The sequence below is a fragment of the Lonchura striata genome, chromosome 13 (genome assembly GCF_046129695.1).
Source record: "Lonchura striata isolate bLonStr1 chromosome 13, bLonStr1.mat, whole genome shotgun sequence".
NCBI lineage: Eukaryota > Metazoa > Chordata > Aves > Passeriformes > Estrildidae > Lonchura > Lonchura striata.
The window spans coordinates 8,234,643-8,306,731 of record NC_134615.1 but is presented as its reverse complement, the minus strand read 5'-3'; the positions used below and the strand labels follow the sequence as shown (position 1 = coordinate 8,306,731).

Here is a 72,089-nt window from a genome sequence, read left to right as displayed (position 1 = left end):
ATAAAATATCCCATAAAATACATGGCAAAAAATTAAGAACATCATCCTTTCTGTGATGTTGAATTTTATTTTTATTTGCCACTCTGTCTGGCAGTAAATGCTGTAGGGATAGGGAAAAATGCACATTGACAAAACAACAAAAACTATGTAACTATGTATAGTTTACTATTTAATCAGCTTCAAAGAAAAAAAAAAGAGCAAAGCCAGATACTTCTTTTTAGAAGCAGCTGATTTCACTAAAAATTGAGAAAAAAATTATCATTAGAAGTACAATGATCATTAGAAGATAATGAATGTGTTCTTCTATTGCATTCATAGAAAGACCCTATGTACCTTTTCATTCCACATTTTATATTACAGCACCTCTTCAGACTTAGCTAAGAATATCCCCAAGTCTAATGGGTTAAATGCTTATTATACCACTGTCTTATTTGTAACATAAGGCACCTACTACAAGCCTACTCTTCATGCAAAATTGCCAATTTATAGCAATATTCCTTGTTTAGAAAACAAGGCTATCCAAACACTATAATTACAATATGCACCAGCAGGCATAACCCTGCATTAATGCACAGACTCCAGATACATTCGTCAAATAGAGTTTTTTTTCTCTTTGCCTTCTTCTCAGGGTACTTTTAAGTTCAGGGACAGAGAACATGTCTTCATTAGAAACATTAACATTCACAGGCTGTAGTAAATTTTGACAGTGAAAAGGTCTCTGTAACCTTTAGTTGTGCAGAAATTTACTTCCCAAGAAAATTACAGCTGGCACTGTCTTAATTAATGCTAGCTTTCTTTTCTGAAAATTGTGGGCTTGTCAGTAAAAAAGGCAGAAAAACCTGAGTTTAAAAGACTGGACACAAAAGACGCCTAGAAATAAAGCCCTGCAAAATTTCATAATATTGCTCTGTTTTTGTTCTACAGTAAGGAGATGAAAAGATCTAATTTGATTTTGCCAAATGGAGCAACATATATGTAATATAGAAATGATTTGCATTTTCTCTTTTGTCTTTGAGTTTTATCATGTAAAGAGTGCTTTTTAAGCCATTCTGTTTTAAAAGCAATAGGTCAAATAAAATCTATATCTGCAGGGGGAGGGGAATAAGGTATGACTTCATTATTTTTTTAGCATTGCTTTAAATGCTCCTAGTAAATCACAGCCAACTGTAAGAATTGTAGCAGTGCTGTTCATATGATTTTTAATCACATGACATCTTTTCTTCTCACTTCTAGAATTATTTTAGTATTAGTGTACAAATTTTGTCCTTAACAGTCACCTTCTACATGTCTCAGAGTTCTATTTTGATGGCATAGATACTTTTTCTTTGATCTGTGTAAAAATAATTTATTTGCTGACTGAATTTTGATCATCATGCAGGGCTTTTTAATTGCTTGACAAGGATTTAAATATATACCCTACCTCTGAACAGCATTTTTTACACACAGGTTGTATTATTGCTAAAAGCAAATAGATTTCTTTTCCTTCCTTTTTTCCTTAAATATAGAATGAGCAATTACATGCTTCTACATTATTTGTCACCAGAATCTCCTGGATATTGCTTATGCACTTCCTCGTACACTCTTTCAGAAGAGATTTACAACATTTTGTATTTGGAATTACTGTGCAGTTCCCAGCTCCATCACTGGAAGCAATAAAGCTCCAGTTCCACATAAGATTCTTGCAAACCAGGACATGACACCACTTTGGCACTACGTGAAGCACCAATACTGCATGTCAGCTGTTCAAAACATTTTATGCAAGTTCCTACAAGCACTTTAAATTAAGGTGCCCTGTATAAATGGTTTATTCATGTTTATGAAATGATTAGTTGGTGCCACTACATCCTTTAATAACTTATTGTAAGGCATGTTATAAAATGCATCATCAATAAATGCTTAAAATGCTGCCACAGCAAGGTGATAAGCTGTTACAACAATATTTTAAGATGTAAGTATTGTTCAAATAGTTTGTCTGCTGTTTCAATGCATACTCCCAAGTTTTTTTACAAGCACGTTATTGAATGCTGTATAAATAATAAAATATTTATACAGATCACCTTAATTTAAAGTGTTACTATGTTTCCATAACTTCAATGGATTTACCACATAGCCTGAACATGCTTGAAGGTACAGAAATGCATCAGAAGTGAAACATCCCTATCTTAGATGCAAATCTCTGTATTATCAACCTGAGACAGAGAAAAATCACAGCAGTCCCCAGACAGGATTTGTATTTTCAAGGCTTGAACCATTAACCATTTAAAAAATGGTCATGAATAGAGGGAAAAAACCAAAAGCAGCCACCTAAAGTCTGATGTCCTGAAAAAAATGTCACACATAAAATGTTTTGGCTGTTTATAGCACTTGGCAATGTTACTGAAATAATAAAATCATAGTGAGGCTTATGCAGCCCACGTGGGCAAATGTGGGATAAAGACCTCTCTCTGCCACTTTCCATACTGGAAAACAAACAGAATAACATTATGGATAAATGTCATAAAAGTAGTATGGTCATAATGCAGACACTGCTTGGGACATAAGCTTATGCATTTATCTGCTCAGCTTAGCCACAATGAGCAGGAAGACTTAAATGATGTTCCAAAAGGGAGAGTAACCTCTGGAAGAGAAAGCCAAATTCCTCGCTTAAATGCACTAACTGCAAGAGCATAATGAGGGGGTCTAAGGACATACTTACATAAGAGATTAGTCAAATATCCTTTGCTCATTCTCAAATTCACTGAACTACTTACAGAATGGAGGAAACTGAAGAAAAGCACTTCTCAGTGTTGGCTCAAACATTGGGATTTCCATTCCTTTCTAGGAGATTCCCTGTGACCTTGGATCACTCCTTTGTGGACAGACTGAGACAGGCCTTTGTTCCAGCTTGAGGAAAGGCAGCCACAAAGATACTCAGTAGGACTAAAGAGACACGGCCAAAGGAAAGATCTGCCTTGAGGGAAGAAAGGCAAAAGGAAAAATCTGTCCTTGAAGGAGAAAAGGCAAAGGAAAAGTTTGCCCTTGAAGGAGGAGAGGCAAAGGAGAAGTCTGTCCTTGAAGGAAGACAAAGGAGAAGTCTGTCCTTAAAGGAGAAAAGGCAAAGAGAAGTCTGTCCTTGAAGGAGAAAAGGCAAAGGAGAAGTCTGTCCTTGAAGGAGAAAGGCAAAGGAGAAGTCTGTCCTTGAAGGAGAAAAGGCGAAGGAGAAAAGGCAAAAGAGAAGTCTGTCCTTGAAGGAGGAGAGGCAAAGAGAAGTCTGTCCTTGAAGGAGAAAAGGCGAAGGAGAAGTCTGTCTTTGAAGGAGAAAGGCAAAGGAGAAGTCTGTCCTTGAAGGAGGAGAGGCAAAGAGAAGTCTGTCTGTGAAGGAAGGCAAAGGAGAAGTCTGTCCTTGAAGGAGGAGAGGCAAAGAGAAGTCTGTCTGTGAAGGAGGCAAAGGAGAAGTCTGTCCTTGAAGGAGGAGAGGCAAAGAGAAGTCTGTCTGTGAAGGAGGCAAAGGAGAAGTCTGTCCTTGAAGGAGAAAAGGCAAAGAGAAGTCTGTCTGTGAAGGAGGCAAAGGAGAAGTCTGTCCTTGAAGGAGAAAAGGCAAAGAGAAGTCTGTCTGTGAAGGAAGGCAAAGGAGAAGTCTGTCCTTGAAGAGAGGCAAAGGAGAAGTCTGTCCTTGAAGGAGAAAAGGCAAAGAGAAGTCTGTCCTTGAAGAGAGGCAAAGAGAAGTCTGTCCTTGAAGGAGGAGCAGCCACAGGTAACTGGGGCTGAGGCCAGGAGCTGCTGCCTGTGTTTGGACACGGCCTGGGCCCTTAGACTCCCGTGCCCGCCCTGCAGCCGGTGCTGAAAGCCTGTGAGTGCGGGGCCGTGCTCAGGGCCTGGCACACACACCCCGTTCCACGAGAGCTGGGGCCAGCACCTTCACAATGTGGCTTACAGGTGGTTCTGAGCCCAGGAGCTCCTCTGAGGGGGACACGCACACTCTGCTCTGCCCTTTCCCCTGTGCCAGCTGCCCTCTGAGAATGCTCCAGCCCAAACCTGGCTCCTACAGCCATAAACACTGCGTGTGGAGCCCTGCCCCTCCCAGAACGTGCCTTGTTTTGGGCTCTGTGGATGACTTCAAGGACAGGTTTAGCTCCTAAGGAACCAAAATACAAGGCTCAGTACTGAGCCTCTCTCTTCCTTTCCACAATAACTGTTTCTCTTTGGACATGACTGATCATAAACTTAATAAACTACAGAATATTCATCTTTTAACACATTGGAGTACATAAGGGAGCTCTTAGTAATTAGCATTCCTGAACTCATATTCTGCAAATTTATTTCCTCAAATATTTTTTTTTCACATGATTTATTAAAAAATAAAGCCAAACACTTGGTTCTTAGATCCTGACCCTCTAACCACTCACATATGTGGTGTGCATGCAAAAACCCATCTCTTGCATGGGTTCTATGAGAATTTGTAGTCTCAAATTGTGGTTTATATTATATAAATGTTTCTAGGCTTTTCAGTGCTGTCAATATGATTTTTCAGCTTCTTTCTTGTTAATTTCCAAGTACCCCCAAAACAACTTTTCTATATTTTTTTCATTTTATAAGCTATAACAAAAAAAATATTCAGCTATTTCCCAAAATTCTTGTGCAATTAGATCTTATTTAATTTCTAATAAATGCATAAAGTTACTTACATGGACATTTATATGTGAATATTTGTATATAGATTGATATATAAATTTACTATGTTAGTTTAAACTTTGTTACTTTGCAAGTTTTATTGCATTGCTCCTTTGAAATTTAGTCACCTGTCAAGTTACTCCCACAGACTATTTCTGCCTCACACAGGTTTGATTTTCCTTCACACATTTCTGCAGCCTGGCAGTGTGGACCCTTTGCTCCCTGCCCTGTGGGCAGGGCACAGCCAGCAAATGGGTTTGCTTGGCAGGTAGGATCCTGATACGGGGGATACCCTCTGATCTGTGTCCTGCACAATGAAAACACCAATGCCCATCTTTGGGCTTACATTTATGCCACTTTCTGAGGCATGTCAGATGCTTACCTTCCCTAAAATAAAAAGAAATTACTTATTAGCTTGTACTGTTCTTCTGTTAGAAGCTCAAGACTGAGATACAATAGAGTGAAGTGGTTTTGCACCCAGCATCCTCTGGCAATTTGGCAGATGTTTCTAGCCATTTTCTAGCCATTCTGATGCAAACTTAGGAAGTTTTTAAATTTTTCCAGTGGCCTCCAGGTGAATACATTTATCTGAGTGCCTGTCAAGTGTCTTCCTTACTCTCTAACTTAATTTAAAAATAACACCAAAATAGGTATAGGATATTTACTTATTCCTTTGTTTATAAAGCATGGAATCTTAGTGCATTACATATTCATCTGTTGTTACATATCTACTTGAAAAAAACTATGAGTGGACTTTCAGACACTGTCATCTACCAACATTCATCGCTAATACTTAATTTTATTCTTTTGTATGTGAGAGACTTGAAAATACTTATCTCTACCTTTCAAGGAAATCATAAATTTCTGGATTGCATGCACACTCTACAACACCTTCTTGTTAAGCATAGAGGGCCCTCAGGGCACAACAACATGGTGTGGTATTTTTGCCTTTTGTTAATATGTGACACTCGTATTTGCCCCAAGACAATGTACAAATATGGTTTGGAGGTTTTCCTAATGATAATCATGATGTTTCATCTTGCCCTTCTAATACTAAATTTAGTCTCCTGGCCTCCCCTCTATGCACACCCCTGTCTCCTCTCTCTCTTGGTGAGTCTGACATTCAATTTGGAGACTAATGTCAGCAAGAAATCCATATCTACTCCTCATAGTAGTAGGCATATCCCTTAAAATTTATTTTTAGGTTTCAATTGAATTAAGTGATATTTTCTTCCTTCAGTCATTACCTTCATAGCATTTTCTACCTTTCAAATGTTTACAAAGGAGTAATGTATGCTTCATCTTACTGAAAATATTTTTGTCTTCAAATTGAATGTACATTGGTATGTGCAATGACATTTGTAAGATTTGTTTTACAGCTTTACAAAGGGGAATTTTTTGCAACAGAAGAGTAAAAATAAGTTTACATTTAGAGCACAGCAAAGCTCAAACCACAGATACTCTGAGGGTATTTAGAAATTCCAGAGCAATCTGTTCTTGGCCTATTTCTAAATAAATATTCAATTCCTTCAAAACCAGTTTACCATTTTGGTATTTGAGACTAAGATAAACTAACTGAATCCATAACCTAACTAAAGATAATTTCACTTTGAGAGACTCGTTCAGCACATTTCTTTTAACATTTCTGAACTAATACCAGTCCAAGATGGAAACAAGTTATGCTCAGCCTATGTGGCCATCATTTTGCTACCTTCACGCCAACATTTAAACACCAGTTGTTCACCACAGCCCTAAAAGTCTAAGAAGGACATCACAGACCCACTCCTGTTCTGGAAATCTCTACACAAAATTCCAAGAACGAGTGTTTCCCAACCTGGCTCAGCTGTGCAGTCTGCAGCCTCCAAATGCAATCCACCTGCTCTGTCACCTGCTTAGGCAAAGTTTGACCCTCGTGTTCTGCTGTGGAGCGTCAGTCATGGAGAGTTGCTGGCCAACACTTCCAAAAGCACCTAAAGTACAAACAAAGAAACAATGCAATACCACAAGCACTTGTTGAGGATACAAAGTGATTGCCTCTCTGCATCCCAATCATAGCAAACAGAATTAATTAGGAACCTGGGTCTGTGCTCTATCTTCCTTCCAGAACGTGTTGGATAAAGATGACAAAACCTCCATTCATCCACCTTATAGTGTTATGCAGATCACAGAAAGGCTGTTTGCATAATGGACAAGAAAAGCATGGAAAGCAGACATCCGTGCTAAGGGGGTCTTTCCCATGCTGCTGCCTGCAGCCTGTCCTACTGGTTGCAAAGGTTCCTTTGAAACCACATTTCTGCTTGGTCTTTCTCAACTGCTAATGTACAAAAGTATCTTCTGAAGGAGACACGGAGAATCAGGATCTGAATTCTATTAAACCTCGCCTGTGCATTCACTGTGCAGAGCAGGGAGAAGGCTGTGGGTGGTGACAGCTCCTTTTGTCCTATCTCTGATCTGCTCCACTCATCTTCTGGGGAAGATCTCTGTGGGCTTCTGTCCCCTGAATCTGTTCCTACAGCTCCCAATCTCCTTTCCCATCTCCAGCAGAGAGAAGGTGGTAGGCCTTAGCACAAAAGAATACAGCAACAATTATTACTTTTCTGTATTAGTAGCAAGAGCTTTAAAAAATATTTTGTCACACACATATTATTTTTAAAGCACAACATGATTTTTAGACACTCTCATTATTTGTTTATTTTTAGCACATATCAAACCACAGCAGTTCTCCCTCCAGGCTATATTTGACAAAGTTACAGAGACTTTCCAGGCCACCTCAAAGCAGAGATTAATCCAAACAATTTAAACCTCTCACTGTTCCACAGGAGGATGGCATTCGATTGGATTATTTAGGGAGGACAAAATGTTTTTGTTGATGAGAGAGATAAAATCCTCAGAGAGGGAAATCAATCTTATGTAGAGACCCCAGAGCATTGATCTTGGTGTACATTGACAACTTCTGGTTGTTTAGCTATTTGGAATGACCGCACAAAATGAGCAAGTTGTTATAGTTTTAAGGTTTTGGTATTTATTGGCAACCCCAGTGCTCATATGATTAATCACACATTCAGAGTGTGAGCTCAGTAGAAATTGACTGCAACGCAGCAGAAACAAAGTTTTCAGTTATCATTGTGTAATAAATTGAAGCTCTATCCCTAAGCTGATTTGTCTTCACGTTTCCAATTTGCCTTATTAAAAGTGTTGTTTATACAGTAGTTAGCAAAAATGCAAGTAATTACACACAGAATTCATTCTAAGCAATTTTGTATATTCTTTTTACTCTTTATTGGTTTTCTATCTTCATTATCCAATATTTTGTTATACCTAAGCAGAAACCCCATTCAAGAAAAATCCAAAAAGATTCAGGCCCATGGAATGAGCACTTCCTTATATTGAGAACAGCATTTCCTGAATATAATGCTACAAGACAAGGTTTTCAGAACAAACTAATCCAAATGCAAACACCCTTTAATAAACCACTTTTCTCTTTGTACTTGAAATCTTTGGCGCTTCCCAGTGAGAAGCAGAACACAAAGACAAACAGTTTAGTTTATATGTTATATTTCATTTCCTGAGACGTTATTTATTCAGAAGGAACATTCTTTCAAACACAGCTAGAGTTTTGGAGACACATTTCACATTTTAGGAAAATCTTTTTCTCTTACCCAACAAAAGAAAAAAAAAAAAAAAGGGCAAAAATAAGATTATAACTATAACTGGAAATTGGAGAGCAATTTGGGAAATAAAAAAAATCTAAAAGAATATATTTAAACCAAGGAGTGCCAGGCAGGGAAAAGTAGAGAGTCTGTGAAGGAAGGAGGTGCTCTAGTCTTGGTGTAATGGTAGAGACTTGTGCTGGCAAAGACTGATAATGCTTTATAGTCTTTCCTGGGATCTCACTGTAACCTCGAAAGAGCAGTTGCTAGGATGTACTTGCTAAAGATAAGAGCAAAATTGTGGAACAGAAAGGGGAAACCCTGTAAGGCTGGCCTTGTGCTTCCCTGGAGAGGCTTACATACTCATAATGTACAGAAACTATAACCAGATCAGGAGAGACCTAATTACAGAGCTCAGAGATGTTAATGACACACAGAAATTTACATGCAGCTGAAAATATGAATATCTCTAAGCCAGCAGTCACATCTCCACAGGGCTGGCTTCAGAACCTATGTTTTATAATCTGGTAGCTTTTTTTTTCTTTAAGGTAGAGCCTTTTAAGTAGTCAAACCCATCTATTTTTAAGTGAACAACATTAACAATAAACCACCATAAAATTGTATTGACTGAGGTCTTTTTTTCCTGTTTGTAATTCCTTTTCTTATGCTCTGTCTGAATAGGGCTTGCAACAATAATTCCTCACATTTATCTTCCCATCTTTCAATCTCAAAATCCTATATCTGATTTGGATACAGAAATCATCAAAGCAATGAATACCCTTTTAATTTACTGAGACCTTTAAAGGACAAAATTACTGAATGGTTTTTCTTAGAGTTCTTACTAGGTACAAAGAAGTTGGTTTTTTTTAATGCTTATATTTATTTATTTTACCAATTTTTTTTGACACTGCAGTTGTGTAGTTGACTGACTTTCACATTCCTTGTTTCTCTTTAGCTTCAGTGAAACATCTCTTATATCTTTACCTGCGGTGGAGATAAGGAGTTGTCACAGCTGCTGTCCATGCAGTCCTCAAACCAGAGAGTACTGCAATAAATCCTATTTTATTTTATGGACAAATAAATGCTGAGGTAAAATATTCGAGGACCATTGCTTGAATACTTGCCATAGCAGCGCTACTGTAATAACCACTATGACATTAATTTACTGCAATGTGCCGTAGGAAGAAGGAAGAAGGAGGGAGAAGGGCATTAAAAGAGAAAAATTACTATCCTTTGGATTTATTGGGATTGGCCTTCCTCATTTTCAGCCATCATTAGTTGATTAGGTGCTGATGACAGTATGGACAAGCGTGCTAGAATAGTTGGCTAAGAAAAGCCCTGAAGGTACTCTGTTAATTGAGATGATGTTCATATTGTACTTACTGAACATAACTGCAGACAGTGAAATAAGAGCTTAGTGTTGTGCAACAGACCACATGAACATTCACTCATTATCAGTCTGTAAAGGGGTGAAAACTGCATATAGGCTACTGGTGCCACAGGAAAAAGAGATCACATTAAAACACAGAGAAGACGATCATGAGAAACTGTATTTTATCCACCCTTCTGGGAGGTGTTGGGAAACCTGTCTAATGTTGTTCCTCAGTTGCATTAGGGAAACATTATGGTATCAAAGGAACTGACAATTTACTTATGCCTTCATCTCATAAGAGCTATGCACCTGAACAATGGAACAGCCAGATTTGTTTACCCACTAAAAACTTAAATGTTACTGATACTCTTTTGGTAATTATATTCCAAATACCTAAAATTTTAAGGTAATTTGGAGAAAATGGCAAAGAAATGCTCCTCTATTCCTCTTTTAATCTTGTTTGTGAAAAGTTAACATTATACATGAAGAGAGAAGTGTGCAACCTCTGCACATAGCCTGAGATGCAATAGATACATAGGACCAACTAACATTTTGGTAACAACTGTAATGCTATTAACAATGACACCATAATGATAAATATTTCAATTTGGACATTAGCCTGCCCATTGCTATGGCCAGGATGAATTTCAAACTTGGTGCCTAGTCAGTCACACAAAAAAATCTCTAAATGCAAAAGATAGCAATTTAAAGGATCTTTGAACTTTTAGACAAATCCACAACTTTTTTCGAAACAATAGTCCTCTGAACATATTATCCTCACAGCAAAATTATCTGTGTACTTGAAGCATTGTGTTCTTAATGTTCAAACTTTAAGAAACTCTTTCAGAAAAGTGAGAAAATTAAATCTGGCCATTAGGGTGCCCATATTGAACACATCAATTCAAGGTAGCAAGTCCTCAACAACATCAGAAACAGTTCACAGTTCACAGAACTGTGAAAATTTAGAAAACATTGCTTAATCATAATGACACATTGTTCCTACCAATGAAGCTTTAATATCACCTCTGCTAAAGATAAATATTAGTATTTACTAACCTACCTTTCCTAGTTAGGTATTACCTAGTAGATCACTAAGTCCCAGTTGGTAAACACTCAGCTCATGAGATGGTGGGTGGCAAAACAGTTCTTCCTGATCCAAATAGAAACTTATTTCCTTTGGGCATTCATGAGTCAGAAATTTCATGTTGCAACATATGTTAACAATATCTCCACTAGTAATAGTCAGGAGCCTGGGTCAAAAAACAGTACAGAACACTTGACTGTGTCTACAAGGAGAAGTATACAATGGAGCAGAGGGTTTAAAACATCTTATTTTTTTGACTTAGCTTCAAGTGCATTACTACACAGTCAAATCAGAAATTCCACATACAATTGGCTATCCATGCTCACAGATATTGTTGGCATCACTAATCTCTAGCCCAATTTTGTTATGGGATGTTATTAGCATTTGAGGGCTTCTTCTGCCATCAGAGTCTTCTTACAGGAAATATGGTTTTATCTTTAATGTCCAATGAGATAATAAATGCCTCCTTCTTTCAAACAACATCTGTTGTGACTTTGGCATTCAGCTCAGTGGGAGTAGTGATTGACCACATTACTGGATATCTAGACACAAGATGGCAACACCTTCAGTAAAAGGCTTTGAAAATATCTAGCAAATAGATTGAGGTAGCCATGAGAAAAATGAAGAATATTTGAAGAGTCAAGGTATGGGATCAAGATATCAAAAAGAAACAAGAGATTCAGGATCAGAGACATGCAATACTCTCAAAAATGTTAGCACAAAAATATTCCCTTTAAAATACTCATCCAAGAAAGCTCTAACAGGATCAGGCTTTTATAGTTCATGTTGTCTGTCTGTTTCTAAAATCATTGTGATTGTGGATTCATGTATTACTGTCATGGCAGTGACAGAGAACAGATCTGTTTAAAGTGTGCTTTACCAAGGCCTGTCAACATTTGAACTGGAAGAGTGATAGATTTGACAGGTTTGGGAGATACTGTTCTGCCTCTACCCGGGAGGGCTGACACCAGAAGCAGAAACACACCAGGCCCAAGCACTGAAGTTTTTACCACATCTTGCTGCTGGCCAGGCACAGTGATGTTGCATAACTAAGGACAGAAAAACAATTCATGTTTAATATGTAAATCAATCCCAGTGGAGACCAGTTGTTATCTGCAGAGTGGAAAGCACAGAATGAGGTGAAGTGACACACAGGATAGTAGTGCCTATGACAGTGCCATGAAATTGGTGGAGACAAGACAAGGAGTATGAAGACTGTGCCAGTTTTATCTTTGCTACCAAATACACTACTGTGAAATAAGGATGAATAGGGTAGCAGTAGAAAAATTCTGCACAAATGGTGATGTCTTAATTTTGTAGAATTTAAATTTAAATTTTAGTTTACAGCATTGCTTGTAAACAAAGATTAAAATATTTTTTCTCTCACTTAAAATACAGAAAATCAGAAAAAAAATATCTCAGCCTGAGTTAGATTTGTTACACAGGAATTACAGCATTAAGAACTTGCATCTTAAGAACATCCACAAAGGTTGTTATAAGGTACTCGTTGCTTGCAGTTTTGAGTCCTTTGTAAGGACAAATTTAATCTCTGAGTTGTGAGGCTCTCTAATAGCATCCAGCTCCTCCTGTTGCCATCTCTTACAGCTGAAACTCAGTTTTCCTTTCTTCCCTGGTACCTGTGAAGATACATTTCAGAGCCATAACTATTTGGTCCATGTGCAAAGCCTTTCACTCCCAAAAATGTGAAAAGGCCCAAATAAAGCCTATGCCATATGTTTGTATTGCTCCTGTCCCTTTCCTCAGCAGCTGTGCTCATCCTTTGCACACAGGTGAACCCCAGCTGCCAGGGATGCCTTTCCCCTGCTCACTGTTCTTCATCCACTCCCTTTGCTCCAAAGCTGTCTTTGTTCTTCCAGACTCAGCAGAGCTGACTGGCACACTCGGTGTTCCTCCTTCACACCTTGATGTTTCTTATTTTCCCATGGAACCTTGCTGTACCTTCACTGTCTCTGAGAGGTTATTCTCTCTCCAGGTCCCATATCAGTCAGCTTTGATCCCTTAACATGGTCTCATCTTATTGGAATTTCTGTAAAAGTCATAGGTCTTGCAATGCTGTATCCCATATATGCATAAGTGTCTTACTAAACCCTCTTTATATTCAGGTAATACCAGATCTTATCTCATCCCATTTAACTCTCTCTTATCTTACCTCACTCCACACAAACTCAGCCTGATTGCTGCCTGGTACAGTGAGGAGCAGCCACTGCTTCACTCCACACCTGCTCAGAGGGGCTGCTACTCACTCTGCCAACCAGAACATCACAGAGAGGGCTCTACCTCACATTACTTTCCTTGCCATCACTCTTGCTCCTCCCACACACCATTGCAGAGCCTTCTCCCCACACCAGTAGACGCAGTGGAGTGTGGCATCAGGCTTGCAGCCTCTCGCTGATAAGCAGATGGAGCTTCAGTCTAAACAGTTCTTTCATACAGCATCATGCTGAGTAACTGAAACAAGCATCAGCCAGTGCCACGGGAAGAGAACAGGATCCATTTTTCAGAGCAGTGGGTGAGAACTGATTTTTTTTCCCCCACATCTTTAAGGGGTTCTGCATTTAAAGCAAAGAAAATATAGGAAGTGTTTATAAGGGAAATGAAAGTGAGCAATATCCTTGTGGTTAATTATATACACCCAAACTTACTTAGGCTTTTTTTGTTGTTGTTTTTTAATCTATATAATAGATGTACACTAACCTGGTTTTGCAAATGACCAGGTGCCTTGGGAGTGATGAAATTTAAGCCGAATTTCTTGTAACGCAATTTAAGATGTGCTAGAGCCATTGGGAAGGGTATTAAGAACATTTCTCAGGACTCTAGCACCTATGAAGCACTTCAGTTACACAGCACAGTGCTTTATCTTCCTTCCCCAAGCCTGAGAGATAAGATTAAAACATAGGTACCATTATTGCAGAAACCACCTTTGCATCAAGAAATCTAATGAACAGTATGTGTCAGTGTGTGGTTATTCAACTCATCTGCAGCCCACACTCAATTAATTCACCTGCTCAGCACTTTCCTTACAGTTAATTTTGGACAGTGAAATGGCACCTGAGTTTCTTGACTTCAGGTAGGTAAGAGAAAGGCTAGGGGCCAGAAAACCTATTTTTTTATTCTCTTTATTGAGGAGATGAAGAAAGATGAGTCCCTTGGGGGAAGGGGGGAAGTTAATTAAGAAAATCTTCAAAGTGTTTTATTTTGTTACACATAAGTATTTCTGTACAGTTCTTAGACAAGGTTCGATCACTAGCAAAACAAACCATAATGAATTCTTATGCAAGCTCATCAAAACAGGCAGAAGGATATTGGGAAGTGCATCCCTGCTTCCCCATCCTATGTTTGATGTCAAGAGAAAGATGAGCTTGCTTTCTCCTCAGAGAGAATGACCACAGTCTTCAATAGTTTCAAAATCTCGATACATGTTATTCTTATTTGTGTGACCACCACGTCCTAATGCTCCTGTAAAATGGAAATGAAGCTGTTCTGTCCCATTACTGCTTTTGGAGGAAATGAGGCTAAATTACTCACTGAACATGGGCTCAGTAAAGATTGTTTTAGGATAGCTGAAGAGACAGTCAAGTATAAAAGAAGATGAGATGATGTGGATTTATGGGCAGCATTGACAAAAAGCTGCAGCAGGAAGGGATCGGTGAAGAGGTTATTGGTAGGGCCTAGGGAGACCTACTATAGTCAGGTACCAGACTACAGAGGAGAAAATATAAAAACATCTAACCCTGAAGATGTAAGAAAAATATATCATTATCTCTCTAAAACAGTATCTTGCTGAGTAACTTATCTCAGGTAGCATTCCCAAATAGTTTAGGAGGTCAGGCTGTGTTTGACAGATTTTGATTTCATAGCAGTGTTCATGTTTTGTGAAAGAATGATTTTTTTTTCCTGTACATCTTTGCTACAGTTGCCTTTGGTGATTTTTCTAAGAACTCAACAGACCAGGTGTCAATCAGATCTTCTAGTACTAAGCACTATATAGCAGAACATATTTTGATTCTTTTTCCTGTTGTTTTGTTTTGGTTTCTATTTTGGTTCTCCTCTTATTTTCCAATAAGTATTTCCAGACTCCAGACTGGGACTCTAAACCTTTAGGAAATACCCTGAGCAGGGGCTGTAAAAACAACTGATAGTGTACCACAATGGTAGTTTCTGTAGTACTTGCCCAGCAAATACTTTTAATACTATAACAGATTGGGATTTTTAATTTTCTTTTTCAGCAAGCAGGATATCCAGATCATGAATTTGGAAAAGGAGCATCAAATGTTTTTTATTTTCTTTATGTTTATATGTATAATAACCACAACTGCAGAGGATCAAATAGTTGGAAGTAACAATTGCTGATTCAGCCTACGTGTTTTTATTTTCATAGGTAGGGTTTTATTTTCATAGGTAGTTTATGAACATATTCTGAAGTCTATTATACATTCATAGTTTTTAAGCATTTCCAGGGGCATTTTGGGGAAAAGAGGAGACTGGAGCAAAATTGTAGCAGGAAGGAAATAGTGAAGGGAGGATTGGTATAGAGACAAGTTGGGGAGGAAAAAAGAGGGCAGGCATTTCAACTCAGCAAATGTTTTGATCTAATGACCACGTGCTGCCCAAGAGCCAGTGCTGGCAAATATCAGGAGAAATGAAGGGTTGGAGACTGAGATGGAGCAGCCTGGAACTGTTACTGCTCCCAAGGGAGCTGCCACTGCCAAGGCTGGGAGGGTTTGTGTTCTGCTTTCTACTTGCACCCCTGAAACACCTTACTGCTCCAGAGCAGCATCTGATTAATAGAAATTCCTCTGCCCAGCTCTCAGACAGCACTACCCCATGCTAAAATGTGAAAAACTGCTGATAGCTTCCAAGTGTTGGGTTTTTGTTTTTTTTTTTTTTTTGGTTTTTTTTTTTTTTAGGCAAGGATTAATCAACCATACAATTGTAATAAGTATAATAGCAAATTGAACTTGGAGACTGTTTCTAAAAATTTTTGGAGAAATACACACTGGTTTTGGTTGATCTTTAGATTTTGGAAATTAATGTGCAGATTCAACATTTTTTGTAGGAATAAGTTTCTGATATAGCTAAATTTTAGGGAGAAAGTTCTACTGTAGCTAACACTTTTCTAAAAGAAAAAAATTGAAAAAGTTAACTATTTCAGTAAAAAAAATTACAACAGATAATAATGTATTTTAGAGGACAGTGAAAAAATAAAGTGAAGAAAGATATGATACTTTTCTTTCAGAGAGTTCTATCATATTTTTGAGACAAAATCATGACTGTGTAGAAAGAAATTTTCTTTGCAAAGATTAATTATCCTGAATATTCTTGGGAATTTATTTCTTCACACAGTTATGGACTAGAGGAAAAAGAACTGGATACTGCACAAAAAAAACCCAAAAGTAGATGCTTGATTAGATGAAGTAAAATTTAGATACTTTACAATGAGTATTTGATTTAAGGAAATAGCAAAATAGGTATGGCCCATAAAACTTTCCTATATTTCTCTTCTGCAACACAGAAAAGTATCAGTTTTTGTACATCCCTACTCATACTGCAAGAGGGAATCCTATGAGCTGCAGGAGCAGAGAAAGGAAACAGAAGGAACAAGGGTTCCTGTTACAAATCACATCTCCCTCTTTGCTCTGGACACAGGTAAGGAGCCCTTCTGCTCCCTGCATAGCTTGTGTGATGTATGTCCACATGCTGCCCTGCAGAGCCTGATATGGAATAGGACAGAGCTCACTGCTGGATGTCTGGCACATCTCAGCAGTCTCCCTCCTTCTGTGGAATGTCCTAAACTGTCACCCAGGCAGGCCTGAAGGGCAGTGGGGGCATGGCACTGCTTACTTGTGACGTGCTGTCAAATATTCATTTAGGTGGGTCAAGCCAACTTTCTTGGGAACAGCCCGGGAACAGGAGCAGCCTGGGCTGCAGGAGTGCCCTGTGCTGGGCATGCCCAGCTAGTCAGGTGCAGCCAGCTGCGTGCCAGCTGCATGCCAGCTGTGCTGCATGTGCAGCCACACAGCTGGAGCCCAGCCAGCAGCAGCTTGGACGCTGCATCACCCACTGAAGCAGAGATGGCACAGGCATGGCAGAGCTGCCCGTGGGCATGTGGTTAATCCAGCTGGCTGAATGTGCCTGGAAACGGCCAAATGGCTGCGTGCCCCACTGAATCAAGGCTAAAATTTGGTCTCTTTTGTTCAAAAAAACCCTTGGGATTTTTTTTAGAATAACTGCTTTGGGAAACAAATGGCACCCAGACATAAAGTAATAAGCACCTATGACAGGAATAATTACAGTGTTACCAAAAAAAAAAAACCAGAAAGAAGGAGTAAAAAAATAAAAAAAAAAGCCAAAGTGATCATAATCTTAGGGAAATACACATTTAGCAAGTAAATAATAGGGGTTTCTGAAAGTCTCAAACAATTAACACAAACCCAAACCCTCTGGTGCTCATTCTCAGGAGAGACATTTGAGACAGATGCACCTAAGAGAATGCAACTGATGAAAAGGAAAATATTCCAATCTCCTGGCTAAACAATGTGCTTTGTGTAGATTTATATGAAGTATTTTTAACAGAAAATTAAAATGAATTGATAATTGTTGCACAATGCTCAGATACCAAGGTGATAAGAACATTTTAAACCATCATACCAAACTCCAGAAAATTCAAAGTTAATACTGGTGGACCACATTTAGCAGACCTATTATCCTCATTAGTATTAACAGCAATGTCTAATAGCCATTCTGCGTCTCTGGAAATACTTTCAGAAGTAGCATTGTGAACCTTAACTCAAAGGCAATGTTCATATGAGCCAGATCATTTTATGACTTTAAAGATGAAGTGCTATACACTGCTGTGCTTTTGTTCTAAAGATCCCAAAGAATTAAAATCAAAGAAGATTTTCTAGGTTTTTAACCTTTTCTCCCCTTTTCCTTGTTCTGTTAATATTTTCTACCAAGATCCGAACTCATCTTTCCCAGCACTACATTTATGCATGTTCCTGAGTCACAAACCTACTATCAACTCCAGCCACCTCCAAAGTGAAGGGTGACAAGAAGGGACTACAGTTCACACTAGGAAGTGAAGCACATCTTATTTCATGGAGGCTACATGGCAATGCTACAACATGACCACATTTTTATCCAGCAGCCTGAACGAATGTAGTGTCAGCAGTAACTACAGCAAACCCTCTCCTACAGGCTTTTCTCACATCTTGCTCCACTACACATAGAACAAACAAATTAAAATTTGTATTATTAATTGTTCAGAAAATAAAGGCAACCACACCTTAAGATCTTTAATGTCTTTTCCAAACCAAAGGGATTCAGTTGGATCCAACTGGTGCAGTTTTCCCTTCTGAAAAGGCTGCAATAGAAGACTCTTCCCTTGCCTGTGCAATCAGCAGGCACAGGTGACTGGGCTGACTGGTGCCTTTGAGGTCATCCTCAGCCCACAGATGCTTCCAGCAGCACCTCTCTCAAGTTATAGCTGCCAGATGCAGCCCAGAATCTGGATTACAGACCTTCAATGCAATTATAAATTATTTTTTAACTTAACCATTTGCTACACTCACTGCACTAGGTCACATCTCACTGGCTGCCTTGAAATTTGCTCACCAGTTTCCAGCCAGCCCTGTGCCAGGCTGGTGGAGAGCTGGAAGAGCCCCAGGCCTTGGCTTCACCTCCTTCAGTGCTGCTACACAGCAGACTGGAGAAAGCATTTTGGAGCATGACACCCACATTTCATCAGAGCCCCACTCCCTAAGAATATGTAGATGATACATATGATTATATTAAAAAACAATTACAGATACTTATTTATTTCCTGGAAGCCAGAACACAACTGTATTTTCAAATAGTAAAATCTTCAAGGAAACAACTATCCACCCAAATTTAACTTCAAATGCAGACTCTGCTCTCACAGAAGTCTGTAGGGAAGTTTGGCACTTGTTTCTCCAACAATAAGATCAGACTGCCTGCTTGGATCTCCCAAGTCCCAGAACTCTACATTATGTCATTATTTTATTTTTCAGAAGACTGAGAAATGTGCTAGGCACCTCCCCATATAAATAAAAGGCCATAATCTCAAAAAAAAAAAAAACATGGGAGGCTTATCCTGCTTCCACACTGCCTTTTAGGTAGTTTAGGAACTAAGCAGGTGTCTCATATCAAACTTGTGCATGAAGTCAAAATACCCTACTCTCCCTAGTTCTTATATTTATGTTTTCTTGCAGACATGTTGTCAGTTCCATTTTGAAGCATCTTCCCTTGCAGTAGAACAAGATTTTATATATTTACACATGCAAATAAGACTCTGCAGGATGTGATAGGTTATCTCTAGTTTTAGGTATTTTTTCTTGAACTGTTTGCTAAGAAGTTATAGGTACAACACATAATGTGGCAGGTATTAATGGACTGGAACTATATTATTGCAGTGAATGGCAGAGTAAAAAGGTATATAAAACATGAATAAATGTTGGGGCATTTGTCAGTACTTCTCTAACACTACAGAAAATTCAATATTTTTCTTCCACAATTTTCTAACATAATTTTCAATCTGCTATGAATATGTGGGTATAAACTGTGTACATACACAATTTAATACATTACACCTACAGCAGCCAAACAGTCTGTGCAAAGTACTGCCATGTCCTGAAACAAAAACCAGATTGGTTTGTAGCTGAAAAATACTGAATGCAGGCTTTAAAATGGCAGGCAGATTTTAAACAAAGACAATAACTACACAGATAGTAGCCATGTATAAAAGCACTGCTGGCATGACAGCTTAACATGCCAGAGCATTAAATATCCCTGTTAGATAAATATCATCTTCCTACCAGAAATGAGGAGAGGAACATTTTGTTCCTCTTGAGGAACTGCAGAGTCTTACCATGGCCCAGCCTCAGCTCTGGAGTGAAAACCTCTGCCACTGCTTTGGGTGTGAGGGTTGGTTTTTGGAGCTCCTGGAAGAGCCAGGGGCCACCCTCACCAGGGGCCAACCTTGCAGCAGGCATACTTGACCTCTTCCCATGCAAGAAGATGGCAGGCTGTACAAACCCAGCTATTTTGGAATGTTTGAGGCTGACTGATGTTCTTGGATTGCTCTGATTCATCCCAGCTGTGAGATGTTCACCACGGTGGTGATTTATTCTGATAACTGAACCCTGCTAGAAATATCAGAAGAGGCTTTCTCATTATACTTACCTGCTTTAACAACAGCTGAAGTTCTTAAGTTCTTCGTTCTTCTGAATCAATTTTTTTTCTTTTTTTTTTTTTTTCTTTTCTGTATTTCACCCAATGCTGTGCTGGGAATTGGTTGAATCATATCCTTAACAAAAAAAAAATATATATATTAGGTTGGTTATACAAAAATATCTAAAGGAAAAATGAAACATTTTCAGAGTCATCATTAAAATACTCCTTTTTTTTCTTTCTTTTCAATATTGGCAATCTAACACATGGTCCCTGTCAAGCAATACAAGAAGAAAATTCAGAAAATTCATAGTTTTCAATCTTTGAAGCACATTTGCATACAAAGTGTATCTTTAAGGGAAAATAACTTGGCAGTGTCAGTGGCTGACACAATAGAAGCTTTATCACACTTTTTCTTCATATCTAAAAACATTGACAAACTCTTTAGAATTTAACAGCATTTAAAATTTATGAAATAAAGGCAAAGTTTTAAATGCTTGGGATACCTGGTCCCCTTTTGTTGGGATACTGTATATATTTTCCCTTCATTTCATAATTTTTTTTACTTGAGATAAATGAAAATATGTCATGAGGACTGAGACTCCTGCAAGTACTGGAGCATAAGGTACATATTTCTCTCAGAAGTTAGAGTCATTGTTTGTTAAGCACATGTTTCTGGAACCACAAACACCCCTCCAGTTTTCCTTCTCCAGTGAAAACAGTGATTTTGTGACCAGCAAGACTGCACTGAGAACTCCAAAGCACTGATAGGCTTTTGAACTCATATTTAAAAGAAAAAAGAAACCCAAACCCACAGCTAAGCCTTTAATTTCTGTACAAAGAGGAGCTGTCCCCAGGAAGACACAATACCTTTTACAGTCAACAATGATAATATGTATACAATCATAAGTATTAAACTAAAAAAAACAGATTTTCATTTCTAAGTTTCAAATACCATACTTGATTATTAATGTTATCATTCTTCTTCTATAAGGAAAACAGTTAAATCCTCTCAGTTATTTTTCACTCTGTTAAAGATAAATCAGAAATCAACATCTTGTACTTAATTTTTGCTTTGAGAACACTACTAAGGAATTAATTTCTCTTTATTCTTATTTATCATTTTGAAATAAAGGCTTGGATGATACCTATCCTATTAAATAGAATCAATAATAAAAAGAAATATTTTAAAAAATATACATTAGACATGTTATATCTGTTTAAAATTATGATAACAAACAATGTAGGAGCTAGAATTACTGGGGATTTTCAGCTTTTGTTAAAAGACAAAAAAAAAAACCAACAAAAAAACTCCCCAAACAAAAAAAACTATTCTAAGTTTCTCTAATGAATATTTTTGCAAAACTATGAATTCTCCTCTAATTTAAACTTGATTTTTTTTAATCTTGAGGAAAAAATTATTTACCAAGTCCTACTTGTTCATAGTGCTTTTCTGATTTTAGTCAGTATATTGGAGTTTTATGTACTACACAGGCAGATCAATAAACTTGATGGGCCAAATTTGGATTAACAAAACCAAATACAACTCTGCTAAAATGAAATGGATTGTCCCTGCTTACTTCAATGATAAAATTGGCTTTTTATGTTGCATTTAAGAAAAGACAAAATGGAAAAGCTAACAAAGATTTAAATTTGCCATGCTTCATACACTCTTTATCTTAAAAGATCTACTTTTGGTTTTTAATTGTAGCAGTGTTCTGTAAAGAAACACGACCTTACAGGGCATTTGCAGGAATGGAACAGTCTATATATTAAAAGGCAGCAAATGATTCATAACTGCTTAGCGGTCAGGCCTGTGGGGCCATGCTTCCCATGTGAAATTTTTTTCTGCATTGCAAACTCTTACATTAAATTGTGATAAATGAAGAGCGGAGGCTATTCATACAAATCAATGACTTTAGTGTATGTGTCATTAGCCTGAGAGATGCAGGCAGCGGTCACTACTATAAATCATGTGATGATCTGCTGTCTGCGACTCGATGCAAGCAAGCAGATGCATTAGGAAGGTTAAAGAATGAAATTAATCTGTGCATTTCCCTTTCTTTCTTTTTTTTTCCCCTTTAGTCACCTGGTCATACAGAAAGAATTAAAATCACATGACCCAAAGTTAAACTAGCTACAGAACAGTAAGTTGGCTAAGCTAGATGTCACCTTTCAACTTAAAGTTAATTAAATATTAATGGGATTAATTTATTCATCATCACATGAAAAGTAAAATATATAGAATAGGTAAAATCCACCAGTGCTTCTCACACAGGAGTTGATATTATTAATTGCTTTTAATGCAGACTGTGGCACAAGACCACGTGTAAGAGATCAAGCACGCTGCAAAATGTGCTCTGATACTTTTAAGTGCAGCATATTTCTTTCTTCACATTTTATAAATCCAGTGTTTAGTAACCCATGGCCATGCTCTTCATACCAGTAACTTGGAGTGGGTTATGAATATGAGTCAGGTTGAATGTATTACTGATGATGGAATACATTCCCAGATATCTGTGGCTGGGAGTGTTAATGGTGAAAGTGTGCAAAAAGGGTCAGGGACAGTATAAAAGAGATATGGACAATATAATTTTAAAACTGAAATTAATGAATTTGGGAAGGCTATATTTGATATAAATGTTAGGCCAAAGCCTTCAGTCTTTACTCAATACTTATTCAGGCAAAACACCCACCGACTTCAGTGACAGATTTCCTGGGATGAGGACTAAATATGCCCCAGGAGTCAGATTGCCCCTTTCTTTTTTACAGAAGCAGAAATTGGGAAGATCATGCAGGAATCTCAGCCCCTCCTGCATCTGTGTGGACCCTGTGGGGGATTGTACAGGTCTCCTTCTCCTGGCCCCACCACTTCCCCTGTGCAGGCTAACACCACTTAGCAAGGAACAAGTCAGAGCAGAGGCTCTGAGCCAGAGTCAGGACTAAACACTCAACACGCTTCTGTGCAGGGCTGCAGGGCTCCCAAAATGCAGCAGTGCTTGGGAAGGACTCCAGGATTTGGCCTCTTAGAACCTGTGATGCCTTAGGATTTTAGCTTATGTTTTTCAAATCCTCTACTGCTTTAGGGTATAACTCTAAACTCCATATCGAGTGTTAGTTTCTGTCTTCACATTTTGGTCAGACAAAACAATCCCCATAGGCCTGAAGCTCAAGGACAACCTACAGCCTCAGACCCCCAAAAAAACCTATAAACAAAAATGAATTGTGGGAGGAGCAAACTGGGGGAATATGACTTCATTACCTGAAGCTGTAATTGGAGGATTAACCCCTGATATGTAAATAGACCAAATTTATAATTGTCTGAAAAACTGGTGACCAGCATCCTTTTTGGATGTAGCCCCTTGGGCAGGCTTCATCTGCCCTTAATGTACCTGAAGGCCCTCCATTAAATATATCCACTTCTATTCTCTTAATTCTGTCTGGCCTCTGTTCTTAGGTAAGCCTGAAAAAGGCATCACCTGTCCAGTCTGTAATAGGGAATCCTGAAAAGGGTTTGAGGACTCTGCTTTGAGCCAGAAGTTGACTCTGGGTGCAATCAAGCATGAAAGCAAATTAATGACAGAAGGGGCTGCATTTCAAAGGTGCTTGAAGCAGTCCATGGGCATAAAACAGAGCAGAACACCTTTGTGCTTATGAAGGGCACTATAAATCAATAAAGTATAAGTTAGCCTGGACAGTGATAAGATAAGTATTGCATGTGCTTAATTCACTTAGCTATCCTTCTGAAAAAGATAATACATTCAATGTAGACATATTTCAATTGAATTGATAGTAGATCTGGATTGAGCAAGCCTAGACACTGAATTACCTTTATCCATCCCAGCAAGAATAAGGATGAACTTGCAAGCAAAATCAATGTCAGAAAGGTCTTACTGACTCTTACAACAGTAAACCCACTATCACTTATATTAAGATATACAAAAAATTTTAATAACTATTACAAATGGACATCCATCCTACCAGCATGAAAACTTACAGCAGGTTAAGAACTAATGACATCAATTTAGATTACTAAATTCTTCAAACACAAGGAATAAAAGCACAAAAATGGTTTTATATAATTGCTCAAAAACTACAAAAAATATTATTTAACTAAAGTTGCCAAATAAAGGCGGAAAGAATTGCAGGCAGTGAATTTCAAATGCCTCTGAGTTGATTTCCCCAGTAAAGCCAGTTTCTTGAGTATTGTTCCACTGTCACTTAATTACCATGTTGACTTCATATGTATTTATTTATATTTGATAGCACTAAGTTTAGCACATGCGCATATTTTAATCATACACATATTTTATTTTTCCCACCAGCACTTGGTTCTCCAGTTGATCCCATCTAGTCATTAAAACTGTTATTTTATATCTAGAGCAGTGATTGAAGTCTAATGCAAATAACACACAGAAATTTTGCTCTGGGATCATTTAAATATCCTACACTCTGTATTGTTGCAGCTCAGCTTCTACCAGGTGCCTAAGCTGGGGCTGATCATACTTTGGAGAGGCTGGCCTATGATGCAGGTTGCAGAACTTCATTAGAAACATTTCCTCCTTTCCCAGTGCAAATTCAGTGATTTGAGGAATTCATATCATATTTGGTGCTGAAGTTCTTCCATAAAGTTCTGCTTCTGCCCATTCCTGAAGCAAGGAAGAGCTATATTTTAAACCCCAATAAAGGGAAACATAATGTATAAATATAAGACATAAATACAAGACATGGCTGCCTATTTTAAAATGCAAGTGAATTTTTCAAATGCTTTTCCTATAATTGCTTTTTAGAAAGCAGAAAAGAGTCCTGAAAAAGTTTGGTAGTAACTTGTAAAAGGCATGCCTTGTGACCATCTGAATATGAGACAAAAAAAATTAAAATATCGTGTGGATGAAAATGCTCCTTCCTTTTGGAGCAAATCCATGCTTCCTTTTCAGTGACTAATTCCTGTTTTTTATATCACACGTCACTTTTGAGTAAATGCCAAAAAAAAGAGGCAAAGGCTCTTTACACTCAGTTGGTAGTTTTATACCCTAGGTTTAAATTGCAGGTCGACAGGAAACCTGGGTTTAATTTTTAAGTGTTACATTAAGAAAATAAAATATTTCTTACAAAATCAGCTACTTTACTGGAATGCTTCATGCCATAGCCAGTTTCTTTGCCTGTTTTAGGGACAGCTGGGGACTGTACATCACATCACACGCCCGAGTCAGGCTCCTTTCACAAGCATAGCATGAATCACCTGGTGCCTCGGTATTTCCTCAACACGGCTCTTTCTTTGCAGCTCCTGGACTCCACCAGGCTGGATGGTGATTGCTCTGCTTTCCAATTAGTGCCTTCCAAGGGAAGGCACTCAGAGAATGAGCTCAGCTCCCTGAGCGTGGCCCAGAGGCTCCTGAGCCCTCCCGTGAGTGTCAGGGCTGCTTATGCAAGGGTAGGAGTCAGAGCCAAGCCCTTAACCAGCAATTATGGCTCCCTTAAGTTACAAGGACCCTTCTCAGGGCCAAAAGGGCAAGAACTTGTTGGTGTCCCTTTCCACTGGCTGGGTCTGAAGATGATGTGCAGGTGCTGCCCTTGCTAAACAAAGGTTTTAGCAGCAGGTCACATCCAGAACCTGCACGGCTGCAGGAGGGCAAGGCAGACCCCTGGGCTTGCTCAATCTCCCAATTGCTACACAAAGGACCAAAACACAGGGTCGTGGATAAAAGTGAATAAATGTTTCTAAATTCTTATCTTAAACACACTTAAGCTTAAAGCTATTTAATTGAGGATTTAAAAGCATGTATGCTTTATGAAGCAGGGGCTACCTGCTTCATTCTCTTGCTCTTATTTTTGCTTTTATCCTTTTAGTCTTGAAGAAGCCTAATTAGAAGCTTGAACAGGGCTCTCTCTCCCTGCCCTTAAATCAGTAATTGGCTTCAGTGCAGAGACTGTCAGGAAATTAACACATCACAACATGACAGCTGTTAATTTTTTCTCCTTATTTGTCATATGAATCACTGCTGATTTGCCAGAGTGCATAACAAATTAGTGGTCTGTAATCAGCGGCCTCTCTCCTGTGTGCAGCACCTACTTGTTTTTCCCCTTTTCTCCTGAAGTCCATTACTTCACTGCTTCAGCAGGAATGACTGTTGCTAGGTGTGTCATTGTCAATAAATCAGAATAAGCAGATGCTAAAAGCGCAAGAAGCTCTTTAAACTTTGATGAAGGCTTTTAGTTACATTTTTAAACTTACACTTGGAACTGGGTTTTTTTTTTTTTTAAATTGTCACTCCCTGGCATAATATACTGTCAAGTCTTTGGGTATCATCTAAAGCTTCTCATCCTTCACAATGTAGAGCTGAAAATGTGATTTGCAAAAATTAAAAGAAGATATTTTCCTGAAGACAATTTTTAAAATAGTAAGGCTTGCTGTGGCCCCCATGTCAATAAATAACAATTAGACACAATGCACAGTGAGCTTTTCCTGTTGCCTTGAGATATATTTACTGCATTTCTGTATAATAAACTCTATTTAATATGAGTCAGCATGCTCCACACACAAACAGAACTATATGCAGAAAAAAAGCCTTCAGTGCAAATATAAACCACAAAATTTGGGGAAAAAAAAAGATAGTTAAATTCTATCATTTCAATGGTACAATTAAATCTGAGTATTTTTGGCCATCTTTTTTTGTCTAGTTTTAGAAATGATGATGTATGTGAAGAAGGCCATGAGAACAATGTGCAATACTGTGCAAAAGCTGGAACACTTCTTCCTGTATCTCTGAGCTGTGCTGAGAACTGTTGTTCAGTTTAAGAGGTCTGCAATTGGCTGATGTTCTCCTAAAATTGGAAACATTTTGGAAATATGTTCTGGAAATGATGAAGCCTAAATTACCTGATGCATATAACTAAACTGAAAGAACCCATTCTCTATTCAGTATCTTGTGTCTCAGACAAATTAAAGTAAAAACAAGAATGTGATATATTTCTTTAGTAAAAGGACCAAGTACAGACCATGCCTATGTTTCCTAATTTGTACTGAAACATGCTTAGAGCACAATGTCCCCTACACATTTTTTTAGTGCTCATAAAATATTTTTTTTTTTTCATTTCACCTAACCTGAATAAACCACTAAAAATCCAGAACAATGGAAAACAGTGAAACCTATACTCTGAAGTGCTGCACAATCCGTTGTACACATCATACCTTTTCCTCAAGACTCAGGCACTCCACCTTCTACTTTAGAAAGGCATGGGGCAAAAAATAAAAGTATTCTAAGCTTTCTGTAGTAGCTGAAGGCTGGGCATTGCTGAGGAAGTGCTGCTTCGTGGGACTGTGCTGGGAGCATCTTCAGAGCAGAGGCAGGAGGGGATCCCAGCCCTGTGCGGTCACTCCTGCGAGGGGCTGGCCCCGAGCCAGCAGAGCACTCACCTGCCTGGCTTTGAAGGTGAGCAGGGATTTAAGTGGCTCAGACACAAAGTGCTCTGTGTCTTACAGGGCTCCATGCATGTTGTGATGAGTGAGATTTATTTTGTGATGCGCAGACATCACACAATGCACTCCTACTCTGCCTCCATGGCTGCTAGTGAAATTTTCAATGAGCCTACTTGACAATGATCGTTTCAACATTTCAACAGCTCTTCAGGAGAATTTCCCCTACAGTTAATTGGTGTTTTATATTTACATGTATGTACAAATATGAAATGGTTGTTAAAATGGTTATTTTGTATACAATGTATGAACCCATCCAAAATTTTGTATAAAGTGTATTAAATGGTTATTTTTATATTATATATATATATATATGTTTTAAAAGTTACTAAAATTGTTATCTTCATGGTATTTATTATTTTTAAAATCTAAGGACACAAATTATTTATCAGTATTACATGTATCTTCTGCTATTATTTCTGTTATATAAAGCAATGAAGGTTTAACTACTTGTACAGCTTAAAAAAGCCCCTTGATATTTACATTCTTAAATACAACTTGAGGGTTTTTAAAAAAAATATAAATTTTAATTTTTTTCAAGAAGAAAAATTAATCCATTTCAGAAATTCTGTTTTGTTATTCAGTCTTGATAAATATCTTCTGTGAGTACAATTTAAATTTTCCATTTGCTCCATTATGCCTTGGTTTAAAAATACAACCCTAATTTTTTATTTACATTACAGAATCAGTTACCCTGAAAAGACCTGAAATTAGCAATTATGAAGTGCATGCAGTACAGGGCAACTCTCCCAGCCTTTTTGAAATGCCACTACAAAGTGAATCTCCATACTGACTAAAAGGAGTTCCTTGACCTGCTGTAGTACCAAGGCACAGAGGGACTGTCTCAGGCATCCTGAAGTCTTTAATAGGGTGTCTGGAGCAGACAGCCTTTGTGCAGAAAGGTCACCACTGAACACTGTTTACTGAGACTATAAATTACTATTTTTTTTAGCCTAAGCAGATTCTACATGTCAAAAGCAACACTAAGAATACTGTGGTGAACCACTATGTGTTTCAGATTCCAGATTTCAAAAACATCCTTTTCAATAACCATTGAGAAAAAGCCAGAAAAATCAACCAGTAACAAAAACATATAACCACAACAAATCCAAATAACAGAGAAATGCTGAACAACACTGAATTACCTACAGGTTTTCAAACTCCCTGTCATGGAGAAAATAATCGTACAACACCCACCAAATGTTAGGTCACTGTGTAAATGTGCAGCACTCATTTGCTCATCTCACTGCTTTATCAGCACTTCTGGATATATCATCTCCAAAATATGGCATCACTAATTAAAATGCAGAGCAGAGCAAGTATCACTTGAGTCTGGTCAGAAAAGGAAAGGCCTGGCAGGTTACAGACAATGTTGCAGCTGTGTTTTGCTATGCCTTTCTGGTATGGGATTCTCTATATTTAAGGCTGAGATCCCAACATTTCCATTATGTCACTTGGGTTAGCAACACTTGTGTAATTGGTGAAGAACTGAATAGCCAACGTTTATTTGTAATTCATACTGGCTGACTAAATAGCATACTGTGTTGCTATTTAATAAATAAAAAGCAGGGGGATTTGGAGTAGGCTTGGTATTTATTGTTAAACTTCCTTCCTGTCCCAAAGATTTCAGGAGCCTGTTATTAGTGGTCTCCAAATTATAAAACAGTGGATTTGCCAGCAACTATAAATACACAATAAACCAGCATGTACATTTAAATAAAGTGATGAGATATTCTTAAGGGCAATTGACAACAATAGGAAATTTTACTGGGAAGTCTCCAGTCACCACTGTTTCCATTGTTATGAATCCTGTGAGAGATTGCTTCAAAAGTTCTGAAAATCTGCACAAGTTAAAAAAATATAAATAAATTTAGCAAAATATGCCAATAGAAAAGGCTTAAAAGTAGGAATCCTTCCCTAGGGGATGTAGTAAGGGAATAGACAGGAATTATTTTCTATTAATACCCAAAAATTCTGAGAGTCACACCAAAACACTAAAAAGAGTAATTATGCTGATTTACTAAGACAGAGAAACTTATATTCTAGCTCCCTGGGTATCCAGCATGAGGTCTTAAAGAAGCCTTAAGGAATACATGTAATTAGTTCTATGTTCCTTAGCCTCAATTTTTTTTTTTCCTTTCCCACTCTTCATTTCTAATACTTCCACAATAAATATTTTCAATAAGTTTTATGAAATTATATTTTAATGCTGTTTTTCAGGTAATTTTTTTTAAAAGATGAGTGGGAAGGATTTGAGGTATGATTTTAAGAATCTTTATTGCACAGAAAAAGTCTTCCAGTATGAAAAACAGGGTTTATATCAAGACTTGCTGTGCTAATGCCTAAAATCTCTAGCAGTGTTTCTTCACCCTTCTGGAAAAAGTGAGGGTCAGCAGTAAAGGAGGGGAAAAATAAAAAGGATTTAGCCCTTTGTTTGATATCACTCTTTAACAACATTCACCTTTTTTATTAAAGTACTTTGATGGCCATGAGAAATACACCTGCAAAGATATCTCTCTGCTGCCTAGTACAGTGAATTACCATCAGTCTAATCTTATCTAGTGACTACTGGCAATTAGTACCAGGAGAACAAATTAGAAGCTGTTTTGTATATTAGATCATCACAGCATTTCAAAACACCTTTTCTGTTTAACAAACATATCTTATGATATACTGGAATATCTTTAATTACAACACCATATAATTTGTAAAAGTCATATTGTCCATCTGGTTCCCCCAGCTATGGAAGAGTATTTGCAAAATTGTAGAACAGCATTAACACCTATCAGAATGCAAAAGGCTGGCTCAGCCTTCAATTAAAGCAATGATGAATCTTTATTTATTTATTTGTTTATTTATTTATTTATTTCCTTTTTTCTCTTTCTCTCTTTCTTTATCTCTCTTTCACAGGATTTTTAAGACATAATGCAAAATCTCAGCTCTGAGGCCTTCAGTGAGCAAAGCCCATGGAAGGAAACCAAACAGAGGTGAGAAGACTGCAAAAAGGTTGTGTTCAAGTGAAGTCAGTGCAAGGTGGAAGCAGTTTCCAGGGGTGTGGTACCACAACAGCAGCTTTGCTGACATCAGCCCAGGACCTCCTGGATGTCTGATATCCCTGGCAGGGACTGCTGGCAGGGGCAGCTGGGCAAAGGCCATCAGAGCTGAGCAGGTCCTGAGAACTGCTTCTCTCACTGGGCAGAATTAAGAGTAAACTGTGCTGGGAAAAGGAAAATGGCAACTAGCAAAAAGAGGTGGTGCAAATTCCACTGCACATTGGGGTTTAACAGTATCTTGGGAGATTTTTGTTTTAGGACAGAGCGGAATTTGGAGATATGACACTACTAGCATTCCTAAAAATCCTTTCTGTTGAACGTTCCTAGAAGGGATTTACATTACTAGATCTTTAAAAGATCCTATGCAGCTCCAAAACTGACATCTAGATTGTTTTCTAGAAGAATGAGAGCTGCGATGTTGAAATCTAGATCTGAAATTTCCTGGAAATATATTAGCATGTATTTCATAAGACAGGAAGCTGAAAGCAATCTCAAGTAAGTACCTGCATCCCTTCTATCCCAGAAGGTAACTATGAAACTGAGCAGCAAGGGGGCAAAAAAGAAAAAGAGGTACTGCAAAAGTTATTAAGCAGCTTTATAGACCAAAGTAGTCCAGTTTACTTTGGGGAAAATGGTGATTGCTGCATTATTCAGAGAAAATTACTGAGTTTTTTGCTCCACTACAAAAATCTCTATATTTCTTGTTTTATACAGAAAAAAAAAAAAAAAAAAATTGTGCAAGTCCTAAAATCTGAAATCCAATGCTAAAGGATTTACTTTAAGCTACAGAATGCTTAGCTATTAGATGACCTATAAACATTTTTGTTTCATGAGTGAATGTTTAATCTAGCACAATACTGTTCCAAAGGAAACCATTAATAGCAACATTTTGTAGCAGTTGTGTGCATGTCCCCACTGGACCTCTAAATGAAGTCTGCATAAGGACTGTAAAGGTAGTAACCCTGCAGCTACAGCTATAATTATCAGGATTTAATGGTGTTTATGAATGACTTGCTATGAGTCAAAGGATAATAATACGTCTTATTAAAAATTTATTCCAAGTTATTTTTATAAAACTTTACTCATTTACGTGTCACCAATGATTGTTCTTTTAAATGAAACAATAGAACAATAAGGAACATTTAGACTTCAAGAGAAATCCTAGCAGAGGGTCATTATATAATGACTCAGTATAAACAAACAAACAACGCGGAATCTCTGTAACATAGCAATTAAAAATATTAGCCTAAAAGTAAATTAAAAAATACAATAAGCAAACTCAAAAAATATATATCTAAAAAAAAAGACTTTTTGTGTAACACGGAAATAATGCTAAACTCCAGTTCTGATTCACTAAGATAAATGACCAGAGATTTTTTTAGCAGCTAATGACTAAACATGATCCAAATGGAACTGCAGCCAGATGGCACATGGGATTCATGGAACATAGCTATCAGACCAGCCACAAACCTGAATGAGCTAATGTAGTTCAAGATGCATTAACTAATGATTCCCAGGAAGTAAACATTGCAAATGAAGGAAACCCAAAGAATTTTTAAATTTTTTGACAAACTTAATAACAATATACTCATGAGGGAAAGGAACTCCCTCATTCTAGCTCACAGAAAAGTGAGATGGAGAATCAAGATCCTTTTCCAATTTTTTAACTAGTTACTGGTTTAGATCCAACAGAGCCCATTTAGTCTAGTATTTCTGTACTTTTTTCACTCCAAATTTTAGTCTCCAGCACAATATTTAGACATTACCTAACTTTTAAGAACCATGAGTAAGGAATTTTCTTCCAGAAAAGTCTACATGTTGCATTGTTTTAGCCCATGGGTAGGAGAGACAGTCCCATTTAAAGACTAGAAAACAACTATCAGGACTTCTTCACCCTGTACATATCTACCATTCATATAACATCCAGGGAATTTAAAACTCACAGGAAAATGAAATATATTGATTATTCAAAAATATTCACTGATGGCTTTGTGTTGTCATCTCTTTAAGACTAACTTCCTAAAGAGCTGCTAATGAAACTCCGAGCCTTAGTCAATAGAGTGAGCTGGGAGTTCTGCTGTGCTTTCTCTAATTGTCTATCTTAGCCCACCAGCTCAGTACAACACATAACTGATTCAGCCTGTCTTAATATTTTGGATTTCACACTGGAACAAAGAGGTTTAAGAATCAGCATTGCTTTAATAGGGACTGGTGAGGACACACCAGAAAATGATTAAGGGATATGGGGAGAGAGGCAGCAGGTGCAGTGAAAGGAGAAGCAGTAAAAGGCAGAAGCAGTGAACTGTTACCCAATAGATGCCGGTAGAAGTACGAACACTCATTTTTACTTGACAAATATTTAAGTGCTTATGATTAAAACATGCTTTTAAAAACACTGTTATGAGAATGAAAATCTGAAAAAAAGACAAAAATACACTCCAATCAAAAATAGTTTCAGCATAAATGAATAACTGGAGACTTTTTAAACTTGTCACTCAGTTCTGATCCTTAGCTAACCCTCAAAGACATGTTGTTGTAAAGGTTAATTAATTAAAGTGCACAGAAATTATTATTTGAGAGCTTCTAGGTAAGTGCAAAGTACTGTTACTATAGGTTAATATTTTGCTCTTGGGGCACAGCCATGCTTGACACCAATGTACATTACATTCTGAGACAAACAGTTTCAAAGCTCAGGGCCTTAGCCCTCTTCTGCTGAAGTAAATGGGAATCATTCTGTGGGTGTTCAAGACCTTTGGATTAGCTCTGAGGATACAGCTGTGTGGTATAAAGCCATCTCCTAGCTCCATTAGCATGTGCCTCTGGCTCAAGACAGCTAATCTGTTTTCCTTCTCAGGCAAGCTAATTAGATCAGCAGATAGAGCATAAAGCCTTTGACTCTTCAGAGAAATGCCACTGCTCTGGAGAGGAGAGAGTACAGGGAACACAGGGATGAGCACAGGAAACCTGGGGTGAGGTATGATGCATAACCAAGAAAATATCCAAGAAGGCTGAGACCAGCCATCGTTTCTTTCTCTCTGCCACCCAGCAACAGCTGCAATTAGCAGAAACAATTAAACTAATTTCCTCATTACATGGAACAGGACAGTCTAGGCTTTCTCTTTGAAGCCTATTAGACTCTAGAACTTCCCCTTTATAATACAAAATATCCCACACTTAGGGCCTCATCTGTTTGATGAGGGACTCTGAGATGTGAAGGGATGAAAAGCAATGGAAAGTTCCTTTGGAACCGAGTTCAGTTCTGTTAAGGTTAAATCTAATTTAATTGACCATATAATTTAAAAAGTTATGATTTAAGTGCCTTGGACAGGAACCTTTATTATTTTATACTTGAACAAATAAATAACTTCAGAGTTGAATTTGAAGTCAGGTCTCAAAATTTAGGATTGCTTGGACTTAACTATTTCACACTCACAAAAACTTATTTGCGTAGTTTAATTAGTACAACAAAGTTTTTTCTCATAACTGCTGTAATAACAATGATGCACAAAGTAAAATCTTAAGTGGAAGGTTTTACCTGGTGCAGCACACAGTAAGTTCATCTACTGAATAAGATCCTGGGCTAGAATTTGCCAAAGCCTGGGGACCTGATGTTCTCCATCCATTTCCTCTTTAAATCCTGCAAATGGGCAGCGCTGGCATTCTGTTAAAAAAGAACAGAAAGGAATTATCTATAAAACTGTTTATTTGAGTAATATTTGAAAATAATTATAAGTATTTTATATTTTCTTTTCCATCACTTAAGAAAAAATCATGAGGAGCTGCCTGATGCCTCAGGTATAATTGTCCAAGAAAAATCAGTCTGGTTCAGGTGAAAATGTAAAATAAAAGTCAACAGTCTTTTCCCAGCTATTGTGTAAAACCACCTTATCAATTAGTAAGAATTAATAGGAATTGTAAGAATTAAAAGACTGATTTGGAAATAGAGATGCAAATCATTCTTTTCCAACAACCAAGATTACATGTGATACACTGGTAAAAACAAAATGCAGACAACTTCCTTCAACATGACATCACATAGTATTTTAAAATAAATTTGCATACAAAATATTTTTCCAGACATTAAAATAGAAATTTGCTAATAATAATGCAATTATTGAAAGACTTATATGCATTGAAATTATTATTGAAATAAGGGCAGTTTTAAAATTTCAATTTAGGACAATAGTTGTTTAAAATAAAATAATTTCCCTGTAACACTTATGGGGATATATTTCTTTTTAGTTTTTGCATTTAAGTTCATCTTACTAATAATTCTTTTTTTCTCACCTCCTCTCCTTCACTAAATGATGTTCAAAGTAAAAGAAAGGATGTTTGCCCTCTTATTCTTTCTATCCAGAACAGAGCCTCCTCTGCCCTCCATCACATCTCTGTAGGACGAGGGAAATTCAGCAGAAACAAAGACCAGGAGTGAAGGCATTCATCCACATAGATTTACATTCTAACTGTAGAAATATTTTATGGTTTTAATTTAGACACCACAATTTTTTTTGGTCTCTTCCATTCAATGCTGCCATCTCTGCTTCCCTTTACACCTGTATGTTTATTCCTCTTTGAAGGTTCCATGACTCATAACAGCAAATAGAAAACATTTTTTTCTATAAGATTTCCATCTTCTAAAACAAGCAGCTTGGCACAACTGTATGGGCGACGTGTGCAAATTTGCATACACTCTATATGTTGTTTTTCCTTCCAGTATTTTCTATATTTGTTAAATACAGATGTACAACAGAAAAAAGAAAATACAAAATATTGCAATATATTATAAACTTGCCTTTAAGAATTGAATCATTACTTAATAATACTTGAAGTATACATTAAATTTAAATTATATCTTACATCTGTCAGAAGAGAAAGACTACCTAGATGTTTATGGGCACAAAGTCTCCAGGGAGTGTCACAAATTCACTTGATGGCCATAAGTAATTAATTTTCCATTTGGATCTCTGATTTAGCTGAAGGATGTGTAAAAGCACATGCAGACAGGCAGTCAGGAATGGAGAGTTCTTTACTGACTGTGCATCTGAGCACCTTCTCACTCACTGTGTATTCTAAAAACTGCAGTGAGATGTGCCGTGCTGAAGAAATAGGCACATGGTGCTGGTGTTTCTTATGGTCATGTTCAAAAACTGGACACAGAAAGTCTTTCTGTTTTAGACAAATCTTTCTTATTTTCTTCATCTATGAGCACTGGCAGTTCAGCCACACAGATCTGATTTCTTTTTAAGAAAGAGAATCCCTAAGTATTTTTGTACAGGTCTGTGTTCCTGGGAAACACACAATTGGATTGTATGCCAACCATTTTTGGTTTTGCATTGTAAATACTTATAAACATGGTACCAGGGCCACTTGGTTAATTTCTTATATAAATTATTCTTGTGATCTTGTTTTCAACATATTTTTGTGAATTTTCATAAAATTTTCCTTGCTTCTCTCTCTCTAAAATTTTCCTAAAATATCTTCACTGCAGTTTCAAGGTACACAATTAATAGTCAATTTAGAATTTTGAAATTATGAATAAAAATTATATTTGAAAACAAAATATTTTCTATCTTAAAAAGTTCATTCTATTTTCGTATTTCACAAATTAGCTTTTTACAACAAATTCTTCATCTTGTTTTAGATTGAGTCTCTTTTCAGATTTTTCATTTCAGCTGTTCATTTGTTCTGCATTTCCCTTTGTACCCAATTGCCATATAATTCCATTTCTATCACTCAATTCCCCATGTGTTCTTTCCTAGATGGGTACATATTGTCTCTGGCTGGCTCAATGGAGGCACACCTGAATCCAGCTCTTCTCACACCGAGGGTTTGTCTGTTAAAACCTCTCCCTGAAGCAACACCCAGAGGACCAAATGTTTGGTGAAAAGCAGAAAAGAGCAGTGTTTACTTGAGAAGATTCCCCCAGTTTGCCTTCTCCAGAGCTTGTGAAGCAGAGACCTCACACAAATTTTTCAATGGAGCTCCCAGCAGATGTTACACGAGGACACAGAGATCTTCTGGATTAGACCCCGGGCACAAAGCACAAGGTTTGGAGGGCTGGAGTTGCTAAAACCATGAAGAGGAGAGGTTTATGTTACATTCATCCACCTCCTCCTGCTCACCTTGAGCCTTGACATGAGCAGGTGCTGACTGGAAACCCTGAGCCTTTTCAACCTGTCCCTGGCTATTTCAGCCCTGGAAAGTGCTCATTTGTTAAATGCTGCTTATCAGGGACTAGACAGCACTACAAAGCCCAATATCCAAGCAAGATGAAGGCAGAGAAATTCTCCAAGTGCTCCAATGGTGTCAGTAACTATTTTCTCTTAGGGGGAACTAAGCAATTTGCTGGGTTTATATCCACTTCACACCCCTAGACAGGCAGGTGCCATGAAACTCTTACCTATTTGACTGAGCCATCTCTCTGTGGAAAGAGAGAAATCTCTGTCTTTTATCTATGCATTATTTCTATTCTGTGTAGTGCTGGATCATGAGAAACTGATCTGTCCTACACTGTAAGGTTTTGCTTTAAGGTCGTGCCTGTCTCTCTGATTCAGAGCTTGCTTTGAAGCAGATTTTATTTGGAGATGTTCACCTTGTGTTTGATTCCACTTAATTTTCTCCAATGTTGGCAGCCCTGTGTTGAGAGAATAAAAAATAAAAAAAAATCAGCCATGCATTAATTTGAGACAAATCAAAATGGAAAAGGCAACACAATCTTGGCTTTGTCAGTCTTCTTTTTATAGGTGCTCTGTTTGCTCTGTGACTGTTCACTGTGGCATTAACTTGTCTATAAAATAGGGATAATTACATTTTCTTCCTTGATAAAGTGATCTACAGTTTGGATTGCTAGGGTACGTAAGTTATGCATTTTTAATAATGAGGGGATAAACCTGTACACATTTCAAGCTTCTTAAGAATTAATGTATCTGTAATAATATAAATTGTTAGGGCCTAAAGCTGAAAGCAGTTATGGATGTTTTTAATGTATTTTTTTTGAAGTTCAATACCAAGTGTCACAAGGCATTACATGTTTCCTGTTTGCAATCAAGTAAAATATTAGAAAATTTAAGAAAAAATAAAAAACAAATAAACTCAAAACCCATTCTGAAGGAAAAAAATCTTATTACATGATTTTCTTGCAATGCAGATTATGGGTCAACTCATAGTTAATATTATTTCTATGAAGGCAAATGTCCTCTGCTCTACAGAAAGAATAAAGGCTCTATTCATGAAAATGTTAGAGTGAGATTGTATCTGAACAACAAAGATATTTTTAAAGCAATAAAATATTAAACAGATGCCAGTGTTTTCTTAGATACATAAATGGCCTGATATGGAAGACAGTCAGGTAATAGCTTTGAGCTGTGAATGTTTGCAACAAAATGTGTAGTCATATAAATCTCACTTGGATTGCATTGCACTAGAAAATCAAAATGCAGAACAGGCCTGTTGAAAGAACTGTTAAAGTTCACAAATCTTTTCAGAAACCTAAGATTGAGTTAATGTAGGCTGATTTATTAATTTAATTTCAAATTCTGCACAATTCTGATTTTTGAGAGGTTTATGATTTAAAGAAGCACATAAATTAATGTCACAAATGTTAAAAAAAAAAAAAAGTTTTTAAAACCAATTTAGATCCCAAACTCATGTCAAAGTGTTGCAAGTTCTTTTTAAGGAGATCTGGTAATATAAAACTGACACATTTTTCCTATTTCTGGAGTAATTTCTGTGGCCAAATTGTTTCTACTCATTAAATATTTCAAATACATACAGAAAGCAAGAAACCCATGGGCCAAAACTCAAGATGCCTAGAACCTAAATTTGTGTAGGTATTAAGACATCACAGTTCCTTTGCCTCTGATGGTAGGAAGAAATTTTCCACTGTGAGGGTGGAAACAGATTTCCCAGGAGGCTGAGGATGCTCCAAGCCAGCCACTGCTCAGGGCCAGGTTGGATAAGACTTTCAGCAGCCTGGTCTGGTGGGAGATGTCCCTGCCCATGGCAGGAGGGTTGGGATTAGGTGATTTTTAAGGTCTATTCCATGCCCTTACCCTTCTGTAATTCCATGATTTTTCACCTCCTGGTAAGGTAGATGTGGTCAGCAGGCACATGTTCACAACCAGGTGTAGGAAATAACAATCACAACTCCCCTGCCAGCTTCTAAATGACTCCACGATCCAGCAAATTCACTCAGGATCTCAGAGCAGGCTGGTCTTCTCACTTCATGCCTCTATGTGCTACCAGGAAAAACAAAATGGGATCTGAGAAGAAGAAGAAGACAAAAAGCTGCTCAGTGCAGGCCATTCATCTGCAAAATGCCAAGTGTCCCACAACACTCAGCTTCCATCAGCTGCAGCACTCCAGGGTGCTACACACTCATGGATCTGCTTCAGGATACAGCACAGAATCACAGAACATCCTGGGTGGGCAGAGCCACAGGGATCATGGATCCAGCCCCTGTCCCTGCAGACCCCCAGCATTCCCCCTGTCCGTCCCTGTGTCCAAATGCTCCTGGAGCTGTGGCAGCCTCGGGGCTGTGCCCATTCCCTGGGCAGCCTGGGCAGTGCCAGCACCTCTGGGGAAGAGCCTTTTTCTAACATCCAACCTAACCCAGGCCATTCCCTCAGGTCCTATCACTGGGCACCAATTTTTTCTGTGTCATGACCTTTTTTCCCTGAATGGTGCCTAAAATAGGTTTTCCCAGAATGTTTCTTTTCTTTTTCAAAGTGATTTGGCTCCTCTCTCTTTTTGAAAGTTTTGCTAATAACCCCCTGAAGATTTCCTCATCTCTCTGATTTGTGAATGGAGTAATATGGGATCTCTGTGGATAAAGATTTCTGAAAAAGAAAAGGGGCTGCTTAGGATGCTATGACTCCTTATCAAGTATGTAGCAGAAATTATTTTAGAGGACCATTTAATTCTGCACTTAGGTGTTTCTCATTATCAGGCTCTCTAGCACATGGATTAGTAGCAATTCTACTGTTCAGAGCTTTTGTCATTAACAGCATCCCACCTCCAGCAACCTCTGCTAGTCAATAATAACAGCTTGTTTAAAAATAGCAGCATCAACTTGTTTGCACTGTTATTATCTGTGCATGGTTTATTTCCCCACAAGACTCTGGGATGGTGCATAACCTGCTCTCTGGGTCCTCTTTCACTCTTTTTTCAAAGCATTTTTTTTAAGATCAGGAGAGAAGACAGACATAGTTTTAGCAAATACTAGTAATGTAATTGCAATGCTGTTACAGTCCCCAAAAGTAAAATACTGCAGTTAGAAGGAGCTGTATATTCATTAGTCAATAAAGTATTACCACACAATTTATTGAATTGTAACCCTATTTTTCCTTGATGAAGATGTTATGCAGCTTTCATTTTCATATAAATCTCAGTGATTAATTTAGCATTCAGAGCTGGAATAAGAAAGTCAGGCCAAATTCCAATCCAGCCTTCCAGCATCATGTCCTCTCTTCTCACTTCAGACTTACACTCAGACACTCAATTTTATTATAACACAGTTTAAAAATTAAATCTTGATATGAATGGTGGATTTTCTAGGGCTGTATCTTCCCTACATGCCACTAATTCATTGTCTTTATCCTACAATCTGACAACTACTCCATTCAGGTAGATGCTCTTATTTGTGAGTACAGAAGGTGGTTCAAAAGGCATTGCTACACAGCATAAAGTCAATTTATTATGCCAACGTACTGTATCTTACTCTGTAGATTAACATAAATAATTATTGTAATACTGCACTGCACTGGAATATGCTTAAAGCTAATTGAATACAAAATGAATATACTTTTATATTTCCTCATGAATTACAGTTAAGCCTTCTATTTTGTGACAGAAACCTAGAATTAAAGCAGAAGAAACAATTAATGTTATAATTATGTGTTTCTAAACTTATATTCAAAAGCATTGGCAAATTATTGTCAGAATATTTGCATACAAGCTGAACAATTAAGTTGTCAGCTGATTCTATTTCTTCTTATTTTTCTTGTTTAACTGGTTAATTTTTTTAATCTATTTTGTTATCAGAGCCAGTCAGAACTTTCAACACTACTTCACTGCTTAATTTAAAATAGCATAGGTGGAGATACATTAGCAAGAGGAAGAAGAGAAATACATTGATATTTTTAGTATATTTCTCTTACTTTCCGAGTACCTGACAGTTCTGGAAAGTGAATTAATAGCATACATGGCAAAAGAATGGTAGACCTTCTGTCAACTGAGAGCTGCAGTAAAACCTTGATTCAGTTGTGCTGGAAGTGGGATTTTCATCAGTGTTATGCTGTATTTTTTCCTTAGCACAGCAAACTAATAACTCTCAGTTTATTAGAAATATCATTAAAAGTTTTCCTTTTTTAAATATGAAGAAACACTTGACCCAAAAGGGTAAATAGTTTGATTCTCATAAATAGAGGGTGAATTTCTCAGTGTTAAAAAAAAAAAAAATTAATTGTACAGCTCCTTTCATAAGAAGAACCCTCTGAAAACAATATCCCAGTTTCCTGCAGACACTGTCAAATTGAGATATGTCACACATGAAAATTCAAGCCCATTTCTTGTATAGTTGTACTTCTCCTTTGGCCATGACATTAGCAGATTTGATGTGTGCAAGAGGACAAAAATAATCATAATTTAATTTGTGAAACCCACTGACAAAAACATTTTTCTTTCTTTCTTTCTTTCTTTCTTTCTTTTTATTTTTTAACCTTGAGTTAAGCAATCAGATCTCTGAAAAAGCTATATTTAGATTTTTTTTTAATTGACCCATTATTTTGCTTGCTTTCACTGCCAGAACCCCCTACTGCAAACAAGGATAAGGATGCTACCTGGACTTCATTTGATGAATAGTTTTAATTAAAATATTCTGTACCATAAGTATTTTAATGTTACAGACAAACCAAAGGTATGCAGTAATAAATTAAATTATACATTTAAATTAATCTATAAATATGCTATAAAATTGACAGGATATTTTTAAGATAGAGAATGAGACATGGATTGCTAATTATGACAATTAAATATCATGAGTAAAAATAAATGACAATCAATATCCTAGAACCATTTTGTAAAAAGAAAAAAGGGAGGAAATATAATACCATTTAGATGTCTATAAAGGTGAAAAATTATTAACAAGTTAGAGTCCTGATTTTTCTATTGTAATAAAATGATAAGCAGTAGAACATTATACTTTTCATCACTGCTAGCCATAAATACTGTGCATATACTGTACTGGCACAATCCATTATGGGATTCTTCTATTTGGATCTATTATGTTCAGGATAATAACATGTTTAATTTTTACTAATAAAATTTCCAGGGTTTCTGCTCACTCTGAGTCTGATCTAGCAGCCTGTGAACTTATTGGAAGCTTTTTCTTTGCATTTAATGAATTTTGGATCAGTCTCTATTTAAAAAAAAAAAAAAGTAAAAAAAAAAACCCAAAGAAAAATCAACCAAACAGCAACAAATAAAAGCAAGTTGCAGCAGTGTAGTAGTGATGCAGACACAATCAAGGCCTCAGCACCACTGGTTCTTTTTCTGTATGAAGAACCACCCAGGGTCCCTTCCTATTAGCAGATATCTGGAGCAAGCATTAGCTCACATGCCACAGGACACCCACCTGAAATTCTTTCCTTAATTACTTCCTCACACCAGAAGAACATTAAGGCCAGCCAAAAGACACAGCGCTGCTTTGTCTGCAGTGCTGTGTTAGGGGTAGTAAATGTGTAAATTGGGTGGAAACCCATTAAATTACTGTCTCAAAATTGTCTGTTTTAATAGTATTAATGTCCCAGCCATGATATGAATTTACAGTCCATCTTCTTCATGACCATTTATCAAAATGGTAAAGGCAAAAATGTGAAGATAGGACTCTTTTTTTGTCCTGGAGATTTGGGCTAATAGTCATTATTATATTCATATTAAAATCCTACTCCATGTCTTTCAATCATACATTTTTCTTCTAATTAAGGTATATCCACTTTTTTGCTAATTAGGTATTCTTTGTTGCACAATGTTTGCTCTAATCTTTTGGAATCTCTCTCAATATCCAGTCATTGCCTTCATTACTTGCTCCCCTAGAATCCAACCAAAGCATGTTATTTTTTCTGCTAATTATATCCTCATTTACAGATTGTTGCCTTCTCTGATTGGCTCTTTAAACCAGTTGCTATGACTTCATTAGCAATGTCTTCTGACCCTGTTATTTCTTGTGACAGGATTTGCTCCACTTGTCCTGTAGCACTGTATCCCAGGGTCACTCCTCTCCCAGGCTGGAATAGTGTCAAACACGAAAGGTTTAGGGCAGAGAAAATCACTGCTGAAGTTGCTAATTACCACATGCAGCAACGGTACAAATTAATGCTTCTAGCAGTTAAAAAAAAAAAAAAAAAAAAAAAAAAAAAGAAGAAGAATGTTTTAAAGGTGTCATTAACAGGTTAGTTTCATTTATATATGTGCTTGACAAAAAAAAAAAAATTGTAGTGTGTTTTTGCTTTTACAATCTCTCCATCAAATAAGTGTTTTTAAATCATGTGGGATTTCTTTCAACGCTATATGGCAATAAAATTACTGAATAAAGCATTCTTGAGCTCAATGATTTTAGAAGGGAAGTGTTTCTAACAGATTTTCATATTATAACTTGAATTTCAGAATCTTATCATGTATTAGGATTTGATTTCTAACCTGTCCTACAGACATAGTGGTCTCCCTTAAAACAAGGATTACATACACAGGCATTTAGAAAAAATAAGTAATTATACAAGGACAACATATTAAGAGAAAATTAAAATATATGGAACTGCAGTGAAGTACTAATACAATGCTTATATTTAGCTGGAGAATGGCATGAGATTACAATTTTCATGGGGTACAAACTGCATATTGTGCTAATTGTGTTCCCCACTTTTAGTCTCTTGCAAATCTGAATAATCCATTACCAGAACCAGAGATTCAAGCACACAGCAGAGTTTAATACAAGTTAGTTAATATGAAAAACGCTGTATCTAGTTGTTTGCAAAATTACTTTTGTTGATTAAAAGGCTCTTCAGAACTTCCGGCTTGTGAAAGGGTTTTAAATTGTCTAATGCTGATTGTGATTGCTATGCAGAAAAAAGGCAATGCGAAGCAAACCATTATATCACTGAATCTTTGTTAAGCAGGCCTTGAAAGTGCTTGACAGCATAATTAATCTTGTGATATGAACAAAGAAACCAACTCAATAGTATTGAAGATGCTTATTAAAAATACTAAATACCTTTTTCCACTTAAAAACCTTTTGAAATACTGTGGAAAGTGCCATTACCTTTTTTGTTTTTGCACTATTTTAGTCTGGAATTGATACAAGGGACACATAGCATGAGAAAAAGAATAAACTGGATGACAATAAAAATTAGTTTGAAAAACAATGCTCCCTGATTTGGGGTGTCAGCTAAGCAATCTCCAAGCATTAAAAACGACCCCTGCATACACATACACAGTGTCCACTGCCATTAGCTTCAAAAGTTATTTAAAATAATCACTGATTGTCAGTCATATTACACTTTCAAAGTAAATCTTATTAAAATCATTTATATTTAAATGGATAACATCAATTTCAATTGTTGCTTCTGCCTTACATGGTGACTATTGTATGATGCCATATCAGAACAAATCATACACGTAAGATTCCCTGATACAGTGGGATGTGTTTGTGGTGTAAGTTAATCCCAAATGTACTGAGGGGAGAAATACAAAGCTATGGAGAGCGTGCTGTGACACGGGCTGGAAGAAAATTTATCCACAGCTTGTAATGTGCATATTTACAGCATGCAGAGACAGAGGGAACCAGGCTTTGCAGAGGGAAGCTGCTGACTTTCAGCTGAATGTACAGTCTGTTGTGAAAATTCATTAAAAAATTACAATTATGGAAATTAATGTTTAGAAAATCACCACTTTTGATGCCCCTCAATTTATTAAGAACCTGATGCTGCTCCCAATGTTAGCATTTTCTCTTTAAGGCCAATTTATCTGTTTAATTCTGGAAAGCGTAATTATGCAACTAGGACTCGATCCTGCAAGACAAACAGAACTAAGGAAAGGAAAAAAAAAAAAGGGGGACTGTGGCAGATATAGGCCAGCTATCTTGATCCTTTTTAAGACAGAAGGCTGGCCAGAGTGAATGAAATGACTGGTCCCACAGGCTGGCTGACTGGAGGTTGCTCCTTGCATAAACCAGGAGCCAGCCGAGGAGTCATTCTGGGAGGATCACAGTTTTTTAGGAGATGGCATCTCTGGTTTTGGTCCCTGTGGCCTCTTGATGCCATAAAATATGCTGTTCTTCTTTTCTAATAAGGTCAACTGTTCTGTATATCCAGATAAAGAACTGCAGAGTGGAGCAGGAAGAATACAACGAGATAACCAAAGCAGCAGTTATGAACTTCCTTTCAAGTATATCTTTTTAAGCACTGTATGTTGACTAAGCCTACTCGTTACCCTGCCAATCTAAATTTTCTTTCCTGATTCCTGAGCACTGAATGTGCTTTCTCTGAGCAGCAAAGTTCAGTGTGTTATGAAAAGAACCATACTGCACAGTTCTGTCACATGGAAAAGCCTCCATACACAAACACTCAGCACTGACACTATTTTAGACTGGGTGATCTTTGGAGAGAACACTGCCTTATTTCCATTGAAATTATATGTAGCAGAGTGCAGCCCTGCTTCTGATCCAGGGCTGCAGACATTAGTTTAAATACATTTACCTGCCTCAGTAGTGAGAAATCAGCAAAGCTTAGTGCACCAAGCCCTGATGATGATGATGAGGAGTAGGAGTCTTCTTTTAAACTTTCCTGATGCTGGCAGTTGCAGTCCTCCATGAAAATGCCAAACCTATTGATTAAAATACAGGTTGGATTTGGAGGTAAATACACCTTACTTTGTCCTACCTTCAAGTTTTCCAATACTCTCCAAAGACATTAAAAGCTGTGTTTCATTTTAATAGCAGTGAATCATCTCTGAGGTTGATTGTCCTTGCTCAGGCAAGGCTTCCTGTGACATATGGCAATCTTGCCTGAGCACAGACAGTGTGGGAGGCTCTGATGGCAATCGTTACTGCAATTAGCAAACCACACAACCATATTCATGTTTTACTTTATAGTTCTGATTCTAAACACTGGACCTTTTCTTGAATCCTCTATGTACAGAACTCCCATTAATTAAAATCAAACAGCAAGAAATATATAAAAAAAAAATCAATGGTAGAATATGACTCATGTTATTTAATTAATGGGTAATTCCTGGCGTCAATATGCTGAGAAAGCTTGAACTTAACCTTTAGGATTAAAAAATTCACCATGTGAGAAAATTTGCTTTTCCCTAATCACATTTCTCCTTAACAGATTTTAAAAACACACGTAAAATCTGTTGGTCAAAGTGTTTCAGTACATACAATCCCTAAGATTCTAAGTAAACTCCTATTGCTATCCATATCAACTTAGATAATGGCAGGAATAAAAAACACCTACAGGTGCACATGTACTGGAATAGACAAAATGCTGCAGCGCCTTCAAATGATCATATCAGCCCACCAGCTATACCTTTCTCCTCTTTCTGTCTTTTCTCAGCCTTTCTCTTCAAAATTACCACCCAGGTGTCATTTGTTGAGCTATGTTAAGTCAAGAAGCACGTGGAGACAAAGTCTGTATTTCATAATAACTCAGCAATATGGATTTTGGCCTTAAGGGTACATTCATTCAAACAAGAGAATAGCAGTAAGAAAGCCCATGAGCAAAATCTTAGAACCTCACAAAAGGAGGTGTTCATTCAGGGGTGAACATTTTATTTCAAGTTTAATAAATTTCATTTTCAAAGAATTGCCAACTCACACAAATTTGTCACTAATCATCAAATTGGAGATCCTTTCTTTCCTGCTCACAATGCTAGGAGTAGGCACTCCATTCCTCACTATCTGTAAAAATGGATTCCTTTTAGCTACTGCAGTTTTTCCTCAATTTAGATAGTTACTTCTTCCCCATTCTTCCTGAAAGCTATTACAAGCCTGGCATCTACACTGTCCTAACTTACTAAAGGAAAAAATCTGTCGCAGTTCATATTTCTTATCCACAGGGGCCTGAAGAATCACCAATGGTGGAAGGATCTTTAGGAAGACTCAATATAGCCTAGGAATCCTTACATGCCCTCTGAAGGACTCTGCTTGGGGAGCCCAACATGCAAAATCACCCTGGGCTCACAAAACAACAAGGTTTAATCCATAACATTTCCTGCTGATATCTCTCCAAGTGTCATTCTCTTTTATTTAGAAATATTTATAGGAAGGCAGGATGTGGATCTGGTTTGATGGAGCTTTTATAGGGACCCAAGACACCAAAACAAGCCTTCTAGCAACTTAGTCAGAGGGAGCAAGGGGACCTTTAGAGGCTCAGGGAGTTGTGTTCTCTTCCTTTGGCACCCAGATGCAGATTCACTGGGAGGGAGCAGACAGATAACTGAAACTACAGACAGCACCCTGACACTACTCTGGGCTCCACTAGACCCTTTCTGACCTGTTTTAATCTCCTCTTTCTCTATTACCAGGTCTGGAGAGTCATGGCAGGAAAACTGCCCTGTTGGGAGGAGCAAGTGTCCTTGGCTAAGAGGAGCTGCTGGATGCTAGGCCTGGAAAAGGGGCCACAGATAAGGGCCAGAAGTCTTTTTATTTTCATTTTTTCTTTCATTTTTCCTTGAATCTCATAGGGAAAGACACAGTCCATATTCTTTTGTAGATTTTAGCACTGCGTTTACCAACCCAGAGGTAGGATTCTTTATCCAGGTATGAGCAAAGGCTCCAAATTTTCTGTGCATATTTTTTTCCACAGTTACAGGCTGATGCTATGGGAGTGGCCTCTGTTTCTCAGGTACTTTGAATCAGAACATGACCAGAACAGTCTGTGTTTACATTCCTTGTCTTGAAGTATTTTGCACCAAATGATAGCTGTAAGAGGGCCAGTGGATGTGTTAAATCTGGACAAACCTGAAGCATTCCAGATGCCCCCACCCCAGTGAGGGGGGCTGTGGCACAAGCCTTGTGCCCAGCCTCAGCTGGCTGCTATAACAAAGAGACTGTGTGTAAACAGCATCTAGGAGTGAATTTTCACTGCTGACTCCAGTAAACTGGGATCTGTAATGCATTCTGAACACGTCTTGACTAATATGTGCTGGCTTGGATGTAAATGTTTCCTGTTGTTTGTTGTGGTATTTTTCTAAATTCTCCTAATGGACCAGGCTGCCCTAGGAATGTCATTATATGCAGGACTACAGGATCATCAGCATGCTCTCATTGCAAGGCAGTGCAGCTTGTTTATACTTGACAATAAGAAGTTTGTACATTTAGGCCAAGCATTTCTGTGGTTTAGAGCACCTTTCTCAAAGTCTTTAATTCCAACATTTCCTTCCTCTCTGAAAGCTGAAGAGCAAGGCCACCCAACCATTCCCTGCTCCTGGCAAGAGGAACATCAGAACATCCCAGTGCAAGACAAGAAATCACATTCAGTCACAGTCCTCTCACACAGCAGGAATGAGGACAGGCAGTATCAGAGGACTCACAAGATGAGAGGATGAAGAGTGCCAGTAAATTTTCCTCTGGTCAAGCCCTGACATTTTCAAAGTATGCAGAGAAATAGTGTACCTCATCTTATTCTTTATAGTCATCCTTCTTGGACCAAGAGCTGCAGCTGTAGCCCAGTAAACACAGGAAGCTTGGATCAGACCAGCCAGGGAGAAGATAAATTCCTGTTCTATGACTGCATCTTGCAATGGGAACCCTTGGGAACTAATGGCATATTCCAGCCTGTATGACCAGAGCAGTGTCTATGAGAGTACTGTTGGCAGGAAACATTTTTGGTAAGAATGCCAGTAAAGATGGGGAGAAATTATTTTTTAAAAAATTAAGTGCAGAGGAATGAAAAAGCTAAGGAAAAAACAATTTAGTGTTTTATGGCTTGTTAAAACAACAAAGGGGGTTTAGGATCACAGAGCTGGAGGATTAGGAGGATCAGGAATCAAAATCTAGGATGGGATCTTCTGAACACAAAAAGTGTTGAAAATGGTACATGAGAAGAAAAGACCATTAAGAACAGAAACATAAACATAGCTGGAAATTGGTAGAGTGTTATAACAGAAACAGAGTTAAAATGAGGAAAAAGAAAGTAGTAATTCTGAACATGAAAACTGAATGAAATTATAGCCTATGTTAACTGCCCAACTTTCCCTTTCTCCTTAATCACTTTTGGATTCATTGCCCTGTGTGACACAGCATAATTAGAGGTAATTATAGCAATACAGATTTCATAAAAATTAGCTGTATGAAGGAAGACCTCTATAGCATTTCTACTACGTGTAGAAAAAGCAGACACAATACTTCCTTCATTTAGCAGAAGTCAGCTGGCCAGTTCAGCTCCCATCTACTGCCAGCACTGCCAGAGCCTGCCCAGCCATGGTGTGGTGAACAGAGAAGAGAAAGGTTTTATGCCTGAGAGGTCAGGTTCTGTTTGTTCCCTTGTTCATGAAAACATCGTGCTTAAATCTGAAGAATTTTAAGTGAATTGTGAGCTGAGAGATTTACTTTACATGCAAACAACAATGAGAGTTCATTTGTTTGCCACTAGAATTCTAATTATTCTAATGATCTGCTATTTAGTTTACTATTGTAGACTAGAGATTATGAAAAGGAATTTACTCTTGATTAAGATGAGAATAAGAGAACAGTCTCAATGATTTGTGTTTGCAAAGTTTGATAGAGTACAAATTTACTGGTTTCCATGAAATTTCAGTGTAACAGTTCTAGAATTCAAGATGATAATGTGAATTCTCACTTAGAAATTAACTAATTCTTCAATTAATTACAAAACCTGGAAAAAGTAAAATTCCTCTACATTCTTAGCTTTCTCCCCATGCCCCATGCAAAAAAAAAAAAAAAAAAAAAGTATCAGTAGTGTCTAAAAATTACTTATAAACACAAATCTAACAAATCCCAAAGGTGCGGTCTTACATAAGACCAACCTGAGCTTTTAAAAAGCTCATGATTAACAGCAGAAAAAAATGTGCAAAGATAGGAGACACATTTTTTTCTTCTCAAAATATAGTAAATGCCATTTCTAGTGACAATGTTTGCATGTTATCAGAAGTTAAAGCAATTAAGACATTTTTCAAGATCACTGCTATGTACAGAATTAAATTTACATTGGAATGTATTTAAGACACCATCCTAACAATACCTTGAATTTTTCACTAAAAGATCAGCTGGCACATTTTGTCTGCACACAGAAAATCATAGGTCAAGTAGGGTCTGAACTCAAGTTGGGAAATTCTCAAGTACTGTCTTGGATATTTGATAACAAGTCAGTAAAGAAGACAGGCAAACTTCCAGGGGGGTGAGAAACACAGATTTAACCATTACATGATATCTCATGAACGGACATAATATGTTCTGCATTACTATAAGTAAAATGAACAGCATTGGATACACATTGCAGTTAGATTGATTGCTGAGCAAAGCTTCTTGATATTCACATACACAGGCGGCAGCTGTTCACCATGGTTCAGATATAAAGGAGGAAATTAAGGACCAAAATATTTGATACATCCATAATGCAAACTCAGCTATATAGTTTTGCTGGACAGCTCAGGTTTTAGTCATTTAAATTAGTGAGACTGATTATACACTGATTATAAATTTAGAAGTTAGCTATCCAAATTTATAGATATTTTAAAAGGAAGCACTTATCAAAAATCAGTATTCCAACACAGAGGCCCCCTGCTTGTAGCTCTGGCTGGTTGGTGAGCAATTCAAGAGAAAATGAGGAGTTTACACCAGAGCTACCCATAGATCTCAGTTGTTTACAGAAGAGATGATCTTCCCAGGTAACTTCCTGCACTCTCTATTTGAAATACATCTCCACTGGTAGAGCAACAGATTGAGTTTGATGGATATTCTTGTTGCATTCTGAGGTGTGAAGAAAAGGCCTGAACTGTGCATATGCTATAGAAGACAGTTTTCGCTATTACTTCTGGTGGCTCATTGTAGCTGTTACTGCTTTGTTCACAACCTTTGCACTCCGTGATGTCTCTTGAAAATACAGCATTTATTTCACTGGTTGCCTTCAATTAAAGTGGCATTTCTGCTGTGAAGAAAAATCTGCAAAATGCCATTTGACTCAGGGGGTTTTTTTTGTGACTCCCAAACGAATATGTTCATTTCATGTATGTAAATGTGAATGCCAGCTACACAGGCACAACCTGATAGCTGAGCTGGTTCTTATCTTCATCCTGTCTCTGTGAGTGTGCCCTTTACTAATTCTTGGGCTTCTTCAGTGTAATTGCTTGTACACAAATACAGAAGGTGCAAAGAATGGAACAAATCCATCTTACCCTACCTTAGTGGTTTTGTATCTGTACTTAAACAGATTTATAAACAAGTTAGAAATAAAAAGTTTGTAGATTTTATTTTTTTTTTTAATAAAACAAGCAGTTAGTTATGCAGGAACACATACACCTAGATGAAAGCTGTGCTTGAAAGTATGAGTATTTGCATGACAGGTTTTAAAAAGTTGAATTTGGTTTTAAAGTCAGGAAGAATCACATAGTTTGTGCAAGGGTTGTCCATGACTGTGAAACAGGGATTTTTTTTTTAACCTCAGCTTTTATAAATAGTTAAAATACAGCAATAGTCACTCATACTGCAGATAGAAATGACTGCAAGCACCACTTGGTGTAAGGAGCTGAAAGCAACTTAAGGCAGAAAGGATGGATAAAAACTGGATACAGTTACCTCTGTATCAGAGGCAGATTTGATTTTATGCCTCCAGAACATCCTCCTTTTCCTTCTATTTCAAGGCATTCCCTGAGCAAAGAGCATTTCTGAAGAAAATCCCATCTAACAAGGACTGATACTTTTCTTCATATTAATCAGTTGTGAAGAGATCATCCCACTTGGATAGCATGATAAATACATCTAAAAATGAAAAAAAAATCCAGTAGGAGTTGGAAAGGACAGCTTTTACATTTCTGATGCTTTCCCACACAAGCATAGAGAATCTTTATACAGAACTGTATTCTGTATAGAATTTCTCAAAACCTAAACATGCTGAATTCATTTCTTAGGGAAAAAAGGGAGATTTTTAGAGCTAGTTAAAGGGTTTGATGATTGTGGGAGAATTTGAATAGTAAGTCCTTTTTAACTTCTTATTTGTACCCTCATAAAAGGTATTCTGTAGAAATGAACAATACTTATTCAGTTGAAAATGTATTCATGACAGAAACAATTAAAAACAAAAGTATGAAAAATATGGTTGGCATCATACATACTATAGATACCTAGTGCTGCGTGATATTACTTGTTAATTTTTCTCAGACACACATAATTTAAATATTTAAGAATTCAGTCTTCCAGTTTTTCACAACACAGTTTTTAGGGAAATTGGTGAGGTGCATGTCCTGTAAGTCTGAATCTAGACTTGGTTATTTTGGCATCCAGGTACTCCATACCAACTGACACTAAATCTGTTTAGCCTCACAGGTCAGTAAGTTTTCCCCGTTTCTCATACATGCATTTTTATGTCTCTCCTACAATTTCCTTTATGGTGAGCAAGACAAAACTAGCTGCCTGGAATATTGCTCAATGTGTATTGAGATTACAATAATTCAGTTAAGCACATGTCCATATATCTACCATAGGATGCTCCTCCGGATGTTCTTGTATTACTTTCCCACATAGCAATTAAAGCAGCTTTAGGAATAGCTTGTCATATATTTACCTTGAATGGACTGCATTCTAATAGAGGTCAGCTGCAGCCATGAATTTTATGCCCACTGTATGAAAGAGCAATATCAGTCCATCTCTGCTGGCTAAAACACTCCTTGCTGAGCAGATGGCTGATTCACTGTCTTGTAGATTCTTCACGGCCAACTTTTAAGCATAGTGACTTGCCACTAATAAGACACAGGTGCTGCTGTAGAAGAACATGATGTTCTTTCATATTTCAAAACAGCATTTCCACTCCAAAAAATACCAGTAAACAGTTTCTGAGATGTTCAAAAAGAGTATCAGCTAATCCAAAGGGCTCAGTAACAGCAGGATAGGAAAGTTTTGCTGTAATTCCCATAAGGATTTTAATTATACTGTTTTGTCTTTTCAGTTGGAGACAGCATTTCCTATTGAACTGCTGTTATGGTATTGACAACTCAGGTGTTCAGCTTTATTCTTTTGCACTGAGCAAGCAAATTACTTCATATTTATATCCTGAACTAAGGTTTCAAGAAGCTATGAATTGATTGATGCTGTTGTGGATATGTTCCCAATCCCTAGCACTTCACTGTTGAATATAATACTAAACCAAAACCAGCAGCTGCCATTCATTTTCTGAGCTGCTCTAAGAATGAAGCACATTCCCAAGGATTTTTTTTTTAAATATCAATTACTATTATTTTGTCACATTAGAAAGCATTTTAGAGCAGGATTCATCTCCCCAAATATAGATGAAGCCATCTGCACCTGAGCTACTTGTGAGGGCTGCCTTTATAGTCAGTGGAGAGAAACAGACACTTTTAGCGTGCAATTGATCTTCTCTTAAGATTGACAGCTACACTGTAGACATCTAAAGTTGGATGAGATTAATAGTGTCCCCAACATTTGTTAAATTATGCAAGATTCTATATAAATAGAAGACAAAGTCTCTTCCCTAAAGAGCTTTCATCTTCAGTCAATACATTCCCAGAACTGAGCATCTAAATTGCTTGTCTTTGTCAAGTGCCTCCCTTTGATGTTATTCCATAAGGTGTTCTCTGGTTTTCCTGGACAACCACAGCACTCACTTGAGAAAGCAATACATTCAGGACAGGGAGCAGAAAAATTAGCAAGAGCAGCTCTGAGAGCTATTTTTCTAGCATAGTGATAGGTAACTTTTTGAAAAGTTTTTATTTATCTTTTTAGAAGTGAGTTGTATTTTGTCAATTTTTACTGACAAGCTGGTAAGGCAAGTACTTCAAAGTAGAAGGAAGAACAGTGTTTGCCTTCAAGAGCCCACTCTTCCCACATCTGCTGATTCCTCTGGGAAGACAGCAGAGTGAATTAGTGGCTTCCTCCTCTTCACTGTCTGTGACATGTATGCACATACACCAGCACAGAGATACATGGGAATCAGAAACATTTTCCAGGTCTTGGACACAGCACTGAAGAGGTAGAAATCCACAGGCAACACAGACCTGGAAGCAGACTTAAGCAGAACATTATCACCACTCCTTTTGTTAACAAAAGTGCAGCTCAAGAGGAGGGCACAATTTGACTTTTCTGAGTAGCCAGCTGTTCTAGAAGAGAACAAGAACAGCATCTACACTTACATGGAACACACAAATAGAATATTGAAAACTAAGTTTTTTACTGCCTTGCTTTGTTATAACAAAATAACAGGAAGGCTGTGGGTATCCATAACAACTTGTACAATCCAGTTTCTAAGCCAAAACCATATTATATGTATTGCTATAACAGGAGGTCAAGGTGCTTGAGTGAAGTGAAAGTTAAATTCTGAATTGCAGCTCTGCACCACTAAAGTGCATATGAATGTGGGAGATATCTTAGATTTTAGTATTTATCTTAGATTTCTGTTAAAAAAATACTAAAATACAGCCATCTATGTCTATATTTCTTTAGAGTACATAAATGACTACAGGAAATGTTATAATTAATATTAACAAGTGAGATGAAGAGTTCAGTATGCTTCTATGTAAGGATTGGAGAAAGGGATATATTTCCAGGTCCCATAAAAGAAAAACAAAACAAAACAAAACAAAACCAAAAAAACAACCAACTAAAACTTTGCCTGTCTGATCATAAATAATCAATTGCATTAATCCAGAAAAAATCCACAAAAATGTGCAACTACTTCAATAAGATTTCTAATACACCATTCCCATTAGAGTTGGATATAAATTTCAAAACAACACCAGACACCAGCTTATTTACAAACAGCAGCTTTGCTTTTACAAACACAAGCTTTTTTTCCCATAACAGTCACCATTTTTCCTCTTGTATTTTTCCCATGCTCTCTTCAACAAAGCTAAGCACAACTTACTTCAAAAGTTTTTTGTTAAATTTCTGTGAATTTCAAAAAGCATTCCATAACTTACCCTGCTGAGCAGGTGTATTAAAAGCCTATTAATATTTTTTGTATAACAGTTAGGAAAGACATTTTTTTAGTTCAAAGAGCTTCCTTTCTGGTAAAACATCTGAACAGATTGGAGGTTTCCCAATGAGTTATCTACCAGACTGAAGCCTGACCTGTGGGAGAAATAAATAAACAAATCACTTGCTCAAAGAAGAGAAGAAACCTTTTGCAGAAGCATGTCATGTTTGTCAAGTTAGTGCAGGACAGATCTAATTTGCTGAACTGGACCCTAGAAGGAGTGGAAAGTTGATTATTCTGCTGAATATGAGATATCATGACTAAAATAAACAACTCAATAATTATAGTATCTACAATAACAACAGTAGGATAACATGTATTTATACTTGTCAGTAAACAAGCTAAACCAAAGCCCCAGAATTTTTAAAGATTTTTTTCCTACTTCTGTCACTGGGCAACTAGTCTAAAGAGAACATTCTTGTTCAATGCCTATAATCTCTTGGATGCATATTTAACTATTCAAATTTAGCTAACATACTATTTTTACTAAAATATAAAGCAAAACAAGATCTCAGTCACAGCCACAAAATCTTTTTTAATGTATTCCTTGTGCTACTTCTGAATATTAATAAAAATTAATAATTAATTTTGCCTTTGGCATTGCAAGATATACTAGTTTTAATTAGTGTACTGTACTCCTATACAATTAAAAAATAATTGATGTCCACACTTATTGGCGGTCTCTGTGATCTCTTTTCCTGTTGTTGTCAACAAATGCCTCAAAAAACAAGTTCAAGAATGTTTTGCTGTCCACTTGATTTACACACCAAAAGTAACAGACAAATCTTTTATGATGAAACAGAACAGTTTTCTGTTTAAATTATACACAAGTATATTAACTAGAAAGAGAAAATTAAAAGCTGGTGGCTCAAAGAAATAATGGAAAGACTATCAAAATTTTTAGTCTATCAACAAATTTGCCTGGAATGTATCAGCAGATGACAGTATTTTAACTTAAATGCAGTGACGATCTTGTATCAATCCTATTGAGCATTTAATGCTGATGTCCCTCTTGATCAGTTTCAGTTATTTAAATTCAGCATATCTTGTTGCTGTTCTCCTACATCATATTAATTGTACCATGAAATATTTCATTATATAACAGTAAGGTCTCTCTTTCTCTCAAGAACAAATCAAAGAATTAAAATATAAATTCCCACAGGGAAAGAAATCCAACTTCCCTTCAATGTATTTGCATCAGAATCTTGAATAAATATAAGTGGTTTATTTTTTAATTTTTTTTTTTTTTTAATACAGACACTGAAACAAAGACATGGAATCCCAGATGTAAATTCTCCAGCACAGTTATGAAACAGAACAAAAACTCATATGGCAAAGGAAATCCCAAACTCTCTATTCCTTATCTAAGCCAGAAGTCCATGATTGTAATTTGAATCTGGGTCAGAAAATGTATCCAAGAAAAGTCCTTTTGGGGTATGACAAAAAGCTAACTAAAAATTGCTGAGCTTATTTTTTCAATATCGCAGGAATACATCCCTCAGAGTTCGACACAGGACAAGGGCCAGATAAACAAATAAGCAGAAGAACAAAACGGATTTAGACAACACAGGAATTTTTTTTTTCTTCATCTAATCCACGTGCTTGTAAAGTAGCGAACATGAAAAATCAGCAAATCAGATATTTATTTAATTAATGCTTTTATAATGATTAATGATCTCAGTAGTCATTTCAACTAAAAATGGATAGTAATTTAAGTAACGCATTTAAACAAATATCACTGAAGAACTGAGAGTATTACAAAGTACATTCTTATTTCTGAGGATTTTTCAAAGTTATTTCTCAGCAACTTTTCTGACATGGCACACAAAAGTCAATGGCCCCAAATGAGAGGAATTGAATGTTTGTGTGATGGAAGGAAAGTGAAACCAGTAAAGTCTCTCTGAGGTGTGAGTTCTGTGAGGAGCCCCCAGCTCCCACTGCTGCCTGGGCAGACTGGAGAGGCTGGGGCTGGAGCTTTAAGGTCCTTCCCAACTCCAGCTTTGCTGTGAGTCTGCGAGTCCCAAACTGCTGAGCTTGCTGCTCCTCCTGAAGGTGTGAATGCCCCTACTACCACCAACAAACTCCAGGAGCTGCTTATTTTGGAGCAGAAATCTGCAATAGATTTAGTGGCAAATCTTACTACTGAAATAAAACAAGAAAGAAAATTACATAAACCAAACGACCAGAGAAACACAGACATCCTACTTCAGGAAAAGGCTGAGGAACATGATGTCCCTCACCACTGTTCTCATGCTGCCAAGCAGTTGAGGTTTGCTGTGGGAAATATGGGACACCTGGAGACCTGCTGGGTCTGACAGCACCAGGAGCCTCCTGCCCCCCTGCCCTGGGACCCCCAGCCCTGCACTGCCCACGGGCATCCAGCACTGCCCAGGGATGTCCAGCACTACCCAGGGATATCCAGCACTGCCCAGGGATGTCCAGCACTGCCCAGGGATGTCCAGCACTGCCCGGGGATGTCAGCACTACCCAGGGATATCCAGCACTACCCAGGGGTGTCCAGCACTGCCCAGGGAAATCAGCACTGCCCAGGGATGTCCAGCACTGCCCAGGGAAATCAGCACTGCCCGGGGAAATCAGCACTGCCCAGGGATGTCCAGCACTGCCCAGGGAGGTCCAGCACTGCCCGGGGATTGTCAGCACTGCCCAGGGATGTCAGCACTGCCCAGGGAGGTCCAGCACTGCCCAGGGAGGTCCAGCACTGCCCAGGGATGTCCAGCACTGCCCAGGGATGTCAGCACTGCCCAGGGATGTCAGCACTGCCCAGGGAGGTCCAGCACTGCCCAGGGAGGTCCAGCACTGCCCAGGGATGTCCAGCACTGCCCAGGGATGTCAGCACTGCCCAGGGAGGTCCAGGCTGGCACCTGGCTCCATGGGCACCCTCTGCCTGCTGCCACCTGAGGGGGAGGCCCTGCTCTCCCCAGCTCTCCAACACTTCACAAACATTGTACAAGCCTTTTGCCTTTTACACAAGCTCCTGCCTGACTGGGGCTTTTCTCCCTCGAGTGTAGCTGTCCAGGCAGCAAATCCCCGAAGCACCAGAGCAGCCCCCTGCTCTCTCAACACTGCTCCCCGTGATGCCTGGCAGTCCATGCAGGTCCCCTGCACACACAGGAGAGAGAGCTTGGACTCCTTTCACTCACCCATCTCACCAGGCCTCAGCTGAAGGCTTGGGGTGCCTGGTAAGGTGAGATGAAACTACAGAAAAGCTTCACACATTTTTGTTAAAAGCTGCCAAGAGACCTCAAAACCTCCCCTGGCCACAAAGACACCAGCACACCATGGGCCAACTATCACCACCCTGCAAGCAGCTGCAAACTTCAAAGGCTTTAATGTGGATTTGTGCTAAAACTGAAGAAGTCGGGCATACTACTGCCAAAATTCCACTTTCTAGTCAAGTGCCTGGAGTCTCAGCATATAGCCTAGTAATTCTAGAACTATTTCTGACCTCAGTTACAGCCACAGGTACTGCAGAGCAAGTTTATTAAGTTTATTAAATAGCATGAGTGGGAGAGAGATGTTTTTATCAAGTTTGCTTGAACTTCCAAAATTCTTCAGAAATTTCAACTGGCTAAAAAGATTAAAGAAACATGGATAAGAGTCACTAATTCACATCTAACTAGATAAAGTCAATAAAGTGCTAAATTGTAGACAAATTCTGCTTAACCTTAACACTTACATTTCTTAAAAATTTTCATAGTCTATGGATAGGTTTAAAATTTTTTTCAACAATTTTAAATTTCAGATTTTGTAAGTTCTGTTTATATTATAGTGTCACAGTTACAAGTAATGCAATTCTGAACAATGAGCCCATAAGCACTAACAATAAAGTTGCCTTTTAACCTTCCTCATTATCCTCATTTCAGGGCAGACAATGTAATAAATGTAATCCAAAGACAACTACTGCAGAAGGTCTCAGTATCCCAGCCAGGGCTCCAGAGGTCTACTCCTAGAAGTTTTGATTATAAAGCTCTTCTCTCCCTCTCATCATATATTTCTTCCGAACCATCCCGTAGAGGCAGTCCTGAACTGGATGCTTTTCCCATTTTATTTATGTGAATTCTCATGATATGTCATGCACCACATTCACAGCAATCACTGGCAGTTAGTTAAAGTTTCTAACTGGCTACAGGGGAAGCCATTTTCCACCAACTGTTCTCCCACATGCCAGGATAAAATATATCTTGTGGACTAAATCTCTTCCCACTTGTATCCTGCCAAAAAGTATGGGCTTTGTTTTTGAAACGAGGCTTGAATGAAATTCCATTAGCTATTCCTGAGCCATGGCAGAATAACTATTCCAGCATTAAAAAAAATTCTAACTACAGATAATTGAACTTGTCTCAAACATGAGTTGTTTTCTGGAAACATGACATGGGAATAGACTTTAGTATAATGGCAAAGTTATTTGTTTTGTACAATCTTCATTGAATCAAAACCAGTTAAAGACCACTTGAAACCATAAGGTATGTCAGTGTCTTAGAAAAACATTTTAGATCAGCTGGGATGCTTTAACCATAGAAGTCTTCTTCATGGATGGATGACTACATCCATTAGCTCTCATGCTTTACAATCCATCAGAACTCAGAAGTTATTCCAGAATTGCTATCATCACTATTTAATTCGTGATATACTTTTTCAGTATAATATAAGAAACAAAAATATTTAAAAATAAAATTTAAAGTAACATTGTTTTATTCACATAATGTTTTTGTGCTGTTTTATACTGTTTCTTTTGGATTGGAATGCTATATCAATGTAAGCACTGAGGAGTGAGAGATGTTATATTTAACTTGCTGTAGATAATGACTGTAACTAGGCAATATATGTTTTCACCCAGGCATGGTAAAAATTACAGCATACTCCTGCTAATTTAGCCTTTTAATTGCTATTGAATTGAGTTTAAGCCTTGAATAACTGAGAAAAAACAAGGACTCTTAACCTGGCCACAGTAAATCCAAACTTTGTTGATGCCTTGTTCTTGATGCATCCAAAGATATATTCAGCATTCCAGTCTTCATGACCCCTGGAAGATCACAGCTCACAGTTTCCTACATGGCTCAACTTAATTCTTCACATATTTTTGCTACAGATACAATACTGGGAGCTGGGAAAGGCAGGGGTTAGCAGCCTCAGCCTCCATACTTAACCATTGCAGATGACTCTGGGAAGAACAAAAACCACATGGATAACCATCCTACTACCCAAACTCTGCTCCCCCCTTCCCAGAGCTTGGAAAGAAAACTGGATTTTCTCCAAGGCTAGACAGGTGGCAGGGAAATATTTTTTGGTTAATTACCTCAGAATGCTGGGAAAGGTGTGCTGCTACCTCATGTCTGCATTGCTCTGCCTCACACTGGTAATTAAGCCGATCAGTACTGGTACATCTACCCACCAATCAAAGCTGGATATAAGGGATATTTTGAGGAGACAAAGCATAAAAGAGCATTGAATTAAGAGTTTGGGTAATCAAGATGGCACATGTTCTACTTGAAAAATAAGGCCAATCCTTCCAAAAGAGGGACAGCTGGCATGCTGAAAGTCAATCTTAACCACAAGAAATGTATTTCTTGCTTTAAGAGTCACAGTTGGGGCCTCTGTGCAGGCTTGTAGCTAATGAGTTGATAATGTCTCCTTCAGGAGAAGGGAAAAAGGCCACTACTCAAATTTCTCCTTGATTCCTCTTCATTTGGGATCCTGGCAAATCAAGGTTAGTTCTAATATTTTTATAATGACCAGTCCTGCCAATAGTGGACCCAGTGACAAGCACACTCAACCCAGCCTTAAATTAAACGCAGCTTTATAAATGAAAAATTGGAGACTACACATAAGTGGTTTAACTGAAATCAGGGAAGCTACGTGCTTTTACACAGCATGCATGTTTTCAGCATTGCACATGTCTCACTGCTTCAGAACACTGGACTCACTCCTCATATTGTAACACTCTTGAACACACACAAATTTAACCACCATTATTTTTAATGTACTGTTTTCTGTAGGGAATACCATAGCAAAGTCGATTTTGTATCATTAAGAACAGAAAGATTTTCTGCTATCAGTGCTGCCAAAAAATGCAGCCTCATGGATTTCTGCAAAGATAAATATGAAAGATGTTCTCTGTATTTCTTAGAGTAAATAATGTGCTACCCTGCCATATCCACACAAATGTAAAAACAAGCACAAAGATGCAAAGTTAGTGACTTTCTTAATATTTTCCAGAAGCTGAATAATTTGGCCTAGGCAGATATATGTGTGTGGCACCAAATGCTTACTTTACCTGCAATTTGGTGCAAGTATCTGTAGAAGTGTGTGTGCACAAGAGGAGCCAATTTATTTTCCAGGCCTCAGAGGACCAAGGTACATATTTTCAGTCATTTTTTTTTCCTATTGTATTCATACTTAAAATTAACTAATTTGATAAAATTAGGCAGACAATTAAGCATGCATTTTTTAATTAAACTGTCCTTTAACTTCACCTAACTTGATAATGCCTTGCGTCCTACATAATCTTACTATGTAAGACATTTCTACATACATATTTCTACATTCTACAAACATATTTCCAAGGGGCATAAAACACAAAATGCAGCAGAAGTTAAGACTAGTAAACAGTATTAATTGAAGTATTAATGGGAATTCTCAAAACATAAATCAAATTAAGAAATTGCACAATTTCTAAACTATTACTCCCAACAAACTTTTCTCTATAAAGTGCTTACACTGCTTTTTAAAGACACATTCCTGCCAAGTCTGTTAGGAACCAGTCTGAATCCTAAAAAAATAAGTAACTTCAGCATTTTTTGAATTTAACTCTTAATATAAAAATGGAAAAAGGGTAATATAAATTTTAAGATGGCAAGTTTAGTTCAGAGTTCAATTCTGACATGCAAAGGTGATACAACTTGAAACGCTGCTAGGCTGATTTTCTAATAAAATTGAACAATACAATCAAATAAATTATATGAGGTCATTAAAACTATTAAAGCCATTCATCAAACAGAAAACAGATCTTTTGATTTTCAGGGAAATGCAAAGACTCCAAACATCCCTCTGCAAACTCTTTCATCATTTCAGTAATTTTCAACATGAGTCCATCCTCGTCTGATTCTGCCACACGCTGCCTCCTGCTCCTCCCCCACTTCTCTAATAGTGTTCAGAGAGAACTTCAAGATGTGGGCTAATGGAGCTGGCATTGGTTGGAGTTTAATATTGCATGTACTTAACTTTTTGTGCAACTGACCAACATGACATGTCTAACTGTATAAATGGAAGTTTTATGGTGATAAGATCAGTAGTTACTGAGATATTTATGTGACATGCTGACAGATATAAAACTACAAAGCTTGCTTTTATGCCTTACATCCTTTAGAAAAAAAATAAATACTAAGATGATGGGTCACTTTGAAGAGAATTTATTATCTAAATTACCTAATACCTGGCTAAGTTCTAATATGCAAGATGAGGTCTCAAAAAAGCTATTAAAACTATAGAGTTTAATTTCAGAGGATTTTAGTATTCTCTGCCAAATGGGGCAGACTACAGCCAGTTTGCTTGTCTCACTCTCTCTCTAGATCACAGCACTGTCATCCAACCAAAAAGGAGAACGATGACAAAAAACAGAAAAAGGCACAAGATAATCTCTCTCCAGTTTTTACACTCCATAGGTTCAGGTCTCTCAGGGAGATTCCCATTGCTGCTAAGGTGGAGGAGGAAGACTATCTGAGAAAAGAAAAGGTCAAGATTAAAGAAAATATATTATTTGTGTGTGTGTATATATATGAATCTATATACACACACATATATAAGTATAATCTCTGGATGAAGTGGAGTCTCTTTTACATTTTGATCTGGGAAAACCAGCCTCAGAAATTCTTACAGAACAAGAAGACAATGTTTCCTGCTGCTAGAAAGCAGCTCCCCCCAGCTGTGCCCACAGCTGAAGTTAAAAGCCTGCTCTACTTCCCTCTTTATTTGATGTGAATGGTACTTCACACACTGAGAAGGCAGCAGCCTCAGCAGTAGGTGGAAAGAGGAGGAATAACCTGGTGGCAGGAAAGAAGGAAGAAAAATAAAAATATTTTCTAAAAGGCTTAGAGACTTGTAGAGAAACACAAGGCCAGAAGGAAAGCAAAACCTCAGAAGACATAAGTATCTGCCAGTATGGAAAGATTACTGACCCTGAGAACCAGATAACTCAGAGGACAAAAGAATCAGCAGACTGGGAGAAATGCAAAACACTCGGCTGTGCTGTTACTCTGCTGTGAGCTCAGACCCTGCCACAAATGAGATGATTTTCAGTGCCCTTCATGCCCACCTGGGATGTCCCCCACCCCAATTTGTTATTGTGCACACTTCCCAGATGGACAATGAGAGAAAGGCAAATACCTCTTTAGTGTCTCAAGGATCCCCTACAATCACCCCTCTAACCATCCACATCCCTGTGGCACTGGCTGTGCTGTGCCTCCCACATCCAGACATCAGGAGGAAGATTCACACACTCCCCCAAACATCTGCCACAAACACCCATGCTTTGTCTATCTCCAGTCGTGACAGATAGAACAGTTAATCTCAGGTAGAGAAGACGTGTTTTATTTAATTAATCCAGAACTTTTGTTTTTTCATTTCCCACTAATCTGTTTTCTCTGTAAGCCTTTCTGCCACAGCCTTCTCAAAAACAGGTATTTTAAATCTTTGGCCCGCTTCTGGTCTTGCCTGAAGCATCTTGTGGGAAGGAAGAAAAGCAGTGGGATTCAAAAAGTGGAGTCTAGAACAGAGACACAGAAGGATCTGTTACTGTGCCTGTGACAAGTGCACAGGACCCCCAGTCTGTGTGTAAAGCAGCAGGACATCTGAAGGGTCAGGACATGTTGGGAGAGGGACACCTAGCCCAGGCTTTGCCAGTTAGAGCTACTATGTTGGAAGTGGGCTGGATCTTTTTTGGCAGGGGAATAAACTTACAAATCTTGTTAGACATATGGTATATATGGCATTTTTTAATCTCTTTCTCTTATCTGCAACATTTAGGAGGTCAGGCTGAACTATCCCCTCAGCTCTAAAGCACCTAAGCTGCTATTGGAAGAACAAAAGGGAATTTTTCTAAGAATATTTAGACTTAAAAAAAATTTAAAGTGTATAATGGCAAATCTCCCAATTAATCACCCATCTCAAAACTCTTATTCAGATAAATCAGTGGCATTGTAAAAGCTCGGCAGTGATTTTCTGACACCATTATTCCAAGTTTATTTTGAATTGTCTGAGAGGGACTTTGGTTGTGCCAGCTGACCATGATGATTAATATATAATTAAGATTCTTGACCATTCCTCTTGTGTCAGCAGGAACACATCAATTCCTTTGTCTTCAGCCAATGCACACACCCAGGGCTGATTGCTCAGATATTGTTGGTGGCTTACATATGAACTATCACCTAATGATTAGATAGGGCTGACAGAAATCAAATTCTAATAATTGCAAGAAAACCTCATATTTTAATTCAAGCAAAAGTACTAAATATATTGTTCAGTAGTCTTTGGGTTGTCATATCCCCAGTCAACCCCAAAAGCTGGTGATGGTCCCTGAGAACAAGACATATCATATTAACTACTAATTTAATCTCATAACAGAGATGAAGTAACATAAAAACAGTTCTGCTGCCATTGGAGAAATGTTGGTGTGAATAGCAGAGCAGAATTCAAGCACGAGCACCATCTATATGGTGTACACCAAATATAGCTCAGGTTAAACTGATTCACTAAGAGAAAAACAGCAAAACAAGCACACAAAAAAACCCCAACCAAACAGAAATTATCTGGCCTTTTTCCCTCCTATCCAACATCTTTCCTGCTCATTGCACAGCACAATCTTCCTTCTTTGAAACAGTTTTGCAGCTTTGCCAGACAAGAAGATATGTAAATGTGATTTTGTTTAGGGGACGTTAAGGATGCATGTGACAAAAGACTAGCAGCATATCAGCCATGAATTAAAATCCGTTACTGTATTTTAGTTTATTGATCCACTGTAAGCTTCTCAGCATTGTCTAATTTAAATAAAACTTCAATTTGTAACAATACTATAAATAGAAGGCAATATTGATCAGAGTGCCACCAGCCTGCTGAACTTTTGTTATCACTGAAGCCTGACCAGTTAATGTTGAATGTTACAATTTATTACACTGCAAAGTACAATACAACACAATAGCATTTAGATTTATAAACAAAGATATGCTGAACTACTGAAAGCAAGTTCAGTCAGCTCGGAACAAGAAGAGCGTTCTGATTTACTGGTGCACTACAGCACTATTTCCCTACCTGAGGCAATATTTCATTACCTCTCTGATATGAACACCTGTTAACTTTTCTGAAGACTGAATAATTTGATTTCTTTTAGACTCTTTAAAACCCCAGAAAAACATCTGATGTCTGTCAGCAAAGATTCATTACTGCTGCGCTAGCTTTTTTGAGTTTTGGAGGAACATTACCAGTTAAGATGGGCAAAGAGTGTCATAGGAGACAGAACCTTCATAACAAATAGCAGCAGATATTAGACTCCTAACATTACTTCTTGTCTTCCTCTCTTCTCTTTCACAAGAGTAAAAACTGAAGTAAATGGATGTAAAACAGCACACTTACAGGCAAGTTCCATGTGAGGGGCTGTTGTTAGGCAGAGAGCAATAAAGCATTTCCTGGACAAAGTATATTTCATTGCAGAACTTCCACTCCTGAGGGTATGTTGTTCCAGGGAAATTACTGAATTGCCCTAAAGCAAGCTCAATGTCCCTGCATCATCAGCCAGGAAAGCACTGGTGCTGCCAGTCCAAAGGCATGGGCTCCTCTTCATTCTAGGAGCAGAAGGCTCCTTGCACTCTCCTCTTCTTCAAGAGTGAGGCCACTGGGATAGCCTGCAAGACAGAGAAATATCATAGAAAACTGTTCTCTTGGTTTTGTTTCAGAACAGAGGAAAATCAACTTTCCCAGCCAGGGCTTCTCTACCCCAGAACTGTAAGTGTACTTAAAAAAAACCAACCAAATAAACAAACAAAACACAGTCCAGTGAAAAACATTTAGAAGCTGTGCCTGGATGTGGCACTGGTGAGACACAGTGCTTACTGCACGTGGGCAAGAGGAGCTCATAAGCCAGCAAGATATGGCTCAATGCAGACTGCTCAGACACTCCAGGAGGGAATTTCAGGAATCTGGAATTCCTGTGGCACTGTTTTAACAGAGGAGAGCCTCTGTCTCAAGGGTGGAATCAATACTAATGTGGAGGACCACTGCCCTGTACAAATCCCAGAGATATGCTCTACCTGTTATTCCACTCAAACTCCTCTACAATGCAGGTAGGTGAAACTCTGATGTGAACGTGCCTGCTTGTGCTAAAAGGGGCACCAGAGAAGGGTTGTGAACTCCTAAGTGGTTACACCCAAACATGCCCCACAGGAGAGACCCTCAGATACAGCCCCTCATGCTCTTTGTCCTTCCAGGAAGATCTCCTCCTTTGCCTACCTCTGACCAGCAGCTTCTAACAATCTCCTGCAGCTCTTTCTCCTCACTCTCTGCCACAGCTCTGCAGACAGGAGGCTCCATCACTGCCATCACACCAGTGTCTTCTCGGGAGGTCTAAGCCTGTCCTGTGCCACAGCAGCACGAAGGCAACACAACCCAAGGAAAAAGCCCCGTGGTGCAGAGCGGCACACAAACAGCAGCTGAGGGCGTCCATGCAGGGCAGGCCCGGCTTTCCCCAGGCAGAATGGGGCACAGGCTGCTGGGGAACAGCAGCAGGAGCTGCAGCCCCAGCCCCTGCAGAGGGGCTGCCACGAGGGACAGAAGGGCCCCAACACCCGCCGAGGCCACAGCCGCTGGCAGAGCTTCAGCTACAAAGCCATGCGGGGAAATGGTGCACGTCGCCCCAAAAGCAGCACTCTTATTTGAATTAGAAAACAATAATGTAAATAAAGTAATATCAGTATGCACAATTCCTGGGAGAATTTTCTCTCTAGAGCTCAATGTCTATTTCTATTAGCCTTCAGCCAAAATAAAGGTCACCAGACAGGAGATTCTTTCTTTTCTCCTTTAACAAAGAATGTAATCCAGTCTGACGCCTTCAGACTGGGGAATTAATTGTTTAATTGGGAGCTGTAACTAAAATGCTGTTATCATAGAAACAATGTTAGGGTTTTAATTTTACTTCTTTAAAATAAGACTGGGCATTTTGAAGTGGTTTTGGGTGAAGGGGATGCTCTTTAACCAGGGGTTTGCGGACAGAGTATACCATTATCAGAGTAGCCTTTTAGTCTTTCATTCAAAATTCAGCCTGTCTCAAGATATTTTTGATATTTTCAGGCAAGGGGAGTCAATACTTTTGCTATTTACAGGTGCCTGTACTCCTAATGGGCTTTTACCCATGTAAATGTTCTGACACTCCTGCAGACATGGTGCATCTCTCGTCAGTAAAGCAGCACAGCAGAGAAAACCCAAAACCCAAGCCAGTCAAATAATTAAAGTTTTATTTTTGGGTAGCACAGATGCGAGGTACCAAACTTAGAGAGAGCAGGCAGTCTGCAAATTAGGAAGATTACTTGTTCAGGAATTTTACAGGAATTTGGCAAAAATAACTGACATTTGGTCCATTCCGACTTAAAATGTCATTTGATGTGATAATATTTGGCAGTTCTTTAAATCTTTCTAGAAAAAACAAATTCCAACTTCAAATCACATATTAAATTAAATTTCAATTCCCTAACTATAATTATGAATTTTTAATTTTATACTGCTGAAGTCTCCAATCTGCACAATTCCTAATTCTATAATTCACCCAAGCCAGAAATTCAAATAATAACATTTTATATCCTTGCAAATGCCCAAGACAGTACAAAGCATGGTTCCTAGCATAAACTGCTACAAACATATCAGGAATATGTTCAAATAAAATTCATAAATAATATTAACTACATAAAATACAGAATGTCTCAATCTGTTGCAGGAAACTTTGAAAGCAGAAGAGGTTACATTCAATGAATGTTTTGTTCATTAAAAAGTATTCACACCAGTCTAATCAAAAGTTTGGCTTTTGCATCCCCTTTTTCCTTTTCCAGCTGTCAGGTTTGGTCTGAACACCACATTTGTTGACTTCTGCCAAAGTCTTGTTTAGTTTATGGATTCACAACTGGACAGAAGGAAAAAGGGAGGCCTGAGACAGGCAGAAAGACAAGAGCAGAGTTGAATAAAGCCAGATCAGGTGAAAAGGAAATGAGATCTGGAAAAAATCAAAAGGCAGGAGGCCTAGGGAAGGACAAGAGCACATATGGGAGAGGATTTGCAGATTGAAGGATATAATAATGGGGAACGGCAGCTAGGAGACAATGAAACCAGCAAACAGATGGAAAGAAAAAGGACAAGGAAAGAGAAATAAGGTTCATAAGTGCCAGAAATAGAGTAGGAGCTATTTAACAGCGAATCAGGCAGACAGAAGGAAAGAAAGGCACAGAGTGGAAAAGATTTGACTTTAAAAAAGCCCTTATATTAAAATCTTTATCACACTGGGTTTCACAGCAGGAAGATATATTTTTTTCCAAGAAAGTCCAATGCTTGGAACAGTTTTAATGCAAAGGTAGAACTAGTTAAAAAAGGAGTGTATAACGGAACTTTTAGTGCTAATAGTAATCATATATATTTTAAATACTCCTACAAGTACTAACTGGATCCTGCAGAGCCGTCCTCTCCGTTTCTCTGTATATAAACAGAAAGAATTCCATAAGGCAAATAAACACCTCTTGCCATCTGCTGAGAAGCAAGCACTAAGAGTCTTTACGAGTTCATTTTAATGAAAAACTTTTCAGATATGCCTGGTATGTAACATGATCCATCACTGTTTCAGTTTCACAGCCCTTATTAAGATAGTCACATACAAAATGTGGCAGATTCTCTGCTTTCTGATAAAGATATATGAATTACAGAGCACTTTAAAAATGCATAAGAATTTCTGTAAACCTTACCTGAAATACCCTGGCAGTTATTACGGACCAATGTATATGCATATTAATATAAAACCTCACATATTTCAAAAACTTACAGATTGCAATAGATATTTTAAGAAGGATTTTTACATAAATATGGTACATGCTAAGATATTTTAAAAACACATAGATTAAACCGTGTGGGTTATTCTGTTTTGTTTGTTCTTGTTATTACCAAGGAAGTACATAGATGAAAAAAGCAAGCAGTGGAAAATATTACTGTTTTTTTGCATAGAAAGACAACTTTAATCTCATATTTCTTGCCATTGACTGAAAGAATACTGGATAATCTCTATAAATAAATGCAGATTAATAATAATTGCATTGATAATTCAGTTTCTTTCCTGTATATAAAAGTACAGCATAGGCCTTCATCCTGCAAGCAAGAAGAGAAGAACATTTACATGTGCCAGCCCTTAGCTCCTAAAAATCAGCAAAGGCCATTACACGTTACACCTAGAAATGTCAGAACAGCCCAGAAAATCTAAAGATGCCTCAGTGAAATCATTTTACCTGATCTGAAGTGATCTGAAAGTCCTTTTCCATATCCCAAGAAATACTCATGCACAATTGTACTAGCCACTAAAATAAAATGGGATTGTTCTTCCTTCACCTTTCCTGAAGAGCAAAAATTTATTATTTTCATTTAAGAAGGACAACACCCTCCAGAAGTGTAAATTTCTCTGCGAGGGGGCTTACACAGGTAGAGCTGTACCTGACACTCATTACAATCATCACATCATTACCCTGGCACTGGTACCCAGTTTCTCAGTAGATTGGACATGAGGCACCTAAAAGCTGACAAACAAACACCTCTTATACACAGCCAAGAATATTTCAGGTATAAAGAAATGGTTAAATATTTAAGCAGTGTTATACCTGCTTGATAAATCACATCATTTTCTTACATAAAAATGGCCATTGCATATGTGTCATACAAGTCAATTCCTCTCTTCATTTGGGTTGGGTTCTAGGATTGGGATATATTTTTATGGATAATTTGCTTAAAAAAAAAGCCCCAGGTCAGTCTTGGTGTAATTCTTTTAGCTAGTCAACCTGTGAACCCCTGAAAAAAAGTGTTTTTAATGGAAAGGCTGACAACTCTTTAAGTGAAGTGCTGTGAATGATGGCACCTTGATCAGAGTTGGAGAAAACGTTCAATGTGATATAAGCTACTGAACTAAGTTGTAAAATGACAAGGACTGAGTGAACGGTTTTTAATACAGATAATATTGTTCATGTAGTCTATAAATATAGAATTAAATGTTGACCTCTATCTCCCATGTCAAAAGTCAAAGTCAGTGTCAGCACATATTGTTTTTATTTGTTTCAAGAGAAAAATAGATCAACAACATTAACCTCACAATGAACAGAGAATTGAATGAATTAAAAAGCAGTACCCCATAAATCCCCTTCCTTTTATTGGCACAGTGATAAAAATGCCTAGGGCTTAGAGGGAAAGGGTAGTCTCAGACACTCATCTGAGCTGCTCTATGTACACAGAGCTGTACATCACATGCTAAAACAGAGGAACAGAGATATTAAGATTTGTACAGTCTCATATAATACACAATATCCATCAAATTGCATCATAGCATCCTGCAAAACAGGACATGTCAGATATCCCTAAGACAAGTAGATTATCACTGGACTACTTTAAAGCAACTTTAGCCTTCCACCCACCTTTGAAAAGCACGTTTCACAAAAGATATTAAATACACAAAAAGAAGACTTTATTCAATACTGTCCATACTTGAAGTTTACCAATATTTTAAGACATCACCTGGAAGAAACTTCAGTGTGCTTAGAGAGTTACTATCTTCACTGGTCAAGTATCTCTTTAAATTCTTAGCTTTTTGGAATAGGACTGAGAGATATGACATTTTACTCCTGTTTAAAAAGCAATTTTTTTCAAAACACCTCATAATAATAAAGGCCCCTATTTCACAACACCATAGTAAATTTGACAGTTAACTAAAATGAGCAGTTTCAATTGCAAATTCAGTTTAATTGCAATTTTTAGTGCTGCATAATTAAACTGAAAATGTTCTAAAAAGATTCACACAGTCAAAACTAGGACAGAAACAAAAGAATTTTCACAACATTGGTTTAGGGTTCTTTAATCAATTTCTAGAGAAACTGAAAAAAGTAGCACTTAAAAACAAATCAGTTTAACAATAGAAAAGGAATGGTATCATCTGAAAAATTCAGCTGTTGGGTTTTGTTTACATTTTCTTATCCTCCTGCAGCTTGTAGGATATACACAAATTCTTTTGGTTTACTGCTCCAGTGATTATCTGCTGGCAATGTTGCATCATGTGAAAAACATTTTACAGCATTTGCACTGTGTACTAAAGACACAAAAGCAACTAATTACAACGTTTTTCAAATCTGGAGTGTGTTCTGTGGACACTCACTGGAACCAAATGACATTTTTCTTCTTGAAATGGGCTGGCTGACTTTGAGTTTCATCAGGAAAGTGTAGGCTTGGAGTGAAACTTTGACTCACACACACTGCTGAAGGCTGGTATGCTGAAGCTATTCTATATCTTGGTGAGAAAAGCCTTCTCAGGCTTGAACATTAACAGGGCTTGAAAGAATTTTACAGCTGGCTATAAAGAGCAACTTTTCTGCTCCACATGTATTCATGCAGCTTCTGGGCAGAACCAGTCATGGTGCTTTTCATAGCTGGATGATCAGAAGACTTCTCTATAACTTCTAGTAAAGAAGGAAAGACATGTATTTTATTATACTAAAGGATTATTGGTGTGGAGGGCAATACCAAATAGCTGTACAAAGCAAATCACTTATGGCTTTGCTAAGCCTGTAAACTCACTCACAGCTGCACACAGAGAAATAATATCCAAACTGGGAGAGTACTTTTACTAAGGCACATGGTTGATAACATTAACTTCAACCTTGGTGTTAAAAATTGCTTGTGATTTGAAGAATAGCGTACTGCATGAAAATTATGAGGAACTCGTTGCAAGAGCCTAAAAAAATAAATATAATAATTTGTTCTCTTTTTATCATTTGAGTCCTTATCCCATTAAGCCAATTTTCATATCAGGAATGTTACAATTTTGTAAGTTTAACGTTTGGGTGCTACAACAGTCAAGTAACAGAAGCATCAGTCTCCAGCAAGAATAATATGTGCATTTCTGGCTGGTGATGGTTCTTCCCAGAGAAATAAAATTGAGTGTTTTCATTCTGACCTGTGCTAGGGGCCCAGCAGCATTCTGGCAGCATGGACAGAGGTCAGTCTGCACCAGAGACCACCTGGAGGGAGAGCAGAGATGAATCTTTGTAGAAAGAGAACAAGAAAGAGGCACAGAGCTGCAGCAG

At 37.8% G+C, this 72,089-nt stretch overlaps 1 long non-coding RNA gene across 1 annotated transcript; it reads right to left on the bottom strand.

Annotated features, from left to right (window-relative positions):
- Positions 1–20,052: 20,052 nt before the first annotated feature.
- LOC116184044 (uncharacterized) lies at positions 20,053–38,718 on the bottom strand. The gene is made up of 4 exons (XR_004148768.1): positions 38,548–38,718; positions 37,089–37,130; positions 34,032–34,157; positions 20,053–20,102 (listed from the first exon to the last, which is right to left on the bottom strand). It is a non-coding gene; the product is annotated as an uncharacterized LOC116184044 (long non-coding RNA).
- Between the last annotated feature and the right edge of the window lie 33,371 nt (positions 38,719–72,089).